Below are 68,842 nucleotides of genomic sequence, written 5' to 3' on the forward strand. Positions count from 1 at the left end.
CAATTGAATCATAGGAGCAAGAAGAGAGATAACAGTGCAGGAATCTGCTCTGCATCTCAGATGTCTATACACAAATGCAAGGAGTAAGGGGAATAAATGGAAGAACTGGAAGTATTAGTATATGACTTAATCGGCATCCCAGAGACTTGGTGGGATAAATCTCATGACTGGAATATAGGGAAAGTTATAGCTTGTTCAGGAAGGACAGGCAAACATATTAACTGCCTTTTAAAAGGGGAACAAAGAAGATCTGGGAAATTATAGACCAGTAGCTTAACTTCAAAACCTGGAAATATACTGGACCAATTTATGAAACTATAAATTTGTAAGCATCTACAGGATGATTAGGTTAAAAGAAAAAGCCAACATGGAATTGTCAAGATCAAATCATGCCAAGCCAACCTAATTTTCTTCTTTAACGGGGCTAGTGGCCCCAGGAAAGAGGGGAAGCTGTAGACTTGGTGTATCTTGATTTTAGTCATGCTTTTGACAGTTCCATATGATGTTCTCATAAGCAAACTATAGAAATGTGATCCTGATGCAATTACTATAAGGTGGTTGCACAACTGTTTGGAAGACCCTACTCAAAGAGTAACTGGGGAGGTGTACTTGTTTACTGTCGAACTGGGCAGACATGTCTGGTGGAGTCCCCCAGGGGTCTGTCCGGGGTCTGGTACTATTCAACATTTCCATGAATGACTTGGATAATGGAGTGGAGAGTACACTTATAAATTTTGTAGATGACACCCAGCCAGGAGGGGTTGCCAGTACTTTGGAGGACAGGATTAGAATCCAAATGGCATTAAGAAACTGGAAACTTGGTCTGAAATCAACAAGAAGAACGTCAATCAAGACAGGTACAAAGTACTTCATTTAGAAAGGCAAAATCAAAAGCATAACTACAAAATGGGGATAACTAGCTAGGCAGTAGTACTGCTGAGGAGGATCTGGAGATTCTAGTGGATCACATATTAAATATGAGTCAACAGTGTGATGCAATTGAGAAAAAGGCTAATATCGTTCTGGGGTGCGTTAACAGGAGTGTTGTATGGAAGACACGGATGGTTAGTGTCCCGCTCTACTTGGCTCTGGCGAGGTCTCAGCGGGAGTTCTGTGTCCAGGTCTGGGTGCCGCACTCTCAGAAAGACGTGGATAAGATGGGAAGAGTCCAGAGGAGAGCAACAAAAATGCTAAAAGGTTTAAAAACCTGACCTGTGAGGAAAGTTTAAAAAAATGGACATGTTCAGTCTATAGAAAAGAAGACTGAGGGGTGAGCAGAGAACAGCTGTTATAAAGAGGATTGAGAACAATTGTTCTCCATATCCACTGATGGTAGGATAAGAAGCAATGGGCTTAATCTGCAGCAGGGAGATTTAGATTAGATATTGGGAAAAAACTTCTTGACACTAAGGGTAGTTAAGCTCTGGAAGAGGATTCCGAGGGAGGTTGTGGGTTCCCTGTCACTGGAGGATTTTAAGAACAGGTTGGACAAACACCTGTCAGGGATGATGTAGATTTACTTGATCCTGCCTTAGCATGGCGGGGTGCTGGACAAGGTGACCTCTGCAGGTCCCTTCCAGCCCCCCATTTCTATGGTTCTCTGATAGCTGAGGGCCCAGAGAGGTCAGGGAAGGCAGGGAGCTAGTGACAGGGGGGTGGGGGGAGGGATTAGGAGCATGTGGAGTAAGTGCAGAGATTGGTGGGGATAAGTAAGGAAGGGGGGCCGGGGGAGAGAAATAGTCTGTGGGTCCCAGGACTCTTCTTGGCACAGGAGGAGGGGGGAAGGGTTTGGATTATCCATAGCACAGGGATCAAGCTCATGAGGAGGTGCCATTTTGAACCCCCTGAAAAGAGATGGTGGTCACTCGTTTGGGATGTTATTGGCACATTCTTCTCCCTGGTTGGGACGGGACCCCTCTGCCCCGGTGGGGAGAGTCACCCTCTAACCTGCAGCAGGAGATGGGGCGGGTTTAGCTCCCAGCCTGTCTCTCACACTCAGCCCCAGGAGGTCTCAAAGATTCCCTCTGCACTCAGAGCCAGGGGCAGCGGGAAGCAGCCTCTCTGGGGTCCAGATTAGTGGTGAAATAAATTCATTTCCCATCAAGGGAAAATAGATCCTGGGGTCTCCAGATACAAGGGTCCAGGCAGGGACTCACCTTCCAGCAAGGGGTTAAAGATCAGGCAGCCAAGAAGGCAGAGGCTGAAGTAGGCGACTGGTCCCATCTTCGTGCTCCCCCTGGGGAGAAAACACACAAGGGAGATGGGGCCACGACAGCCTGAGACGCCCCCTCGAGAGACCCGTATCCCCTGTGTGGCATTTCACAGGGGGAAGTGCTTCGGAGCTGGGGATGTTTGGTAAAGGGCCTGGCTGTGCTAGAAAGGCTCCAAGAGGGATCCCATCCTCCCAGCCCTGGGGGACCCAGCTCGGAGCCCATGTCCCTGGTTCTGGAGGATCCTTCCACCTCTAGCCCTCACTGAGCTGTGCCCCAGGGACAGAACAGGACACCAAGCAGGGAGCCAGGACCCAGCTCCTCAGTGGCTGTGTTCTGCAAGCCGCACCGCCAGGGACTCCCTGAACCAGGGCTGAAGGTAGGGAGGAGCCCGGGGGCAGCAGGGAGGCCGGGTCTCAAGCAACAGGGTCCTATTTGCAGAACAAAGCGGTTCTCAGAAGGGGCATTTGCCATCTCCTGCTGTCCCTCTCTCCCCAGTTCTGGGGCTGGCAGGTCCCCACGGTAGCCACCTACATAGAACTTGGAGAGAGGAGCACAGGTGGGAGGAAGGAAGAGTTTGGAAAAGGCACCAGGGCCACCAGGATGGAGGCCAGTCTGTGTGCACGTGGCTGGAATGCCAACTGCAGATGCAGCACCTCTACAATAGTTCTCTGACTAGAGAGACAGTTTAGTGTTAGAAACATGAAGTCCTCTTGTGTTATCACCCAGCACCTGGTACACGAAAGACCCACTGACCCATCCCGGGGCCTTTTCCTCACTAATAGGTGTTTGAATCACACTCCTATTTCTGTCTCCAGGGAGATCAAGTGTCTGGAAATCCAACACCCTGTGTTTGGGGTGGGGGGAGGAGGGGAGGGGTGATAGTTACTGCACCTCGTGATGGGGGTTGGGATCCCCGTTGCACCTTGACTGGGTGAAGGGGTCCAATGGGAGAGCTGCACTGCAGAGTGATACTCCATTGGGGACTGGACACAGGACTGGAGGCTGGGCCCAGCTCTGGGAGGGGCAGAGGGCTCGACACAGCTACGCAGGGCATTAGGGTGCCACGTGCAACACTGTGCTGGGTGGGAGGAAGGGGTGAGACAGAGACGGCCCCAGGGTCAGAGGATTCACACAGGGCACTCGCCCCTGTAACGGATCAGCTGCTGCCAGCCACCCAGTGCAGGAGGGGGAAGAAGCTGGAGGAATGCAGGGTCTCACCTGATTGTCTCTCTGCGTAGCCGCTTTGGTGCAAACCAGTTCAAGTGAAGCCTGCATGGGACACTGGCCGTGCCTGGGGCATTTATAGACCAGTCCAGGGTAGGAGGGGCCCAGGGGTCAATACTGAACACGCAAATCTGTGCTGATGACGGATACAGTAATTTAATGCCCAGGCAAACAGAGATAAGAGGAGCCATGACCTAGCCACCAGCCAGGCAGTGACCAGGAAGAAGCACTTGGCAGGGCTCAGATAACAGATAAAATAAAAGCTGTCCCCCCATCTCCTGCACCCGTCTGTAAGCGCTGAGATCAGTGTCCCTGTTATGAGCCTCATGCGTTGGCCCTGACTTGCCCAACTGCTCACGTCCATCTTGTGCAATGAAAAGTTTTGGGAGATCCCCAGGGAGTGTAAATCAGCTGGAGGCCTACTGAAGTCAGTGGGTGGGATCCCCCCTTTGTTAGCTTCTCTGCTGCGAGGAACAGCAGAGAGGCTCACAGAGGAAGTTTGCTTGGGATCTGTCTGAGAGGAGCTACGCTAAGGACTGCATTAGGGAGGCTGTGTTGGTGAGTGTCTGAGTGTCTGTTGTGGGGACAGTTTGACCGTGTGCTCGACTGGTTGTTTGAAAAGTGTGAACTGGGAGTGCTTTGTTCCAGGTGAGCCTTGAGTGGGCCTGACTGTTATAAAAAGCCAGTCAGCAGCGAACCAGCTGAGTGGCAAACAGCAGAGAAGCTAAGTGAGGGAGTTCGCCTGGGGAGAGCCCACTGAGGCTTATGTAAGCAGTGTCAGGATGAGCTCCACCCTGACATCTGGTGGTGAGGTGTGGCAAGTTGTGGAAAAGAACTTCAGGGGCCGATCTCATTTGCATAGGCACACCCACCACGCCTAGAATGAGACCATAGCTGCCCAAATGGTCACTTTGGCTGCTGTGGGATCCCCAGTGTCTCTGTTATTGGGGCAGGAAGAATAAATTGTTATTACCCTGATTATGGGAACTGTGCTTGGAACTGCATGTGGCCTTTTGTTATGATGGAGGGATTCACCATCAACTAAGTAGCACTCGCTAGGCAAGGGTCATGGGTTCCAAAATTGTGTGAATAGAGAGAGGCTGGGGACAAGTATTAATACTTGGTGGCATGGGCCCCTTGGTGAGGGCCTTACATGCTAATTGCGCTTCCTCCTCTCTCCACTGTGGAATATCAGAGCTAATTTTGATTTCATTAGAAGTCTAGTTATAGGCTGCTGAGCTCACTTTGGGCTGACAGTGCACCAGCACTGGGGCTCCCCTACTATAAGCTGAATTCACCTAAGAGCTGAAATCACTGAGTGTTGTGTTAAGTAGTGGGGGAGCCTGAAGCTATATTGTGGAGCAGTTTGCGGGGCGGCTGGTGAAGCAGTTCGACGCGGAGCAGTGTGTGGATGGCAGGAGCTGCTTGTGGGCCGTGGAGCTGAGCGAAGGAGTTTGTGGGGTGGCTGGCGGAGCGGAGCGCCGCTGAGCGAAGGAGTTTGTGGGGCGGCTGGCGGAGCGGAGCGCCGCTGAGCGAAGGAGTTTGTGGGGCGGCTGGCGGAGCGGAGCGCAGCTGCGCGAAGGAGTTTGTGGGGCGGCTGGCGGAGCGCAGCGCAGCTGAGCGAAGGAGTTTGTGGGGCGGCTGGCGGAGTGGAGTGCCGCTATGGAGCTATGGGGCGGTCAGCTTCAGATCACGTAAGGTGCCTCTTACCCCCGTCCCATTTCCACCCAGGTTGGGAGGTAAAGCTCCGCAGATAAACTTTCGAACTCTGGGGCTGCCCTGACCAGGGACAGAGACTTTTGGGGCATTGGACTTCTGGGACTTTGGGTGATTTGGGGTTGCTGGACTCAAGAACCAAAGGGAAAAGGGCATGCCCCAATTTGCCTGGGGTGGGTTTTTTTTGCTCATGGGTTGTGTTATGAATCCTGTTGGTGGTGTTTCCCCAACATAATGCCACAGTGTTTCTCTCTGTTATTAAAAGGCTTTTGCTACACTCAGACTATGTGCTTGCGAGAGGGGAAGTATTGCCTCTAGGAGGCGCCCAGCGGGGGTGGTATATATTTGTCCCAGGTCACTGGGTGGGGGCTCGAGCCAGTTTGCATTGTGTTATTGGAATGGATCCCCTAGATATTGAACCCGGCCCTTGTTGCTGCCAACTCTGATGGGCAGAAGGGTTACACTTACATCTTGCCAGTTTCTCTGAGTAGTTACTACAACTCCTGAGGAAGCTCGCAGAAGGAAGGTAATATGGATGGGGAACGTTCAGCTGTTGTGACCTGCACTGGATGTGCCATGTTTGTCTTTCTTCCACAGGACAGAAGCGACTTTCTCTGTACAAAGTGCAAGCTGGTCTCCATATTGGAAGAGAAAGTTCAAGGTCTGGAGAAACAAGTATCGACCCTGCATTGCATAAGAGAAACTGAAGATTTCCTGGACAGACGTCAGGATATGCTTCTACGGGCACAATGTTCTGAAGTTTCAGAGCAGGCCACGCAGCGGGGACAGGAGGACAGTGAAGAAATTTGGCAGCATGTGACCTCCAGAAGAAGAAAGGGGAGTGTCCATGTACCAGCAGCGCAGATACAGGTAAGCAACCGTTTTCATGTTCTCTCCGCAGGTACTAATGCGGAGAGTGGACTAGATGATACGTCTGAGGGAAGGGAACAGAAGGAGACTCCGCCGATTGGAAGGCATGGGATGCACTATCCTAGGGATGGGGTTCCACGACCACCGCTACCAAGAGAAGGAGGCAGGTGGTGGTGGTCAGGGACTCTCTCCTCAGGGGGACTGAGTCATCTATCTGCCGCCCCGACCAGGTAAACAGAGAAGTCTGCTGCTTGCCAGGGGCTAAGATTCGCGATGTGACGGAGAGACTGCCGAGACTCATCAAGCCCTTGGATCGCTACCCCTTCCTGCTTCTCCACGTGGGCACCAATGATACTGCCAAGAATGACCTTGAGCGGATCACTGCGGACTACGTGGCTCTGGGAAGAAGGATAAAGGAGTTTGAGGCGCAAGTGGTGTTCTCATCCATCCTCCCCGTGGAAGGAAAAGGCCTGGGTAGAGACCGTTGAATCGTGGAAGTCAATGAATGGCTACGCAGGTGGTGTCGGAGAGAAGGCTTTGGATTCTTTGACCATGGGATGGTGTTCCATGAAGGAGGAGTGCTAGGCAGAGACGGGCTCCACCTAACGAAGAGAGGGAAGAGCATCTTCGCAAGCAGGCTGGCTATCCTAGTGAGGAGGGCTTTAAACTAGGTTCACCAGGGGAAGGAGACCAAAGCCCTGAGGTAAGTGGGGACGTGGGATACCGGGAGGAAGCACGAGCAGGAGAGCGCAAGAGGGGAGGGCTCCTGGCTCATACTAAGAAAGCAGGACAAACAGCACGTTATCTCAAGTGCCTATACACAAATGCAAGAAGCCTGGGAAACAAGCAGGGAGAACTGCAAGTCCTGGCACAGTCAAGGAATTATGATGTGACTGGAATAACAGAGACCACCAGATCAGGGGGATGAGGTGGACGAGGCTTTCTTCCGGCAACTAACGGAAGTTACTAGATCGCAGGCCCTGGTTCTCATGGGAGACTTCAATCACCCTGATATCTGCTGGGAGAGCAATACAGCGGTGCACAGACAATCCAGAAAGTTTTTGGAAAGTGTAGGGGACAATTTCCTGGTCCAAGTGCTGGAGGAACCAAGTAGGGGCAGAGCTGTTCTTGACCTGCTGCTCACAAACCGGGAAGAATTAGTAGGGGAAGCAAAAGTGGATGGGAACCTGGGAGGCAGTGACCATGAGATGATCGAGTTCAGGATCCTGACACAGGGAAGAAAGGAGAGCAGCAGAATACGGACCCTGGATTTCGGAAAAGCAGACTTTGACAACCTCAGGGAACTGATGGGCAGTATGCCCTGGGAGAATAACATGAGGGGGAAAGGAGTCCAGGAGAGCTGGCTGTATTTTAAAGAATCCTTATTGAGGTTACAGGGACAAACCATCCCGATGTGTAGAAAGAATAGTAAATATGGCAGGCGACCAGCTTGGCTTCACAGTGAAATCTTGCTGATCTTAAACACAAAAAAGCAGCTTACAAGAAGTGGAAGATTGGACAAATGACCAGGAAAGAGTATAAAAATATTGCTCGGGCATGCAGGAGTGAAATCAGGAAGGCCAAATCACACCGGCAGTTGCAGCTAGCAAGAGATGTTAAGAGTAACAAGAAGGGTTTCTTCAGGTATGTTAGCAACAAGAAGAAAGTCAAGGAAAGTGTGGGCCCCTTACTGAATGAGGGAGGCAACCTACTGAGAGAGGATGTGGAAAAAGCTAATGTACTCAATGCTTTTTTTGCCTCTGTCTTCACGGACGAGGTCAGCTCCCAGACTACTGCATTGGGCAGCACAGCATGGGGAGGAGGTGACCAGCCCTCTGTGGAGAAAGAAGTGGTTCGGGACTATTTAGAAAAGCTGGACGTGCACAAGTCCATGGGGCCAGATACGCTGCATCCGAGAGCGCTAAAGGAGTTGGCGGATGTGATTACAGAGCCATTGTCCATTATCTTTGAAAACTCATGGTGATCGGGGGAGGTCCCAGACAACTGGAAAAAGGCTAATGTAGTGCCCATCTTTAAAAAAGGGAAGAAGGAGGATCCTGGGAACTACAGGCCAGTCAGCCTCAGCTCAGTCCCTGGAAAAATTATGGAGCAGGAATCAATTCTGAAGCACTTAGATGAGAGGAAAGTGATCAGGAACAGTCAGCATGGATTCACCAAGGGCAAGTCATGCCTGACTAATCTAATTGCCTTCTGTGATGAGATAACTGGCTCTGTGGATGAGGAGAAAGCAGTGGACATGTTGTTCCTTGCCTTTAGCAAAGCTTTTGACATGGTCTCCCACAGTATTCTTGCCAATAAGTTAAAGAAGTATGGGCTGGATGAAGGACAATAAAGGTGGATAGAAAGCTAGCCAGATCATTGGGCTCAATGGGTAGTGATGAATGGCTCCATGTCTAGTTGGCAGCCAGTATCAAGTGGAGTGCCCTAAGGTCCTGGGGCTAGTTTTGTTCAATATCTTCATGAATGATCTGGAGGATGGTGTGGATTGCACCCTCAGCAAGTTTGCAGAGGACACTAAACTGGGGGAGAGGTAGATACCCTGAAGGGTAGGGATAGGGTCCAGAATGACCTAGACAAATTGGAGGATTGGGCCAAAAGAAATCTGATGAGGCTCAACAGGGACAAGTGCAGAGTCTTGCACTTAGGACGGAAGAATCCCATGCACCGCTACAAGCTGGGGACTGACTGGCTAGGCAACAGTTCTGCAGAAATAGACCTGGGGATTACAGTGGATGAGAAGCTGGATATGAGTCAGCAGTGTACCCTTGTTGCCAAGAAGGCCAACGGCAGATTGAGCTGTATTCGTAGGAGCATTGCCAGCAGATCAAGGGAGGTGATTAGTCCCCTCTATTCGGCACTGGGAGACCACACCTGGAGTATTGTGTCCAGTTTGGGGCCATCCACTGTTGGCACCAGGAGATGCTACTACCCCTGAAATGGATCTTTACTGGCTCCCAGTGCAGCAGATTACTGTCATACCAGTGAAAAAGGTCCACAGTAATTATCTTCAATGCACTGCAGTTTATTTGAGAAGGAATTACACAAGTGGTAAAAGGTTACATTAAGAACATAACTCCTATGGTAGACATTAAGAAGTATACATTAAAAGCTATACATTCCTCTTAATGATTTCTTCTCTCCATGTCTGGTCTCCTCAGCCCTCTGCTCTGTCTTGGATTCCCTCAAGGCAAGGCCTTGGCTGCCCTGAAACCCCTCTAGTTCACAGTCCTATTCGAGCCCATGGAGCAGAGTTTTGGCTACTCTGTCTAGCAGCATCTTCAAGAGTCCCAGTCATTTACTTTGCTTGATTCTTATACTCTTTTTCCTCCAAGGAGTCACATGTCTCAAAAACATGCCCAGTGGGCATGTGGTTATTAATTTGATCTGATCAGTATTTTAGAAGAAGCTGGGTGGTGTGATACCGAATGCAGATCACTCCACATTTACTCACCTCATCAATCATTCACTCTGGCTCTCTGCGTTGTGTCCTTGCTGTAGGGTCACTATAACTAGGTCGGCCTGAGCTCCACGCTGGAACTTTATGCATGTGATATTTACTTTTGCATGGGCCCATATTTGCCGACCAATAGGTTCAATATTGATTGCACACACAGGCTTTGCCAATCCTTTATCAAATCTGCTTCTGCTTAAAGGGACCCTTCTCCCAGGATCCTCTGCAGCTCTTCAGCCATGTTTAAGTCACATCAAGTTATGCTCACACCATTCGTTCAGCATGGCCACACCAATCTGGCACCATCCCAACAGTCCCCCATTCGATATTCAGTTACCAAAGATAATTGTAATATCACATCAGTCATACCAGCAATTTGTACGCTAACTGTTAGATCATGTGTCTCCTTTTCTGGTTTCTATAAAACTTAAAGCATTGTTTTACAATTATTAGTTGCATAATTCAACAACTCAATCTTATGAGTTTTCCGCAAAGCTTGTTTGGGGAACAATTGGTTACATTATGATGTTCCTGGGTCACTTTAGTTATATTAACCCATGTTTTACCTTTTCTATGTTGTATACTCCCTGTATATGAGGCATGTCATCTTAAAGCACATTGCTGTTCCTCAGAACGTTTTCCCATCCCTCAAATCGGGTGTTATGGCAATGTCCCTTCACCATTATCCATTCATTTCCTAATTTCCATTCGAACACGGATTCACTGCCATACCCTAATGAACACGTGGTCTGGGTAAACCAATTACAGTCCCACTGACATATGTCCATATTCTCAGCGATGTTATACAATTTCACACTTGCGCCTATATCTATGGCAGGAACCTCAGTCCCATTTTCAAACCAAACTCCTTGAATTCTACATTCTTGGGGTGCTTTGGTTCGAAGGACCTTTCTTGGGGTACATCTGTTTTCCACAGTTCCCCACTTCTAGTATCGATAATTTGGTATTCGTGAATTCCTGACTTATGTAAACAATTAGTTACACTTGAGATCCATACACATCATTTACTATCTGGATCATATTCCCATTCAACTACCAAAGTGTATTCTTTTGATGTTCCTTGCCAGCCTTTTGTCAATATTTTAGAGTTTCACTCTTGTATCCATACAGAAACACATGCTCTATTTATTACATGAAAGGTCCATATTCCTTGAGTGTCTTTTTTTTGGTCCCAAAGGGATTAACAGCTTCTGTTACCATATAGTGCCAAGCTTCTCCATCTCCCACATCCAGTTCTTCCTCCTCATTATAACCTTTACCAGACCTGACCACTCTTTCCAATCTGGGAAACTTTCACGGGAGAGTACATCAGCCACTTTGTTAGAAGCTCCTGAGATGTGTTGGATGTCGAAATCAAAATCTTGGAGAGCTAAAGTCCACCAAATAAGTTTTTTGTTATTTCCCATGGCGGTATGAAGCCACTGTAGTGCAGCATGGTCAGTTTGCAGGTGGAAACGCCGTCCCCAAACATATGGGCTTAGCTTTTCCAGAGCATAGACAATGGCGTAACATTCTTTTTCACTGACTGACCAGTTGCTTTCCCTCTCAGACAGTTTTTTTGCTGAGAAAAACTGCAGGGTGGAATTCTTGATCAGGTCCTTTCTGCATTAAAACTGCTCCCACACCACGCTCGGATGCATCTGTGGTTATTAGGAACGGTTTGTCAAAGTCTGGGGTCCTTAGTACAGGGTCAGACATGAGTGTCGCTTTAAGCTGGTTAAAGGCCCTCTGACACTTTTCGGTCCACTGAACAGCATTTGGCTGTTTCTTTTTGGTTAGGTCTGTCAGTGGGGCGGCGATTTGGCTGTATTGCTATACAAATCGTCTGTAATAACCGGCCAAGCCTAAGAAGGATTGAACCTGTTTCTTTGACTTTGGGACAGGCCACTTTTGGATAGCATCCACTTTGGCCTGTAGGGGGCTGATTGTTCCTTGTCCCACCTGGTGTCCAAGGTAAGTCACTCTGTTTAAGCCTATTTGACACTACTTAGCCTTAACAGTTAGTCCTGCCTCCCTTATGCGCTCAAGGACTTTTTGTAGATGTTCCAGGTGGTCTGCCCAGGAATCCGAAAATATGGCCACATCGTCAAGGTAGGCGACTGCATATTCTCCTAATCCCGCTAGGAGACCATCTACAAGTCTTTGGAAGGTGGCGGGTGCATTTCGCAGCCCGAAAGGGAGGACATTTAATTCATACAGCCCGAGATGTGTGGTGAAGGCTGACCTTTCCTTGGCAGATTCATCTAGCGGTACCTGCCAGTACCCCTTGGTCAAGTCCAAGGTAGAGATGAACTGGGCCCGTCCCAGTTTCTCTAATAGTTCATCAGTGCGTGGCATTGGATAGTTGTCTGGGCGAGTTACAGCATTTAGCTTACGGTAGTCCACGCATAAACATATCTCCCCATCTGGTTTGGGAACTAGAATCACTGGAGATGCCCATGCACTTCCAGAGGGGCAGATTACACCTATCTGTAACATATCCTGGATCTCCCGGTCTATAGCAGTTTTAGCTTGAGGAGACACCCGGTAAGGTTGGACTTTAATTGGGTGAGCATTACCTGTGTCAATGGAGTGGTATGCCCATTCAGTCAGTCCTGGGGTGGCTGAGAACGTTGGCGCGTAGCTAGTGCACCGCTCCTTGATCTGCTGTCGCTGCATACGCCCAAGGGTCATGGAGAGGTTCACCTCTTCCACACCACCAGCACATTTCCCTTCGTAGTAGACACCTTCAGGCCACTCAGCGTCGTCTCCTCCCTGGGCTGTAAACTGACAAACCTTTAATTCTCTGGAATAAAAGGGCTTTAGAGAATTAATATGGTACACCTTAGGCTTTCGGTTGGAGGTGGGGAATGCTATGAGATAATTAACAGCTCCCAGGCGCTCCTGGAGCATGAATGGCCCTTCCCACGATGCTTCCATTTTATGGGCCTGGAGCGCCTTTAAGACCATGACCTGGTCCCCTACTTTGAAGGAACGCTCTCTGGCATGTTTATCATACCAGGTTTTTTGCTCTTTTTGAACATCCTGTAAGTTTTCTTTAGCAAGGGCTAAAGAGGTTTGGAGGGTGTTTTGTAGGTTGGTTACAAAGTCCAGAATGTTAGTTCCTGGAGAAGGTGTAAATCCCTCCCATTGCTGCTTCACCAACTGTAATGGCCCCTTAACCTCACGGCCATATACAAGTTCAAATGGGGAAAACCCTAAACTGGGGTGTGGTACAGCTCTGTAGGCAAAGAGCAACTGCTGCAACACTAGGTCCCAATCATTGGAGTGCTCATTTACCAATTTATGTATCATGGCCCCCAGAGTTCCATTAAACTTCTCCACCATGCCATTTGTTTGATGGCGGTAAGGAGTGATTTATCCCATGAGCTTCCCAGAGGTTTTCCATAGTTCCTGCCAGGAAATTAGTCCCTGCATCTGTGAGGATGTCGGAGGGCCAACCTACCCTGGCAAAAATGTCTGCTAGTGCCTGGCACACACTTTTAGCCCTGGTGTTGCTTAGAGCTACTGCTTCCGGCCATCGGGTGGCAAAATCCATGAAAGTCAGTATGTACTGCTTTCCTCTGGGTGTCTTTTTCAGAAAAGGACCCAGAATATCCACAGCTACTCGCTGAAATGGAACTTCAATGATGGGGAGTGGTTGGAGAGGGGCTTTGACCTGGTCTTGGGGTTTTCCCACTCTTTGGCACACCTCACAAGACTGGACATAGGTAGAAACATCCTTGCCCATTCCCTCCCAGTGGACTGACCCCCCCAAACGGTCTTTGGTCCTGTTCACCCCAGCATGGCCACTAGGATGATCGTGGGCTAAGCTCAAGAGCTTGGCCCGGTATTTAGAGAAGTTACAGCTTCTCTCTGACCTTGGCTTGGTAAATGCTGCCACTGCCCAAATGCAAAAACATTCCCTTTGAACCCAGGAAGAAGCACATGGGAATTCCTCCCTGTGGGGTACCCTCAAGCCCTTTCATCCCCCCTCCGGGGAAGAGCTGAGAAAGCCACAGCTAATTTCCTTTGTTTTCTATCAGCTAATCAAGCAACATGCACAAACCCCTTAGGACACCAAAAAATCCAATCCTGTTCTTAAAAAAGGTAAATTTTTTAAAAACAAAAAGGAAAAAAATTACATCTGGAACTTAGCTTTTTGCGAGATCTTAAAAGAAACAATTACAAAAATTAAGCACCCAAGGTAGCTTTCTTGGGGGTTCAGCTTAAAGGTTACAAGCTGTCAAGGTTCCTTCCCCACTCTGAACTCTAGGGTACAGATGTGGGGACCTGCATGAAAACCTCCTAAGCTTACTTTCACCAGCTTAGGTTAAAACTTCCCCAAGGTACAAATTAATTTTATCCTTTGCCCCTGGATTTCCACTGCCACCACCAAACTTTAACTGGGTTTACTGGGAAATGTAGTTTGGACACATCTTTCCCCCCAAAATCCTCCCAACCCTTGCACCCCACTTCCTGGGGAAGGTTTGGTAAAAATCCTCACCAATTTGCATAGGTGACCACAGACCCAAACCCTTGGATCTTAGGACAATGAAAAAGCATTCAGTTTGCTTACAAGAAGACTTTTAATAGAAGTAAAGGAATCACCTCTGTAAAATCAGGATGGTAGATACCTTACAGGGTAATTAGATTCAAAACATAGAGAATCCCTCTAGGCAAAACCTTAAGTTACAAAAAAGACACACAGACAGGGATAGTCATTCTATTCAGCACAGTTCTTTTCTCAGCCATTTAAAGAAATCATAATCTAACACATACCTAGCTAGCTTACTTACTAAAAGTTCTAAGACTCCATTCCTGTTCTGTCCCTGGCAAAAGCAGCATACAGAGAGACCCAGACCCTTTGTTTTTCTCCCTCCTCCCATCTTTTGAAAGTATCTTGTCTCCTCATTGGTCATTTTGGTCAGGTGCCAGCGAGGTTACCTTTAGCTTCTTAACCCTTTACAGGTGAGAGGATTTTTCCTCTGGCCAGGAGGGATTTCAAAGGGGTTTACCCTTCCCTTTATATTTATGACACAAGCAAACAAAAGCATCAGGGGTTAGCAGAGAGGAGATCCACAAGCCAAAATAAACAGAAATAAACCTAATTGTGTCTTCCTAAACATCCCTAATTTACTTACATATTTGGGTTGTTAAAAGGAGTTCTAGATATGATCTGATGGTTTTCATATCTGGTTCAAACTTTACACAGCATTCCTGCTGCCGGTCTCTGCAGCCCCAAAAGCAACAGACAAAGGGAAAGTTTCTTTCCCCATTTTAAAAAGTTCTACCTTCCCATTGGCTCTTTTGGTCAGGTGCTCACTCCTTTTCTTTTACCTGTGGGCTTGTTAACCCTTTACAGGTAAAGCAAGCAGAGAACAGACCAAGAGGGATTTTATCGCTAACGGGCTGGCTGGCTGTCCATCAAAGGGAGCTACTCTCCCCGCCTCTTCATTGGTCACAGCTGTGGTTACAATACTAGGTGCTTGTCCTGTCCTATTTCTATTTCTGCAAGGCCCATATAATAGCCAAGCATTCCAGTTCACATGGGGAAAATCTGGACTCATGGGGTGTTAATTTGCGGCTTCCATAAGCAACAGGGCGCTGCTTTCCTGCTGCAGTGCTGCACCTGCAGCTGCCAAGCGGTGCAATGCCGGTCACTAAAGAGACGGAGTTGGATCTGGATCTGCTCATGCCGGCGCAGTCATAACTGCTTCCTTTAACTTTCTGAACGCCTCATCATGGTCTGGGCCCCAGGCCCATTGTCGGTTTCTATTTATTAGGGACCACAGGGCTCTGCAAATTTCAGCAAAATTTGGTATAAAATCCTGAACAAATCCCATAGCTCCTAATAACACTCTAACTGAACGCACCTCCACTGCCTTTGGGACGGTACCTAAGATTTGGATTAATACAGTTAAATTGGTGAATACAATTAATGGAAAATGCTTATTAATTCTTATTAAAAGTCTTTAAAGGACAAGGCAACAAATAATCTGCCTAACCAATTGCATAATTTTGTTTGCTTGTTAAATTTTTCAGTATGCATTATCTTCCTAAATTTAAGTTCTTAGAATATCAGGGTTGGAAGGGACCTCAGGAGGTCATCTAGTGCAACCCCCTCCTCAAAGCAGGACCAATCCCCAATTTTTGCCCCAGATCCCTAAATGGCCCCCTCAAGGATTGAACTCACAAGCGTTGCTTTAGTAGGCCAATGCTCAAACCATTAAGCTATCCCTCCTCTCTTTAATGTGCTATTTTCTGTATTTGTCTTTAAGTGTAAGTTTTCCTAAAAGTAATGATTTTGTGTGTCACATAACTATTTAAAAAAAAATTCATTTTGGTTTTTTATTTTTCACTTATTTACTTTTTGTTTCCACCACAGAATTAATTTTACAAGCAAATTCATATTTTTTTTAAAACATATATATTTTAGTGGTACCACATTATCGTCAATATTATCACGGGGTCATGACCATTATCAATTTGTTATGAACGTTAATCATTTAATGGATTTTTTTTGTTTCCCCTCCCTTACGTCATTAAAAAAAATAATTAAAAACCCTCAACCAATGAATCTAAAAAAAGAAATCAAACAAAAGCTATTAAAACAAACGTCACCATCCTGGCTAGCATCCCCACTGTTTCCTTAGACCCTGGCCCTTCTTCATCCTTATCCTAAAAATATTTTTACCAAACCAGACCCAAAAGCCCAACGTAATCACTTCCACCCACGCCCGCTGAGTCCCAAACACCACCCAAAATGAAATGAAATTTTATCTATGGCAGCAAGAATGGCTCCAGCCCAGATCAACTCACATCTTCTCTCCCCACCCCCAGAATAGTTATTACCATCTTTAACACCATCGAAAAGCTGGCACACAAGTGGGAGAAGGGGGGCGGCGTTTCCTCTTACAAACTCTCCCTAGCTAAAAAGAAAACAAAAAATGCTATTAAAATACAAGTGTAACTACAGCTGTGTCAGTCCCAGGATACTGAGGGGAGGGAGAGCTCAGTGGCCTGAGCATTGGCCTGCTAAACCCAGGGTTGTGAGTTCAATCTTTAAGGGGGCCATTTAGGGATCTGGGGCTTGGTCCTGCTTTGAGCAGGGGGCCGGACAAGATGACCTCCTGAGGTCCCTTCCAGCCCGGATAGTCTAGGATACTAAACAGAGCAGGTGGATGAAGTAAAGTCCCTTCTACAGTCCAAGGAAAGGTATTACCTCACCCACTGTGTCTCATTAAAATAAAAAAGTCTTGCCCCTAACACTTTACACTGGAAGCGCTTTAACCGGCTTTCTTTCCATTCTATATATTTAATAAACATATTTTACAATTTTAATAGTCTGAAGTTATTATTAAATCACAGACCCCTCCCTTCTCATTCAGATCAACAATAATAAGGAAACAGCAGGTGCCAGAGCAGCAGCCGTGTTCGCCGGTAGCCGCAAAAAGAACAGGAGGACGTGGGGCACCTTAGAGGAAATGGCAGAAAGAGTGACAGGTGATCATACACATGATGGTGATTTCTAACCCATGGACAGCAATTCCGTTTCAAGGGTTTGATTGTTTTTCCAAGAGATTTGGGGTCTGACTGTACTAATTTTGTTTTGTTGTTTCCATGTGTTAAAAAAAGTGTAACTGTCCTGTGGATGCGTTCCCATCGGCCACGTGGGATTGCAAGAAGGGGCGGCCCTAACAGTCTAATCAGACCGTCAAGAGTGGGACTGTTAATGCCATTATTTAGCCAAGAAGTGCGTATCAGTAAGAGAATCCAAACTGATGCTAAAGTGAACCATTTCCCCAGCACCCTGTCTACGAACGTAGATCAAGAACTGTGTGTAAGTTTTTATTCTTGCTGTACACAGAATTGAAGTAGTATTTTGCTGAGATTTATGAAAAAAATTATCACTTGATATAATTGTTGCTAGACACTAGGTACAAATTTCAAACAAACTTGGCTAGCAAGTGCAGACTGCAAGGACATGGAAATATTAGAGTAAGAATGAGGCAAACTAGTCTGGGGGAGTTTGTGCCCATGGGAACAGCCTAAGGTATGTACTCCTCAGCTAAAAGTTATATTTCCAGAACCGTCCAGGCTGCTGGTTGTCTCCCTAGAGCAATGGAGTGGAAAGGATTTAACCCAGATCTTTCTATATTTTTGCTGATTAATCTTTCACTCACACCCACTGGTTAATAAATCTGAATGACTGTGATTATTTGACGTCGTATTGATCAAAGAAGAGAACCCTCAAGAGCCCACCTGAGGAGGCCTGCGGGGAGGTCCCGGTGCCCCAGGCTGTACGGCACTAGCCAGCAGGGGGCGGCAGCAGCACTGACTAGCCCAGCAGCCACATCTCAGCCAGGACATGGGGCCATTCCAGCAACGCCACTGCTCGGAGCACAGCGATTTAAAGAGCCCCACCCCGAGCGATTTACAAGAAGTCGCAGACTAAACCACAAGGGAAGCCTGGGCCTTTAGCATCAGCATTTTATTTACTGCCTCAAACACAATCAATAACTGAGCAACTTACAACTGTTGTCCTCAGCCCCTTAACTGAAGGTGACAGGGAGAACTTGGCAGCCGGCTCCTGGCCACGCGTCCCCGCTGCGCTCAGTGCGGTTGTGCTGAACAGGATCTGAGTGTGACGCCTGCAAGGTGCCAGGACGGGGTAGATCCACAGGAACCGCCAGGCTGCTCCTTCTTCCACGCCTGCCTGGCTGCTTAGTTGCTGCCAAACCTGGCTGGCTTCTTGCAGATATTAACCTCCCATTTGGTGCAGCTCTGCATGTGGATGTCCCCCTCCTGCATGTATACGCAGCCAGCTGCTCCTGGGACCTGGAACCTGCCAAGCACAAGCCCCGTCTCACTGCCAGCCCTGGGGGGACAGCCGCAGGCTGGGGCATTTGCCCCTTCTCGGCTGCACTGGTAAGAATTGTCTTCAAGTGCATTCACCATAGTGCATAAACAAGAGGGGCCAGACGGACAGTCCTGGTGAGTCTCCCCTGCCCGGCACCTGGGTCGTCACTGACCCCTGTGCAAAGTGGGAGGAAAACCACACCTGAACGCTGCTATTTAACACCCACTTTGCCTGACACACAGGGCCAGGCTCTGGTGAGTCAGTCCCCAGCTAGGTCTCTGCTAAGTTTTTACACAGCCCCCTCCGTCACCACGTGTCTCAGTGCCAGGTAGGAGATGACGAGAGCGGCAGGGACTGGGGGCTGGTGAACAGCTGTCTAGTGTGAGGGAGACTCTGCACGAAGCCACCTTCTGGATGGGGATGGCGCGGGGACACTAGTAATAACCGATGCCTGGCCCTTTCCAGCCAAAGGTCCCAAAGCGCTTTGCAAAGGCAAATGGTGTCACTCGAGCTGCTCAGAAAATGCCCATTATTTCCCTTGGGGACATTTGTTTAAATTGTGGGTTTCTTACATTTCCTGTACATGGATTTTTTGATGGAAAACCAAAATGTCCTCTCCCAATTTTTGTTTTGCTTTGGTTTGGTTTTCCAACATCGTTTTGGGTACACAGTTTCAGCCTTGGATAAAAATGTCTGCTTTCTCAAAACCAAAACCTTTTACTGAACACTGAAAGGTTTTATCAAAACTTTTTTCATTTCCATTGGCGAGTGTTGACAAGAATTATAATTTTCCACAACAGCCATTTGCCAATGACCAGAACGTCCCAGTGGAAAATGAGGGGTCGGCTCTGACTGGTTTCCCCATCGACAGGGGAGGAGCCACCCCATTCAGAGCTGGCACAGAGCTCGACCAGTGCCCCTGGGTGGGCAAGGAGAGACGTACAGCTGGAAGGAGAAAGGGGAGCCGTCAGCCCACGTCCAGTTCCCGATGTCATTGTCGTAGTTCAGCCCTGTCCAGAACCTGAAGAAGTGCTGCTGACCGTGTCGTATGCGGCCCGCTTGGAGCTCTCGCGTTTCAGGAACGCCTGCCCCAGAAAGCAAGGGACAGCGATAATCCTGAGTCCCCCTTTGAAGGCATCTGGGTGAGAACGGGGCCTCAGTCTCTCTGGAAATCAGGGCATGGATCTAATTGTGTAAATATGCGAATAGGAGCCTGAATCTAGGACTTTCCCTGGGGCACTCAGTGAGTCACTGGTACAGAAGCCGGATCTCCCTGCTCCTGGCCCCTGCTTCAACCCTTCCTGGGATGGATCTGCGAAACCGGGGACTACTCCCATCAGCCCCTCCCCAATGCACATCCCCTTCCTCCTGGCCAGGTGAGGGGAAAGGTCCTGAATCCGGGAGTGTCTGGCTCTGCTAGGGAGGCAGCAGCCCCATGGCTGGCCAGGGGCTGCTGGGAAGCTGGCTGCAGAAAGGATTCCTCTGAACCCACAAGCGGAGCCACGTGTGGAGCAGCCTGTGCGTGCCGGACATCGCAGCTGGGGCAGGTCTGTGTCAGCCTCATGGGGGAAAAGCGGTGGCTGGGCAGCGAGCCAGCGCAGAGGGGCCGCAATGCGAGAAACTAACTGAGCCTGGCTTGGAAACCCACAAGCATCTGTTTGTTTGACTGGAGACTGGACTGGAGAGGACCCTGCAGGCACCAGCCTGGAATAGCCCCGAACCTCGACTGGACTGAAACAAGAGCTGCTATTGCTCACCTCAGCTGTAACCGTTAAGCCTCCGGACCTAGGGAATCGGCAACCCTCCCGGCGCGGCCAGCCCAGTACAATTCCCTTTCCCTGAGCCAGGGATCTGGGGCCCACCAGGGCAGGCACCTACAAGGCCAAGCTGCTGAGCCACCTGCAGTGCTGGCCCCAAATCGCTGTCCAGCTAGCGTGGTACTGGCTCCCTTGGGGCTTGGTGTGCTCCAGCCCCCCGCAGCCTGGACAGTTATACCCCAGACCGTCTGTGGAGGAGTGCACTACCCCTTTAAGGGACAGGCTGGGGGGTAATCAAGGGGGTGCGGCCCTAGGGCTGGGCTATTTAAACAGGAACAGGAAGGTAGCTGTGCAGGAGAGAGGGGGTGGAAGCCGTGCAGGAGAGGACCTTATGAACAGCTTGTTCTAATTGCTCCTGTCCTGAAGCCTCAGTCAAATTGGACGTTCTGTTTGGATAATGTGTGTGTTGGTCTCTGCTTGCCCCGGGCTGTTGAAGCAAACCTGTTCCCTCTCTACTCGTGGGGAATTCAGGTGGGGCCCACCTGCAGCACCACCCTAGGCCACAAGGCAGCTTGTAGGGGCAGCCCAAACCTTTACACCGTCCTCCTCCTCTGGGCTGCCCGCAAACAAGATCCCCACATATCATTCTTGACTGGAAGCAGGAATAAAAGCCAGAGCCAAGGGCCCAGGAACTGCCAAATCAGAGCGCAGCGATGGCCCATCTCATGCAGTAGCTCACCGCCACGAGGGGCCAGTGCTGGGTGCCTTACAAGGAGGGGTAAAAGGCCCATAATGCATCTTGCCCAGTGTGCAATACGGCAGCATAAAGGTCACTCCTCCCTGGCCACCCAGCCAGCTGATCTGTTTATGCCCTGAAGCACAAGGATCAATGGCCCTGAGCCTCAGATCCTAGCTCATGTTGCTACACTCGGAAATGCTCTTCTCATTCAGGCAGGAATCTGATCCTTTCCCAAATCTCCCTAAATTATTTGCCTCAGTATCCTGCAGAAGTGAGTTCCATAGATAATTATCTTGCCTTTCTCACTTGATTGTTAGCTCACAAAGCTCAGTCATTTGCAATGGGTTTCCCAGACACTAGTTCTATCTAACAAGGCCTAACTGTTCTTTAAATGCACGTTGTGCTCCTGAAAGGATCTGCAATGACAGAAGCAGAGAGTGGACTCAGAAGGCAAACTCCCTCCTCCTCGTGCTCTGCATGGTGACTTCTATAGAGGAAGAGGTGTTAGCTCCCGTAGCCTATTTCATCCTTGGACTCTAATGAGGGTGACAACAAGGAGACCAGTTAACAACACCTGCCCCACTGGGAACTCAATGGAAGGTGTCACTACTGAGCTGGGTCTGGGCTGGAACTGGTGCATTAGAGGTGAAAGGCCTCTTGTCCCATTCCACATCCCCCTGAGCCAGTCAGTCGCCCCTTTGCTTCTCCCCAGATTGCCACAGACACTCAGTGTGTACGTAATTTTGCCATTGGCACCATTCCTCTGGAGGTGGCTCTGGACCAGCTCCTCCTGGGTGTCTGTCTTCACCAGACTGTCCGACATCGCAGCACAAGCGTCTCTGCTCTCCTGCCAGGTTTTCTCTTTCTCAGACAGCAAGTAACAGCTGGCTGCCCGCTGGACCCAGTCGATGTCACACGTGCTGCAGTTGTACCCTGGAAGAAAGGGGAGAACAGACAGGCTTTCAATCCTTGTTCTCAGAGAGCATTTTCTTACCACAGCTTCGTGCTGCTGGGTGTGAAGGATGATGGGAAATTCCCCTCGCTTAGAATTCTGAACCGCTGACCCATCCCGGCACACGTCTTCTCACACTGAGCAGTTCAGCTGGCCCTACCGCCTTGGACCATCAGCTCCTTTGTTCAAGCAACAAGTAGGATGCACAGTAAACTCGTACCATGAGTTCTCATTTCAGTGGGGAGGGCCGGTCAGGGAGGGAGGGACAGTTATAGCCCCTCTCTGAGAACAGGAGTTATAGGAAGATGGAGACAAGAATTGGCACTGAGATGTCACGGGGATGAGCACAGTATGAGTAAGATATTCAGACAGATCAGATAAAGATCTGGAACAATGAAAATAGGTAGGAAGCTAGGGATGGATGGATGGAAACAAAGAGAAGGATATGGAGAAGTGAGAGATTAGCTAAGCATCCAGGGATGGACAGACGGATAGACAGAAACAGATAAGGATACAGGGAGAGAGATTAGCTAAGGCTCTGATGGAGGGGGGGATGAATAGGTGGATGGGTGGAGTCTTTTTCTTTCCCCCCCAAAAATGGTTATTATAACACACCCCCAGAGGCTCTAGCTGTGGTTCTTTACTCAGACCGGTTGTCAGCAGCTCCACGGTGTCTGACAGAATTATATTTTCCACTTCCATGACCTCCAGCTGTTGCTTTGATTTCTGGGAAAACCTGGTAAACTTTAAAGGCACAAGAAATCTCACAATACAGTGGGGTGCCCAGAGCCAGGGGACTCCTACAGCTCTGATCATCTTGGGGCCTTTACAGCCTGAGATGGACTGTGACCATGTGGGGGCAGAGTGCCACCTACTGACTGACAGAGGGAATGCAGGGCTTACGTCTCCTTTTGCTTGCACCAATTTTACACTAGTCAGATTCCACCGACATCAGGGGAGATGTTCCTTATTCATCCAAAGGGAGAGGGGAATCGACACCATTATTTTGAAACTGGAGTCTCTGCAGGAAAGAGCGGAGATGGGCGCTCCCTGCGTTTTATCCAGTAACAACCATCACAGTGCTTGGCACTTGCATGTTGTATACATCAGATGGGCCTTACAAACGCTAAATCATTACACGACGGATGACAAAGACCTATTTGGCCACCGGATCCATCCCCCTGCCCCGGAACAGAACCGTCAACATTTACGTTGAGGATATTCTAGCAAATGTACTCAAGGCTGTACGTTTGTAGAGGGAGATCAGCAGCATCCCACGTCCCAGATGTCGCCGGGCAAATCCTTATTTCTACTTACCTATATCTAAGCAGGTATTTATACAGCCTGTGTCACCGTAGGATCAGATTTCAGAGGGGCAGCCGTGTTAGTCTGTATCCGCAAAAAGAACAGGAGGACTTTTGGCACCCTAGAGACTAACCAATGTATTGGAGCATAAGCTACAGCTCACTTCATCGGATGCATGCAAAAAAGCTTAGGCTCCAATACATTGGTTAGTCTCTAGGGTGCCACAAGTCCTCCTGTTCTTTTTTCATCGGCTCAGAGCGCCTCCGGGCACACTCTTAGGGGAGAATGTCTCTCTGGATCCATCACCGTGGGACCCAGGCACCTCCAGTCATAGGTGCCGGAACGAGGGGTACTTGCAGTGCTGAAGCACCCCCTGGTTTGTTTCCATCCTATCCAGGGTTGACAGTTTGGTTCAGTGGCTGTCAGCACCCCCACTACTCCAGTTGTTCCCGCACCCCTGCCTACCGTTCCCATTCCGATGGCCATGGCAGTGCCCTTGGCTCCTGATGGTCCAGGAGCAGTTTAGAACCAACCGGGGGCAGCCAGAATCCCCTGTGGTAACACCTTTGTCCTTTGCCTATCCAGAGGTCCCTGATCTACCATGGACCCCGAAACACACCAGCTAACGCACCTTCTCTGATCCCTGTCTGAGTGTCTCTCCGCATGCACTTCATTGTGCCTATTATCATAGTCTCTGTCCTGAAGAAGGGTCACGCTTATACATGCCCAAGGATGGATGTCGCTCTCCACCCCATTTACAGCCACCTCTGCAGGTCGGATCAGTCTAGGTGGATGTTTTCCAGGGCAGAACCTTGCCCAGAAGCTACTACAGAGAGGCCTCGCTCCAGGAGGCGGGTCTTGTACTGGGCATTAAAATGGCAGGACTCAGGCCTAATCTGATCCCCAGTGACAGTGAGAATGCTCTGGCCCCACCTCCCCTGAGCTGGGGCGGCAGGTTTGTAGAAATTTTGGTGGTGCCCAGAACGCTCAGAGCCCGCTCCCCTCCCGAACTCCGCCCCCCACCTGCCTAAGGCTCTGTGAGGGAGTCTGGGTGGGGGGAGGAGGTCTGGGGTGCAGGCCCTGGGTTGAGGCAGGGAATTGGGGTGTAGGATGGTTGAGAGGTTGGGCTTTGGGATGGAGTCAGGGTCGCAGGCTCTGGGATGGAGTTTGGGTGCTGGGTTCAGGCTCCGGGCTGGGGTGCAGGATGGGTGGAGGGGTGCAGGCTCTGGGAGGGAGTGCGGAGGGCTGGGTGCAGGCTCTGGGCAGGGGCTGGGGGTGTAGGAGGGGGGGTGAGGGGTGCAGGCTCTGGGACAGAGTTTGGGTACAGGCTCTAGGGTGGGGGTACAGGTTCTGGGCGGGAGATTGGGGGCCGGAGAGGGGGTGTGGGCTCTGGGACAGAGTTTGGGTACAGGCTCTAGGGTGGGGGTACAGGTTCTGGGCGGGAGATTGGGGGCCGGAGAGGGGGTGTGGGCTCTGGGACAGAGTTTGGGTACAGGCTCTAGGGTGGGGGTACAGGTTCTGGGCGGGAGATTGGGGGCCGGAGAGGGGGTGTGGGCTCTGGAAGGGGGTGGAGGGTGCTGGCGGCGGAGGGGGACTGCCATCACATGTGGCTTCCTTCCTCCCCTGCTGCCCCTCGCCATAGCCTCACTGGGGGTGGGGGATGGGGCTGCCCCTTGCCCAGTGTTTGCAGGAGTGGTGGTGGGGGGATCACAGGGTCAAACGCTCACCGAAGCCCCAGCAGCTGCTCAGGTGAGTCAAGGGGGTCCACCCCAGATGCCTCGCGCCGGAAGCCCCCTCGGCGTCTGGTGCCGGGGGAGGAGAGGGCTGCCAAGCCCGTGTGAGCCTCCTCCCGCTCCCGAGGTGCAGGAGCAGCCGCAGCTGCCTTGGCCTGCCCCCCGCCTCTTGTGCGGTGCTGTAGCCGCCGGCAGCAGAGGCCAGGGAGAGCCGGGCCGCTTTCACCCAGGCCGGGGCGCGCCGGAGGCCGGGGCGGGGCAGGCGGGGGCTGCTCCAGGGGCCGCTCCAGACAGGGCCAGGGGAGAGACCCAGCTCCAAACACTGGTGGAGCAGGGCCCCCCAGCCCTGAATATTGCTGGAGCCCAGGCACCACAAGGGAATTCAACTCACCACCCCTGTCCCTGAGTTTCACTCTACAGGACCATCAGAGGGTGAATTCCTTAGCAACCCTTCCCGCCTCCCCAACCAGAACACAGAGCTATGGCTGACTCCTGGCTTCCACTGAGGGTTAGGGTGACCGTATTTCCCAAAGGGGAAATTGGACACTGTGTGGGGCTGGCCCAAGCCCCTCTGCAGTCGCTCCAGCCCTGCCTGCCCCTTGTGCGAGCCCGGCCTCCCCCGTCCCCCGTGTGGGGCTGGCATCGCCGCAGCCCCCTGCACGTTCCTCCACACGGCACCCAACTTTTTTGACAAAAGTGGGCATTTGTCCCGTTAGCTCTCGCCAGCTGATCAACAGTGTAGCCTGGATGCCCTGATCGTCGGAGCCCTGGGCGCTTGGGACCCCTGCAACAAGCGTGTGCTGCGGACCGGCGGGATCGGTCGACGCTACGCACGGCTCTTGCGGTGCCTCATGGTCTCGGACACCATCCGATGGTCCAGGGACATCTACATCGACCACGTCACCGGCCACCGACAGCACCAGGAGGCGTGAGCCGGTACGACATCCTGCATCCACTACGGGAAAGGGACCGAGAGACTTTTCCCATTGGACCGTACGAACTGGAACCATAAACTCACGGAACATTAAAGCCCACCAAATGAGGGTAGATCCATCCTCATCATCCTATCCACTCATTATACTCCACACCTGAACATAGCCATGATGTGGACAACACACCCCCATAGCTCAATGTCTGTACTTTGACCCGCTAAACTTTTATCCCCAATTGCGGAGATTGCAGATTATGTATCCCTTACGCCACCCACTCCTACACCGAATTTCACACCCCTTGATAATCTGTACCTTATTCCCTGATAACCAGAAACTTCTATGCTTAAACTCTGTACCGTTTTCTTTTTACTTCAACATCATCTTAATAAAATTATTAAATCTGTTGCTTTGGTGCCCTTGACGCTCTTTGACTTTTCCTTCTGCTTCCCTCTCCAGCGTGTAAAGAGAAACCTGAGAGCACGCAGGTGAGAGTCCTTGTTTCTGTTCAGTGATTATTAGGGCTGCAGTCCCAGCGGAGGGGTCTAGGGGCTAAGCCTTCGCTGAGAGGTGGGGACAGTGTGGCAGCGAGGAAGGGGCAGCTGCACAGACGTTCCCTGCTGCCCAGTGAAATCACCGAGAACTGGGGCTAGCGGGGGGACCTCAGGGCGTGGCTGTGAGTGGCAAGCAGTGGGGGTGGTAGCGGGTAGGGTAGCAAGCGGCAGCCGAGATAACAGCGGTGCTCAGCAGTAGCAGAGGGCAGTGGCATGTGAAGGCCGAGATGGCACCAGCAGCCATGAGCCAATTGCAGAGGCCGGGGCCGGCGCGGCGGCACGGCTCAATCTCTCCCACCTCTTCCAGGGTGGGAGGTGAACCTGGGTGAAGGCTACGCTGGAGTCTGGGGCTTCCCTGGCCAAGATCAACCCTCTGTGAGAGGGGTGGATCAGAGGGAAAGGGGCTTGGTGTGTTAAAGGGACAGCCATTCGTTGGACTTTCACATCGCAAGGTTGGAAACTGAGCCAAAGGACACTGCCCATCACAGTGTGGGGTGGGTGTTTACTTATGGTTACATGCTTTTGAAAGTGGTTGTGGTGTTTTCCCAAATTAATGCTGGATTCCCTTTCCCTTTTTAATACAAATTTTCTTTTGTCACACACAGACTCAGTCCTTGCAAATGGGGAAATATTGCCCCTTAGAGATGCCCGGGGATGGGTTTAGTTTTCCCAGACGACTGGCTCAAGCCAGTTCATAGAATCATAGAATCATAGAATATCAGGGTTGGAAGGGACCCCAGAAGGTCATCTAGTCCAACCCCCTGCTCGAAGCAGGACCAATTCCCAGTTAAATCATCCCAGCCAGGGCTTTGTCAAGCCTGACCTTAAAAACCTCTAAGGAAGGAGATTCTACCACCTCCCTAGGTAACGCATTCCAGTGTTTCACCACCCTCCTAGGGAAAAAGTTTTTCCTAATATCCAATCTAAACCTCCCCCACTGCAACTTGAGACCATTACTCCTCGTTCTGTCATCTGCTACCATTGAGAACAGTCTAGAGCCATCCTCTTTGGAACCCCCTTTCAGGTAGTTGAAAGCAGCTATCAAATCCCCCCTCATTCTTCTCTTCTGCAGACTAAACAATCCCAGCTCCCTCAGCCTCTCCTCATAACTCATGTGTTCCAGACCCCTAATCATTTTTGTTGCCCTTCGCTGGACTCTCTCCAATTTATCCACAGTTGTTTGGTATTGGCATCTGCAGCTCCATGGGAATCGTTTGCCTGGTTCTCTGCCCTCGATCTGTGTGTGGGGGACGGGACTCTCCCATCATTGAGGGGTGAGGGAGGAACAGCCAGCACCCTAAGGCCACACCTAGAGCAATTTATTTAAAGAGGATGCAAAGCTGCGGTTGCTTTTTGTCGGTGCCTGAGGCCTGGGCTTGCGAGGGTTAATGGGCCCTGACCAGCTCCCGGCTTACAGCATCTTGCTGGAGATGCACAAAGGGCTCCTTAAAGGTGCAAATACCACCATAGGGGAGAGGTGGGTGGTACAGAAGAGAGATGATGGGTTATACCCCTTAGTGGGTATGTGGGGCAGTACATGATGGGTAATATGGGGCATTTCCATCATCACACTCAAAGAAACTGTCAGGGATTTGCCTTTAGTAGGATTCTCTGCCCCGGCTCCCATCTCCACTGCATCCCCATCTAACCTTCCCTTCCAACCTGGCAATAGCACTGTCCTGCTTAGAGTAATTCCGGCAGGAGTTTGCTCGGGAGGCGAAAACACAGCCTGGCCGAGAATGTGCTGCCTTGCAGTTCAGTGTAATAAATGTATCAGGAAATGAACGGCAGCCCAAATCCCATCTCCCGGCCGCCTTCCTATGGCCTGTCCCTAGCATTGCCCCTTCTGCGGTCCGGCTCAGGGAAAGCCCTTTTGGGCTATTCCCAGAGGGAGAGCTCAGTGACTGGCTCCCGTCACCGAGTGTCCGAGGCTCAGGGGCTCAGATCTGTGCTGACTGTGAAGGCTTTAAGCGATCACTGTGACCCTACCCAGCGTGGGGAGAGTTTGGGGCTCTGAAGTTGAACCCCGAGAAAGCCAATAGCCCCCTGCCACAAAGTGGGGCAGAAAGGCCTATAGGATCGTTGCTCCCACAAAAAACCAGCCCCAAACCCTGGGCCAGGTGGGGGGAAGCCTTGTCTCTTTGCTGTTATTCCTAGGTACAAAAGTACCAGCGCGGCATGCCCTGCTGCCCGCACCAGAGCTCGGGCTGCAGGGCCTGAGATAAAGATGCGGGCAGCCCAGCTCTAGGGAAACAAGAAATCAAGGTATCCTGTCCCAGGAGCCTCCAGCTCGCCCATCTCCAGCAGCACAAGAGCAGTCCCCCAGCTCCAGGGGTAAGGTGACATGACCCAGTGGTGCTGGGATTGGGAGGTTCATTCCAGAGCTGCAGGGGGGAAAGCCCAGCCTGCTTAGGGTGACCATATTTCCCAAAGGGAAAACGGGACACTGCACGGGGGGCTGGCCCAAGGCCCCCACCTCCATGGGGCTGGCCCCAGCCGTTCGCCCAAAGTGCCCCTCACAGACTGTCACTGGACGTTCAAAGCCTGCTGACCTCCTGCTCGAGTCTGTCGCTGGTCACTGGAACCCTGTCTGCCCCCCCCCGCCCCCCCGCACGGGGCTGGCATCTCCACTCCCCCCCGTACGTTCCTCCGCACTGCATCCCACTTTTTAAGAAAAGTGGGCATTTGTCCCGTTTGCTCTTGCCAACTTGAGACAATGGGATAAATGTCCACTTTTGCCAAAAAAGTCAAGAGGGCCAGGTTGGGGCTTAATAAAAGGACAGTCCCAGTCACAACAGGACGAACGGTCAGCCTACGCTGCTCCTACAGTAGAGCAGACAGGAGGATGCCTCCTGCTGCCCCTCCCTGCATGCTGAGTGACCCCCCTTTCCTCCCGTAAATCCCTCACTCCCACCTTCATGAAACCCCTCTGCAGCCGTCCCTTTCATAGCGAGCGCTTGGCTCCTCCTTGAGCTGGGACCCTCGTCCGATGGACAGAGTTTGTCTGACACAGGGTCCTTTCTGCTCCTGCTTTAGTCAGTGGCAACCCCACCCGCTGCACTGATTGCAGCAGGCTCAGGATCAGGCACTTAGACTGTGGTTGAGGAAGAGGCAATTCCCCTTTCTTTCATGCCAGGGTTGCTGGGTGCCCCCGCTCCCTTCTGCTGTTCCCTCCTATACCAGGGGCTCTGTGTGCCATGTAGAGCTGGAGGGTAGGTTTGCTTAGAGACGAGGATGGTCTCGCCGTCCCCTCTGAGTAGAAACAGCTGCTCAGTATCAGAAGCTAAACTCTCCTCTGTGGTGTTGCCTACAAAACACTTGACAATGGCTGGGTAGCTGGTGGGCTGAGACCACTGTCCATTTCGCTGACCAGTATTGTCTCCTTGTGCTCCCCCGTCTGTCTGCTGGTTCCCTCCTGTTGTCTCTTGTCTCAGACTGTGGACTCTTTGGGGCCAGACAGAATCAGGTCCTGGTCCACATCGTGTGGAGCTCCTAGGTGCTACCACAATACTGTAACCCAAACACCTCAAGTGTTCTGCTTCTGAGCAGCAACCCTTCCTGAAGTCTCTGAATCAGAGATCGACAGGAGGTTACTAATCCCTTGCAGGTCCCCTCTGCACCCGTCTGTCAGAGTTTGCCCAGGAAGAACGCCACCCACACTGCTGTTTGAATGTAAATGTTCCTTTAATTAGTGAGGGAGGATGTAAAGGGAGGAAGGGAAGGGAGGGGAATAACAATAGAACCTTAACTTAACATTCACACGCAGGCAAGCACACGAGGTGGTCATTGGAAACCTTCTACCTTAACTTCTCCACAGGTGACACGGCTGGATGATTGATTCCTAGCTGAGCTGGATCAGACGCCTCCTCTGACAAGGACCGCTGACGATGGAGTTCAGGTGAGCGTCCCTGACACCAGTTTCCCACCCTAACCCCTTTGTGCCATTGTGACTGCTAGTAAGAGCCTCCTCGAAGCGTCTGCGAGTGTGCTCCCCAACAAAACAACAAACCCAGACAACAACACACTCACCGGTAGCAGCAGCTGTCACAGGCTGACAGCTAGTCCCTGCTGTTACGGAGAGAGAGGTCCTGACTGCTGCTGTACTTAAAGTCACAGCTCAGCAGGCAGCAACCTTCTCCGTCTCCTGAGAAAGAGCCCCATCCCTACCCCACCGGCTTCCCTATATACCCTTCCCATTGCTAGGGCACTCCTTTCTTTGAGTCCCGCCCTGTGCCATTTGCAGGGAACTGAAACTTCACAAACCCTATGTTCATGGACAATCTCAGGACACATAAACATATGACAACCATCACATAATAAAAACCTACACATAACCCTTATTAATTATGTACACGCACCCGACATGGATATGTCCCAAGCCTGCCCAATTTAATTAAGGGGCCTCGTTCTTTACAAGACAGGTAGCTAATAATAATTATAAGAAGCAGCAGCAGGATGTGCCGTGGTCTCAACTATTCAGGGGACCCAGAATCATTTGCAACACGAACGTCATTGTTACACAGGTGGGGAAAGTGACTTGCTTCAGAAGGAGGTCTTGCTGTGTCCAGAGAAGGGAAAGGATCCCCTGTTTTCTCCACATCTCCAGTCTCCTGCTCTGTTGTTACCACCAGTGGATCTCCCCATATACCACGGACTTTCATTCTCTTGAATGAAGTCACGTATGGCCTCAGCCTCAGAGGTCTGGGAGCTCTGCTGGAATTCTCCTGCCACCTCTTCCAACCTGCTTTTCAGTTGTGGCCTCTCATTGTAGTTGTCTGGAATGGCAAAACCTGCTTTGTACATCTTAGCTGCCTCCCACACTGACTTTTGCTTGTAGAAGAGGAAATCCCCCCAGTGAAGGTAGACTGCCTGCTGACACCTCTTGCTGAGGCTGGGCATTTCACTTAGGAGATTGAGATAAATCTCTTCTTGGTAGTGAGGTGTGTTTTCTCCATACATTTCAGCTAAAGCCAGCCTTGAAAACACAGAGGCTGGATCTTTCTGCACAGCCTTTTTGAAGGCCTCAATAGCTGCTGCCAATATTTCTTCTCTGCCTGACTTGGCCTTCTCCAGTTGTTTCTTGTAGCAGACGCCAAGGTCATAGGGAAGGAGATGGTAAGTGGGGTTCAGCGAGATTGCTCGCTGTAGGATAGCAATTGCTTGTTCTGGGAATTCTGGTTGAAAGAACTTGGCTGCATTTCTCAGGACCTCAGGGTCCAGGCTATTCTGAACAACATCTTCTAAGAGGGCTTCGGCTTGCTGTCTATCACACTTCTTAAGGATCTTGGCTAAATACACCTTAGCTTCATAGTTTTGCTGCTGTTCATGGAGAATGGCAACCAACTGCTTTTTGGCTGCTTCCCGATGTACAGGCTTGTGTGAGTGAGTCCATGATGCAAAGACCGCAATTGCCAACCCAGCAAGAAATTCCCCATTTGCTTTGTCTTCTCTTAATGCCATTTGGAAACACGTTGTGGCTTCAATGCCATTGCGGAAGCCTGCTGCCAGGAGAGACCAGCCTTTCTGTGCATGTATCTCAGGGATCTGAGCTGCATGTGGAGAGCGGCTCTTCAGGGAGCTGCAGATCTTTCTAACCTTGTCCAGATAAAACTCAACCAAATCATAGTGGGCCAAGTGATAATAGATCCAGGCGTAGTTTCCATAAATGACCAGGACCTGCCGGGGGAAGTTATCTGGATGATCTCTTTGCAGAATCTCTTCGGCTTCTCTCAGGCTTTGCAGAGCGTCTTCATATTGCCCTTGCAGGTGGCAGAGATAAGCCTGCATGGCAAGGAGCGTGGGCTGGTTCTGGTAGTGAGTGTGGGCAATCCTGAGAGCCAGAGTTTGGAGGAGGTGAGCTGCATCTACCTTGTCTCTGATTTCAAAGTTCCAGGTGAAGTGGCACTGGAGGGCCTGCAGCTTCTCCTTCAGACGCAGGGTGCTGCAAAGAGAGGGGAAAATGAGACTCCATCTGGGCTGAATGAATTTCCACTACATGCTACAATCATTTACACAAAGGCTAGTTCCCAGCCCGCTGGCAGCGTAAAGCGAGTGTAAATGGAAAGGCCCCTTCGCACGGCCAGGGTGCTGTGAAATGGCCGCAGGGTGTGCCTACCCTGCAGTGAGAGGTGGGACCGTAGCATGGGCTGCCCTTCTGGCACTAGCTGTAACCTAGATATCACAGCTAAAAACAGCAGTGACGCATGGCAGCACGGGATCTGCAAGCCCGTCTGGCCCCCCGGGTATGTAGTATTGTTTCTAGCCCACATCACGGTCTGTGTCTCTGCGGCTTCACTGCTCGTTTTAGTCCCACTAGTTAGATTAAAGCTCGCACGGAGATGCCTACCTGAGCTAGACACACCTGTGACTGCACTGTAGCCATAACCTTAGTATCAGTGGGAACGGGGCCCACTCTAGTCAGTAGGCAGGAGAGAAATGTAATGGGGAGATTCTGAGGGTCGGCAGAATGTAAATATTCTTTCTCCGGACATTTAATTGTGGCAATCTAGGCCTGTTACACCCCTCCCCCTGCTGTGAGTCCTGTGTGCAGTGCAGATGTGGTCGCCCCATCTCAAAAAAGATATATTGGAATTGGAAAAGATTCAGAAAAACAAAATGATTAAGGATCTGGAATGGCTTCCATGTTAGAAGAGATTAATAAGACTGGTACTTTTCAGCTTGGAAAAGAGATGACTAAGGGGGGGGATGTGATTGAGGTCTATAAAATCATGACTGGTGTGGAGAAAGTAAATAAGGAAGTGTTATTTACTCCTTCTCATAACACAAAAACTAGGGGTCACCCAATGAAATGAATAGGCAGTAGGTTTAAAAGAATCAAAAGGACATATTTCTTCACACAACGCACAGACAACCTGTGGAACTCCTTGCCAGAGGATGTTGTGAAGGCCAAGACTATAAGAGGGTTCAGAGAAGAACTAGATAAATGCATGGAGGACAGGTCCCTCAATGGCTATGAGCCAGGATGGGCAGGGAGGGTGTCCCTAGCCCAGGGTTCTCACAAGACATTTTTGGTGGCCTCAGAGCGCAGCCACCAACTCTTGCTGGTGGCCGCACTGACACATTTTTCCTAAAAGACGTAATTAACTTTAGGGAAAAGCAATTAAATGTGCCTCACAGATTTACATCCAAATCAGTGTGATTTATATTTGTAGGGGGGTTGTTTTTTTTTGCAGAGTCAATAACAAAAATAACACTGTCTCCTCCCATCCCCTCACCCCACCATGCAGGGCTTTTAATGGGTCCTGGGGCTTGCTGTGCAAAGTGATATCCTGTATATTTGTTTATATCGTAGCTCCCTGGGAGGCTATGGAAAGTGATAAGTGCTATTAAGAAACACACAGGTATCCCTTTTCACAGATAGCTAGTAAGTCTGCTGTGAAAAGTGATACTTGCACGTTTGGTAATATCACTTTTCTCAGCAAGCCCCAGGACCCATTAAACCCTGGATGTGAGGGGGCAAAGGGGGAGGCAGCAGGAGCCAGAGGCGATGGTGGGATGGGTGCAGGGCCGGGGGAGGCTGCAGGGTACTGGGGGGGGCGGGGGAGAGGGCAGGATGGATGCCGGGGCTGTGGGAGGCAGCAAGGGTCCGGGGCAATGGGGGTGAGAGTGGATGTGAGGCCAGAAAGGCAGCAGGGTCCAGGGGCAAGGGGTGGGAATGGATACAGGGCTGGGGGAGGCAACAGGGGCCGGAGCAATGAGGGTCAGTGATGAGCCCCACTGTTGCGTGGCCAGAGCCAGGGCCAGGTGTCTGTTGCCATGCAGCCAAGGCTCAGTGTCTGAACCTGGAGCTGGGGACAGGACCTGCATGGCCGGAGCCAGGGATCGGAGCCGGCTGCCATGCACCCAGAGCTGTGGGTCAGCACCCAGGGCTATTGCCTGCCGCCGCGTGCCAGGGCTGAAGCCAGAGTCAGCGTCTGCCATTGAGTGGCTGGAGCCAGTGCTCGCTGCTGTGTGGCCAGGGGTCGGCACCTGGGGCCAGCTCCCGCCGCTACGTGGCAGGAGCCCAGGAACAGAGTTGTGGGTCGGTGCCTGGGGCCACGTGGCTGGAGCCCGGGGCCAGCGCCCGCCCCCGCACGGCCGGAACGGGGGCCAGAGGCAGTCTGAAGCTCTGCCGTCAGACCCAGGGGACAGCACCTGCTGCCCCATGGCCAGAGCCAGGGGTTGGTGCCCAAAGCTCGGCGGTTGGAGCCCACTGCCGTAAGGCTGGGGCTGGGGGTTGGTGCCTGTGGCCAGCGACTGCCACTGCGCTCTTGGACCCCGGGACTGGAGCCAGGAGCCAGAGCCCGTTGCCACCCAGCTGGAACCAGAGGCTGGATGCTGAAACCCCACAGCTGGAGGCCAGGGCTGTGTGGCTAGAGCTGGGGGGCGGGGGGTATCAGGGCCCGCTGCCCTGCGGTCGGAGCCTGGGGCCACACAGCCAGGTTCCTGAAGTCCCACTGCTGGAGCCTGCAGCCCAAACCCCTTTCCCCAAGGTGGGTCAAGAACTCGCCTCGCTCCTGCAGCGTTGTGCCCTACGTCTCTCCAGAGGTGGAGCAGGGCAGCACATCCAGGTGTGACAAGGAGGGAGAGGGAGGGGCCGATGCTTTGCGCCCCCGGAGGCTGTCGTAGCCACACAAAAAGCCCCTGGTGGATGCATGCAGCCACAGTGCCCGTAGTTGAGAAACGTTGCCCTGGCCTCTGTTTGCCAGACGCTGGGAATGGGCGACAGGAGCTGGATCACTTGGGGATTCCCTGGTCTGCTCATTCCCTCTGGGGCACCTGGCACTGGCCACTGTCGGCGGACAGGAGACTGGGCTGGATGGACCTTCAGTCTGATCCAGTCTGGCCGTTCTTATGTACTTCTCCCATCAGCTGGCTCTTGGCAGCTGCAGCAGTGGTCACTGGAGCTGCTATCAATATTCTGCAAATTGCTATTTTTCACCAGCCAGGCTCCTTTACACCATGAACCCCCCTGCACATACACTGGGGGGAAACAGGACCCATCAAACCTCATACACATTATGCTCTAAAAGTGACCTAAACTAGTCGTTCTATACCAGTGCTGTCCTTGTTCTCCCTCTGGCCCAGGAGCTCTCCCAAGCCCCAGCTGACTGGGGGAAGGGACGACGGGTCTCCCAATGTGCAGTTTTGTACCTGCTGAATGAGTGTTTGAAAGCGTCGGGCCGACAGAAGGTGCTGTGGAAACGCTCAGTGTCATTGCCACCACTGAGAAATCCACGTCAGATGATGCTGAGGGAGGTAGGGAAGACGGAACTGTTAAGGAAAAGTTAGCACATGTGACTCCATTCTGGTTTGGGGTCCACCATTGTCTAAAAGCAAGCACATCATACACCAGGAGGAGTGATCCTTATGTAAGCAGTGTCAGGATGAGCTCCACCCTGACATCTGGTGGTGAGGTGTGGCAAGTTGTGGAAAAGAACTTCAGGGGCCGATCTCATTTGCATAGGCACACCCACCACGCCTAGAATGAGACCATAGCTGCCCAAATGGTCACTTTGGCTGCTGTGGGATCCCCAGTGTCTCTGTTATTGGGGCAGGAAGAATAAATTGTTATTACCCTGATTATGGGAACTGTGCTTGGAACTGTACGTGGCCTTTTGTTACGATGGAGGGATTCACCATCATCTAAGTAGCACTCGCTAGGCAAGGGTCATGGGTTCCAAAACTGTGTGAAGGGAGAGAGGCTGGGGACAAGTATTAATACTTGGTGGCATGGGCCCCTTGGTGAGGGCCTTACATGCTAATTGCACTTCCTCCTCTCTCCACTGTGGAATATCAGAGCTAATTTTGATTTCATTAGAAGTCTAGTTATAGGCTGCTGAGCTCACTTTGGGCTGACAGTGCACCAGCACTGGGGCTCCCCTATTATAAGCTGAATTCACCTAAGCGCTGAAATCACTGAGTGTTGTGTTAAGTAGTGGGGGAGCCTGAAGATATATTGTGGAGCAGTTTGCGGGACGGCTGGCGAAGCAGTTCGACACGGAGCAGTGTGTGGATGGCAGGAGTTGCTTGTGGGCCGTGGAGCTGAGCGAAGGAGTTTGTGGGGCGGCTGGCGGAGCGGAGCGCAGCTGAGCGAAGGAGTTCGTGGGGCGGCTGGTGGAGCGGAGTGCAGCTGCGCGAAGGAGTTTTGTGGGGCGGCTGGCGGAGCGGAGCGCCGCTATGGAGCTATGGGGCGGTTAGCTTCAGATCACGTAAGGTGCCTCTTACCCCCGTCCCATTTCCACCCAGGTTGGGAGGTAAAGCTCCGCCGATAAACTTTCGAACTCTGGGGCTGCCCTGACCAGGGACAGAGACTTTTGGGGCATTGGACTTTTGGGGTTGCTGGACTCAAGAACCAAAGGGAAAAGGGCATGCCCCAATTTGCCTGGGGTGGGGTTGTTTTTGCTCATGGGTTGTGTTATGAATCCGGTTGGTGGTGTTTCCCCAACATAATGCCACATTGTTTCTCTCTGTTATTAAAAGACTTTTGCTACACTCAGACTCTGTGCTTGCGAGAGGGGAAGTATTGCCTCTTGGAGGCGCCCAGTGGGGGTGGTATATATTTGTCCCAGGTCACTGGGTGGGGGCTCGAGCCGGTTTGCATTGTGTTATTGGAATGGATCCCCTAGATATTGAACCCGGCCCTTGTTGCTGCCAACTCTGACGGGCAGAAGGGTTACATTTTTGGGGGCTCGTCCGGGATGCCTGGGTCAGTACCCCTCGCAAGCACCTGTTGAGTGATCCACTACATTGGGAAACAATTTATATATTTTTTTTTTGTGCTTATATTTTGAGGAAATTACTGTTTGTATAATGGCTAATATGTCAGGTTTGTTGGGCCCTGGCTCAGCAGCTTCTAGCTCGGAGGCTGCAGCCTCGGCTGATGATTGGACAAAAGCTCTGGGGCAAATATTGGAAAAGGTTGCGCTGCCCCATGCTGAGTCAGACTCTTGTCGTAAGTTAAGATTATTTGCTGGGGAGGAGGAGTTTGAACCCTGGTTAGAGCATACCACTGAAATGCTGCAAGAGTGGGCCGTACCAGATGCAGAAAAGCGAAGATGCCTTATAGAGAGCCTTGGCGGCCCAGCATTAGATGTGATTCGCACCCTGAAGCTCATTGACCCTGGGGTCAGTGTGAAGGACTGCCTAGAGGCCCTTGAACACAACTTTGGGAGCGTAGAGGGCCCTGAAGACAGCTACTGTAAGTTCCTTAATTCCCGACAACAAAAGGGCGAGAAGGCTTCAGCCTACATACAGAGACTGGAGAGACTGCTTCAGAGAGCTGTCATGAGGGGAGCAGTGACTGCTGAGCAGATGGATCAGACCAGACTGGCTCAAATTGTAAGAGGAACTCAGTATCAGAACCCAATTCTACTTCATCTCCGGCTAAGAGAACGACGGGAACATCCCCCAAGTTACTCCCAGCTGATAAAAGAGGTCCGAGAGGAGGAAGAAAGGCAGGCTGCCAGTGAGTTTTGGGAAGCCCAAACATCGGAGCCAGCCAGCACAACACCACTGCAAATGGCCAGTGTACTGATGGTGAGCACCAGAGAGGAACTTGCCCAACAAATGCAGGTCCTGACGGAACGGATAGCTGAGCTGCAAAGTACCGTTGACCGAGTTAAGACTTCTAGGAATAAGAAGCCTCAAACTGTGGCGATTGAGAAGCCCGCACTTAGAGCCACCATCCCCCCCAGGCGAAGGGGGAAAGGTCAATTCTTCTGCTACCGATGTGGTCAGGATGGACACAGTGCTGCCAAGTGCCGTAATGAAGAAAACCCCTCCTTAGTGTATGGAAAGCTGAGGATCAGTTGGGAGAGATCCGGTAGCTGCCAGAGGGTCTGGGGACGGGGACCCCCCAGATCTGCAGGATTTGAAGATTCCCCCAGAAAAGACTGTCCAGCTGGGATCCCTGCAGGACTGATAGGGCCTCGAGCAGAGGTCATGGTGAGGATCGAAGGGGTGGAGTGTAAAGCAGTGCTTGACACTGGATCTCAAGTGACTATTATATTTCAGTCATTCTACCAACAGATGCTTAGGCACCTGCCTATACAGCCACTGACTGGCCTTGGCCTATGTGGCCTCAGCATGGATGAATACCCCTATCAAGGGTATGTCATAGTGCACCTGGAATTCCCAGAGGAGGTTGCTGGGGTGAGAGAAGAGGTAGACACAGCTGCCTTAATATGCCCTGACCCTAAAGGGACTTCTGATGTGTCTGTGCTAATAGGGACCAACTCCAGTCTCTTCAAGGTACTCGCGGATTACTGCAGAAGGCGGGCTGGGGACCAGTACCTGAATACCCTGATGATCCATACGCTTTGTGCTGAAGCCTATAGGAAAATTGAGAGCGCTAAAAGGGACACATCTGAGCTACCGCTTGGGGCACTGAAGTACGCGGGCACAACCCCCTTAGTAGTGCCTGCAAGGACGGAGCAAGAAGTGCTTGTCATGAGTACCTGTCTGAAAGGCAGTAAAGGGACGTTAGCAATGATAGAGCAGCCGATGGGAGGAGAGCTCCCTGAAGGAGTGCTGGTCCCCAGTGGAGTCATAACCCTACCTGCTGAAGCCCAGGAAAGGGTGACTATACTGATTGCTAATGAAACGAGTCGTGATATTTTTGTGAAGCAAGGACAAAAGATAGCAGACCTCTTTGAGCCTGAGTCGATTGTAAAACCCCAGTATGAAACTCCAGTTCCGGCAATAGACCCAGCAAAGTTTGACTTTGGAGATTCACCAGTGTCCGAGGACTGGAAAGATCGCCTGAGGAAGAAACTTTGTGAAAGATCCAAGGTGTTCTCACTGCATGAGTGGGATGTGGGATGTGCAAAAGGAGTAGAGCACAATATCAGACTACATGACTCTCGACCTTTCAGGGAGAGATCTAGGAAGATTGCTCTCTCTGAGATGGAAGATGTGCGACATCATCTTCAGGAGCTGGCTGCGAATGGCATCATTACAGAGTCCCGCAGCCCATACGCCTCACCCATTGTGGTAGTCCGCAAAAAGAATGGGAAAATCCGGATGTGTATTGACTACCGCACCCTAAACAGCCGTACAGTGGTCGACCAGTACACTATGCCTCGAGTGCAAGACGCCTTAGACTGTTTGCTGGGAAGCCAGTGGTTCTCTGTGTTGGATCTTCGAAGTGGATACTACCAGATCCCTCTGGGAGAAGAAGATAAGGAGAAGACAGCCTTCATCTGCCCATTAGGGTTTTATCAGTTCGAACGCATGCCCCAAGGGATTTCTGGAGCACCTGCCACCTTTCAACGTCTCATGGAGAAAGTTGTGGGAGACATGAATTTACTGCAAGTGTTAGTTTATTTGGATGACCTGATTGTGTTTGGAAGAACCTTAGAGGAGCATGAAGAAAGACTTCTTAAAGTGCTTGATAGGTTGGAGGATTATGGTCTGAAGCTTTCAATTGACAAATGCCAGTTCTGCAGAACCTCAGTGAAGTATGTGGGTCACATTGTGTCCCAAGAAGGTGTGAGTACTGATCCTGATAAAATAGAAGCACTCACTACATGGCCACGTCCAAGTAACTACAGAGAACTCAAGACCTTCCTTGGATTTAGTGGCTACTACCGCAGATTTGTGAAAAACTATGCTACGATTGTAAAGCCTCTGAATGATCTTACCAGGGGACATCAGTCCAGCAAGAACAAATCTAAGTCCAAGAATAAGGGGAGGTCCCCAAAGCCTCCTGTGCAGAGACACAATGGCCCCTTTGCACCATTTGGGCCACGGTGGGATGAGAGATGTGAAAGGGCTTTTCAAGAAATCATTACTTGCCTAACTCATGCTCCAGTCCTAGTTTTTGCTGACCCAAGCAAACCATTTATCCTGCATACTGATGCCAGTTTGGAGGGTCTGGGAGCAGTCCTGTACCAGGAAGTGGAAGGCAAATGTAAACCTGTAGCCTTTGCCAGCCGAGGATTGTCTGATAGTGAAACTCGCTATCCCACCCACAAGCTGGAGTTTTTGGCCTTGAAATGGGCCATCACTGAGAAATTTCGAGACTACTTGTATGGTGCTCAGTTCCAGGTGTGGACAGACAACAATCCACTGACTTATGTGTTAACAAGTGCTAAGCTGGATGCTACAGGGCAGAGATGGGTGGCCGCCTTGGCTAGCTATGAGTTCAGCATTCAGTACCGATCAGGGAGAAGCAATGTAGATGCAGATGCATTGTCCAGGCGTCCGCAGGCTCCAGAAGTTGCTGTGATACCCACAGATGGAGTGAGAGCTATTTGCAGTGTGAGTCGCCGAGAGCCAGAGGCCCGTGAAGACTTTCAGGGATGTGTTGCAGAAGCTTTGGGCCTGCCCCCTGAATGCATGCCTTCTGCTTCGGTGAACTATATTGCATTAGACCAATCTCCTTTGCCCATGCTCAATGCGGCTGACTGGCAAGAAGCCCAGCGGCAAGATATTGACATTCGTGATACACTACTTGCCAAAAGGGAGGGGCGAAGCCCAACTGCGGTTGTCCCACCTAACCCGGAGGGTAAACTACTATTGAGAGAATGGACCAAACTAAAACTGATTCAGGGAGTGCTACACCGAATGACCACTGACCCTTTACAAAAACAACGAGCACAACTAGTACTGCCAAAAAAGTACAGAGCCCTGGCCATGAGGGCCCTGCATGATGACTTTGGGCATTTAGGGATGGAGAGGACCCTGGAACTTATTCGTAGTAGGTTCTATTGGCCCCGAATGGCTGAAGATGTTCGCAGGAAATGTGAGACTTGCGCTCGATGTGTTCAAAGGAAAACTCTGCCCACGAGGGCTGCATATCTCAAGAACATCACCAGCAACAAACCTTTGGAGTTGGTATGCATTGATTTCTTGTCTGTAGAGGTAGACAAGAGGAATGTTGGAAACATTCTAGTAGTGACTGACCATTTTACACGGTATGCACAAGCATATCCCACACGTGATCAGAGGGCCACCACCGTTGCTCGAGTATTGTGGGACAAATATTTCTCAGTCTATGGATTCCCGGCTCGGATACACTCTGATCAGGGGCGGGATTTTGAGAGTCACCTTCTGAAGGAGGTGCTGAAGATAGCAGGAATTAAAAAGTCTAGGACAACGCCTTATCACCCCCAAGGTGATCCTCAGCCAGAGAGGTTCAATCGAACCCTATTAGATATGTTGGGAACTTTGCGACCAGAGCAGAAGGCAACCTGGAGCCAGCATGTCGCATTTCTGGTGCATGCCTACAATGCCACAAAGAACGATGCTACGGGAGTCACCCCATATCTCTTGATGTTTGGGCGAGAACCAAGATTACCCATAGACTTGTGCTTTGGTGTATCAGAGGATGGAGATAGCTATGAAACTCATCAGCAATATGTATCCCGACTAAGAGAAAAGCTGCGGGATGCTTATCGCTTAGCTACCGCTGCGGCTCGGAAGAACGCAGACCGCAACAAACATCGATATGATGCTAGAGTGCGTTCGCAGGAGCTCCAGCCGGGGGACAGAGTCCTGCTGCGAAATTTGGGTATTGCTGGCAAACACAAGATAGCTGACAGATGGAAGGCAATACCTTACCTGGTGATGGAAAAGCTGGGAGATCTGCCGGTCTACAAGATCAAACCTGAAGACGGTCCAGGGCAAATAAAGACGGTGCATAGAAACCTTTTGCTCCCTGTGGGGGAATTGGTAAGCACCCCTTGTGAGATGGGCCACGGCAGGGCCGCCGGGCAGAACAGAGGTGCTAGACCAAAGCCGCCATCCAACACAGACAGTGGGCCCCCTGCAGCTAACTTACCCCTATTCTGCACATCTGAGAGTGAGTCTGAGGAGGAAGACACAACCCTGGTGTATCCTGGGATGGAGACAAGATTTCAGTCTCGATCAGCTGAACCAAACAAGAGTTTTCCCTCTTCCGCCCTAAACCCAATGGCGGAACTATTTAGGCCCCTTTCTGATACCCCGGTGCTGCTGATGAGACCCCCCTGTGACGACACACACAGGTTATTGGACAATGGGGACAGACAGGTAGAGGATGTCCTGGGCACCTTGGACCCTCCAGCGTTAGAACTAGGAGTGCAGGGGCCTACACCAGTAGCCGAGGGACCCTCCAGGGAAGCCTCTCCATCCGTCACTCAAGAGGATGTTCCCCTTACTTCGGCAACAGAGATTCTCAATAGACGAGACAGGGTGATAAGACCAGTGAAACGGTTAACTTATGATGCACCTGGGGTGACTAGTGAGGAGCCAATACATTTAGCACACAGGCTTGTGGAAGCTAAAGTGGGCTTCCTGAGGCCCTTTGGAGGAAACCAATGAGTTGGTATAAAGGGAGTGTGATTTGTCGGGACGACAAAGTCTCGGCTGGGGGGAGGATGTAAGCAGTGTCAGGATGAGCTCCACCCTGACATCTGGTGGTGAGGTGTGGCAAGTTGTGGAAAAGAACTTCAGGGGCCGATCTCATTTGCATAGGCACACCCACCACGCCTAGAATGAGACCATAGCTGCCCAAATGGTCACTTTGGCTGCTGTGGGATCCCCAGTGTCTCTGTTATTGGGGCAGGAAGAATAAATTGTTATTACCCTGATTATGGGAACTGTGCTTGGAACTGTACGTGGCCTTTTGTTACGATGGAGGGATTCACCATCATCTAAGTAGCACTCGCTAGGCAAGGGTCATGGGTTCCAAAACTGTGTGAAGGGAGAGAGGCTGGGGACAAGTATTAATACTTGGTGGCATGGGCCCCTTGGTGAGGGCCTTACATGCTAATTGCACTTCCTCCTCTCTCCACTGTGGAATATCAGAGCTAATTTTGATTTCATTAGAAGTCTAGTTATAGGCTGCTGAGCTCACTTTGGGCTGACAGTGCACCAGCACTGGGGCTCCCCTATTATAAGCTGAATTCACCTAAGCGCTGAAATCACTGAGTGTTGTGTTAAGTAGTGGGGGAGCCTGAAGATATATTGTGGAGCAGTTTGTGGGACGGCTGGCGAAGCAGTTCGACACGGAGCAGTGTGTGGATGGCAGGAGTTGCTTGTGGGCCGTGGAGCTGAGCGAAGGAGTTCGTGGGGCGGCTGGCGGAGCGGAGCGCAGCTGAGCGAAGGAGTTCGTGGGGCGGCTGGCGGAGCGGAGCGCAGCTGAGCGAAGGAGTTCGTGGGGCGGCTGGTGGAGCGGAGTGCAGCTGCGCGAAGGAGTTTTGTGGGGCGGCTGGCGGAGCGGAGCGGAGTGCCGCTATGGAGCTATGGGGCGGTCAGCTTCAGATCACGTAAGGTGCCTCTTACCCCCGTCCCATTTCCACCCAGGTTGGGAGGTAAAGCTCCGCCGATAAACTTTCGAACTCTGGGGCTGCCCTGACCAGGGACAGAGACTTTTGGGGCATTGGACTTTTGGGGTTGCTGGACTCAAGAACCAAAGGGAAAAGGGCATGCCCCAATTTGCCTGGGGTGGGGTTGTTTTTGCTCATGGGTTGTGTTATGAATCCGGTTGGTGGTGTTTCCCCAACATAATGCCACATTGTTTCTCTCTGTTATTAAAAGACTTTTGTTACACTCAGACTATGTGCTTGCGAGAGGGGGAGTATTGCCTCTTGGAGGCGCCCAGCGGGGGTGGTATATATTTGTCCCAGGTCACTGGGTGGGGGCTCGAGCCGGTTTGCATTGTGTTATTGGAATGGATCCCCTAGATATTGAACCCGGCCCTTGTTGCTGCCAACTCTGACGGGCAGAAGGGTTACACTTAGATACTGAATCCCTGTGAAAATCCTCCTCCTTGTCTCCAGCCTGCCTTGACTCCCAGTATCTGTTTTTTGTCAGTCTCTAATTCCTTGTCTCTTGGCCTTTGATGTGAGGCCTCCCATCCTGATAATAAAGGTTACTGATGCATGGCTTTAGGACCATGTTGTGTAATTAACATACTGGTTTAGCAGGAGGAATGCACCAAGCAGGGATAGGTGGTAGATAAGACAAGGGTTTGTTTATTGGCTAAGGTTTCCGATGCACGAAGGCAACATGCTTTGCTAAAAAGTATATAACCTTTGTATAATCTGTACTCAGGGTCCCCTCCTGGCTAGCGGGGGGCACCACGCTCGAGCGTAATAAACTTAGTGTCTTTTGGGAACTCTGCAGTTGTGGACTTTGTTTATGTGCCTCAGCCTAGATTCGAACTGTGCGTGACCCATCAGGTATAATTCGCAGCATTGGTGTGCGTGTCCTACCAGGTGTAATTCGTAGCATTAGTGTGCGTGTCCTACCAGGTGTAATTCACAGCAGTTGTGTGCGTGTCCTCTCAGGTGTAATTTGTAACAGAACTGACAGCTGGCGAGAAGCGGGTGCTCTCCAGACAGTTCCAGCAAGGTGAGCTTGCAGGAGAAGGATGTGAATAGCTAACTCTTGTTAAATGGCCGAGATTGCACTTTATCCAGTGAGTCACCAGCCTGGAGATTCAACACGGCTGCAGAATTATATGACATTGATCCCCACCCCCAGGCTCGGAGAAATAAAAGCCGGAGATTTACAGTCCCAGAAATTAGCAGAGAGAAGGTTCGAAAGCTGTCTGTATTTAGTCCTTGCTGGAAATGTCTCCCCCGCCCTCCCTGCCCAGCAACCCCAATGCTCCTACCTCATTGCGATCCGCTGAGTCCCAGCCCAGCCAGGGGAGGTGACGGCTCCTTTCACTGTCCCGAGTTTCTTCCCAAGTTGTGGAAGTGCCCGGTTCTGGGAGAGACCCGAGTTCTGCCCGGGCAGGATGGACTGTGGCCGCCCGGACGATGCTGCCCTTTATATGCAGGGCGGGTTCCTAGCTGGGGATCTCACTGGTTTGACTGGCGAGCTGCATTTCCACTGAAAGGGGGAGTAAGCAGGAGAAAAGGAAACAGAAACTTAACTTTCACTTCCACTTGTCATCTTCAATGTCCACTCAGCCTGAGTCGCCATCTGCAGCTCCCTGGGTCACATGGGACTAGTTATGGGTATGTGTGTGGGTGTGTGTATGCACGTACAATCCTGGCCTGGGCTTCCCAGCACACAGACGGGGTCACTCACCATTACCTCACTGTGGCGCGCTCCCTGCTACGCCCCCAACCAGCTCCACAGCCCCATGCAGCGAACAGGTTGGCCGTGTCCCGGCCCCCGGCCAGCCCTTCCCCACCACCGTGGGGTGTTCCTATCGCCCGGGTGGGAACACCGCCTGCGCTGCCCTGAACACAGGGGCTGTGGTTGTGTGCGGAGGATGGGCCCATAGCACAGAGGAGCTCTCCCTCACTCACTTCAAGGGCCCTGCAAAGGGCAGTGGGCAGCCCGGCCTACGCATGGTGACTGTGCGACCCCCGCCCCCTGCCTGGGGCACGGAGCAGCGAGGAGCAGAGGGCGATGACGGAGGCAGGGCAATTAGCCAAACGTTAGAGCTTTGTACCTGCTCCCCCAGGTCTCCTCCTCTCCCCGAACCCTCCCCCAGCTTTATCCGCGCAGGGTGCGACTTTCCAAAGGGGCCCCCCCCCCGGTTTAGACACCCAGGCCCCATTGGCTGCCAGCGTGATCCGTGCTCCTCAGTCACTTCAGCACTTTTGAAAATGCCTCCCCCACATACAAATTAAACCCTCTAAAGTGAGGAAATAATAGTCAGGTTCCCTGTGCAGCCTCATCTCTACTCTCTGCACGATGCATCGTGGTGCACGCTTCAATTACACGATCGTGTCTATTGCTGCAGGGTCCCCGCCTCGTTCACTGTGCTGTGCGGACATGGTAGGATAAATATAAAATTAAAGAATTAAAGTTACCTTAAGTTTGGTTAAGGAAATGTGTGTGTTGTAAAGAAAGGCCTTGACTAGCAAGTAGAAAGACCATGAAAATAATGAGTTATAAGGCAAGTAGGAATGTAGGGAGAATGTCTGGTTCAAATAATAACTCACGAGATAAGACAATGTTCTCAAGCAGGGGTACACGTACCCTGGGGGTACTCAGAGGTCTTCCAGGGGTTACATCAACTCATCTAGACATTGGCCTAGTTTTCACAGAATCATAGAATATCAGGGTTGGAAGGGACCTCAGGAGGTCATCTAGTCCAACCCCCTGCTCAAAAGCAGGACCCATCCCCAATTAAATCATCCCAGCCAGGGCTTTGTCAAGCCTGACCTTAAAAACTTCTAAGGAAGGAGATTTTATAGCAGGCTACATAAAAAGCACTAGCGAAGTCAGTACAAACTAAAATTTCATACACACAATGACTTGTTTATACGGCTCTATATATTATGCACCGAAAGGTAAGTAAAATATTTACATTCCAGTTGATTTATTTGATAATTCTATGGTAAAAATGAGAAAGTCAGCCATTTGTCAGGAATAGTGCGTTGAGACACTTTCGTATTTTTATGGCTGATTTTGTAAGCAAATCGTTTTTAAATGAGGTGAAACTTGGGGGTACTCAAGACAAATAGGACTCCTGAAAGGGGGACAGTCATCTGGAAAGGTTGAGAGCCCCTGAGATAAGGGGCTGTTTCTAAAAATAAGGCTTCTGATTGATAGGAGGTGGCTGTAAAGGGTTTTAAATAAGACAAAAAGAAACTGTCTTAAGAAGAGGCAACACAAACTTTCCCACCGCACATACCAGTGTTATCTTAACAATTCGGGCACTGTGAGCCCAGGCGGAATGGAAAATCTGCTGATCAGCAAGCAAGAGGGGTGCCTTGGGAGAAAAGGAGGCTACAAAATGTATCTGGATTAAGACTGGAAATAAGGGTGAATTGTCTCAAATTGGTTTGAAGCCAAAGTCAATCATTGGCAATGACAATTACATTGTTTATTAGTGGGTATAAAAAGAGTTATGAATTGGAGGGTTCTTTGTGAGACTCTCGCTGATCCCCCTGGGTCATGCCAGAATGAGAAAGTCATCCCCAGGTCTGGCCTATTTGTAAGTATACTGATCACATGCTTATGAATACTTAGTTACTGTATTGGGTGTCGTGACAGCTTAGTTTCAGGCTGTCAAGCGTATTTAGAGCAATTGTATAAAATACCATTGGCCTTTGGACTAAATAAAGGGGCATATGGTTAAATTAGTGTCTGGTGGTCTCCTGTATTAATACGTTCTACTATTTTTAATTCATTCCAACACCCACCCCCTGCCCAAGTTCTGTTACCTATCAATGAGGCCCTGCTGGGCCCTGCCAAAACCATCTGGCAGACGCCAGCATCAATAGCACCCACATGCAAAAGAGCCAATAAAAAACACTACGTCCCAGCTAAGGACTCTGAATTTTTGTTTACTCATCCTGCACCCAACGCTCTGGTTGTGGAGAGACCACGAGTTATACCTACCTTGAAAAGTGGAAGAGATTTAGCCTTTGGTGTGATCAGTGACATTTTCCACTTGGTCGAAAACCAGCAAGCCGTTAAACTATTACGGTGTGTGTCTCAGAAAACTTCACTGAACCTTGGCTCTCCCCTTTTACATTTTGATAATTTAAGGATGATGCCTGGGTTGCTATTTCTGGATCACTGTTTCTGGAGCACTGTTACTAATCCTTCTCGGGAACTCTGGAAAACTAAATATTATAGAAAGGTTTTATTTGTTTCCTAAACTTAAAGCTGGCCTGTCAAAATGCAAGATCTGTTACCGAGCAACAATAATCACAAATTGTTTTAATAAAAAAGTTGCAATCTGAAATAAATTAACTACTGTTTTCAGTGTCATTAGTTCGACTTTCTGCAAGGTCACTTAATTCAGCTTTGTTCATTGCGGTAATCGGATTCTCAGGTGTTGCATGTATCCCCTCTTGATCCTGCCAGGCAACCAGCAGCTGCTTCGCTCTCATCTTCACATCCTCACTATCTGACTCAATCTGTCTTATATCAGAGTCCTTCATTCCCAAGTAGGGGGCCAGAGTCTTCCACTGTTCTCCAACCTTGTTAGCAAACGATTCAATTTGTTCCCCTGTCATGGGTTTGTCTCGTTGTACATCTGGACTTTCATTGTTTTCCTTTAATAAAGCATCATTATCTTCCTCATCTTCATCCTCTCCTGTTTTTATTTCTTCAGAAGGAGGAGGCAACTCCTTGGCTAATTTGATTACCATGTTTTCTAAGTATTCTGGTAAACTCTTAAATTGTTCATTGGTTGGCTGGAAGAAGTGGGGACTTCTGCGTGCTAGTAATCTTAATGCTCTCCATCCATAATTACAGTTGTTCACAGCCTTATACTCATTTTCAGCCATGTCTTCAGGATCTGCCTACTCAATAGCCTCTTCAAAGAACTCCTCCAGTGTCGGCATATATTCCCTAGTCTCAGATTTACAGGCTCCCATGTTGTCCGGACATAAATTCCAAAGCCGAGTTAGCTCCTCATTCCCTGTGAGAGTTTTTTTGTTTGGTCCTTTCCCTAGGAAATCCTCTGGAGCTGGCCTCTTTCTCATTCTTCTCTTTCAGCTGTTCTGGACTGCCTACGGCAATAGAAAACGACGGGATTATCTGTGAGTTCCTGGTGGCTATAACAGCATTCTATTCCCTGACTGAGGGATTCTTGGTGTTTGCTCATCCCACTCCTGTGAGGTTCCTCAAGGGTTTGGGAAACCTTTTCTTTCAAGTTAGAGAAACCACCCCAGTTTGGTATCTGGATTTAATTCCTAGACGCCCAATGAAACCTATCTTGAGCCAATGGCTACCTGTTCCCTTGTTAACCTATCTGTGAAGATGGCCTTCCTGGTGGCTAGTACCTCTGGGCAAAGGGTAGGGGAAATAGGGACTCTAATGGCAGACGTTCCATTTACAATGTTCTTCAAGGATAAGGTTTCGCTATGTCCGTATCCTCAATTTTACTCAAGGTTTCATCTGAGTTTCATATCAACCAAGTTATCCATCCCCCAGTATGTTTCCTGAACCACATGCAGTCCAAAGAGGAAGATGCTGTTTTACACACCTGGGATGTTGGCAGGGCACTAGCCTTGTATCTAGACAGCACTAAGTCCCCAGAAAGTTATCTAGATTATTTGTGCCTATTGCTGTACATCTAAAGAGACTCTCAGAGACTCTCCGGGGGTGGTTCTGGTTGTATTATATCATGCTCTGAATGTGCCAACATACAACCTCCCTCCAGGGTGCTAGCCCTCTCCACAAGATCCCTTTCTCCCTCTGTTGTGTTACTCAGAGAAGTTCCTGTTGTGGAGATTCGCACGGCTGCATCTTGGCTTCCGTATGCACCTTTTCCAAGCCTTGTGTGGTGGCGCCGGCTTCTCGAGCAGATGCTGCCCTTGGAAATGCAGTTTTGTCCTCAGTCTTGGACTTTGCGCCGAAGCCTCCTTCCCCAGCTGGGAGTTCTGCTCAGGAGTCACCTGAAGTGGGGCACACGTAGGGACACTACTCGAATAGGGAGGAGAACTAACTCTCCTCTGTGCAGTAGCTGGATTTCTTCGAGATTTGTGTCCTCAGCTGCTCCACTATTTGCCTTCCTTCCCAGCCGTTTCAGAGTGCCCTGCAGGGCTTTGTGGTGGAGAAGCAGCTGGGGGTAGGTTGCCCATGTAGGGCTATGTAGCCTGGTGTGGGGCATGAGGAGATGTAGGGTGCGTGAGCGGGTTGAATGGGTACTACCACCAAAAATCTGCAATCAAAGGTGTGTGAAGTGTAAGCGGACGAGAAGTGGAGTGTGAAGTGTAAGCGGACGAGAAGTGGAGTGTGAAGTGTAAGCGGACGAGAAGTGGAGTGCCCATCGGGACACACATCTCAAAGAACCTCAGTAACAGCACGGGGTGTGTAACATCTCTGTCATGATCCTAAGGGAAGGAAGGAGGGAGGGCAGCAGAATAAAGACAATAGGCTTAAAAAAGCCAATTTCAGCAAACTCAGGGAAACTTATGCCTACGTACTTTGCCCTCAGTTGTTTTGGGGAGACTCTCCCACCATTGAGGAGTGAGGGGGGAACAGCCAACGTCCTACAGCCACACCTAGAGCATTTTATTTGAAGGGGGTGCAAAGCTGTTGTTGCTTTTTGTTGGGGGGTGTCGGTGCCTGAGGCCTGGGCTTGCGAGGGTTAACGGGCCCTGACCAGCTCCCAGCTGAGAGCGTCTTGCTGGAGATGCACAAAAGGCTCCTTAAAGGCACAAATCCCATCATGTCCCGTGTGCTCCCCAGCCCCGGTCATCCGAGGCTCTCAGAGCAGCCCGAGGCCTTGCCAGCCGAATGCATTCGCCCCAGGATGAGGCAGGCTGGCAGGGGGTGGGGCCTCACCATAGCCTGCTGCATTTCTGGCCCAGCTCTTTCTGATTCCTCACGCTCCCTTTAGGTTTCATTTCTCTGAGTTTCAGTTTCCTGATCCATTGCAAGAAGAGCTGGCAGGCACCCAGGACGGGGAGGAGCAGCAGGAGAGACGTCACCCACCCTCTCCCTGAGAATGCCCTTCCCCTGCCGCCTCTGCTGTGCTGGGGCTGATTGTGGGTCCGGGCAACTCTGCAGGGAGTGTAGGGCGGGGGCTGCATCTTCCCCGTCTCATGCCTTGGTCCCTGCGCGGGCTCCCTGCAGGGTTGAGTCACGGAGGTGCCTACCAGCTAGGAGAGAGCCGTGTTCCCCCCAGCCACCCCACCCCCATTCCTGCTATTAGCTGCCATTCATTACATTACGGAGGCAGCGCCTAGAGGCCCTCCCCAGGCCGGGACCACACGGTGCTCAGTGCTGCACAGACCTAGGAAATGACAGTGTCGGCCCCCAGGAGCCCACTGTCGAAGCCAACCAGATGTAACAGGGGGGTGAGACAAGTCGGGTGCAGAGAGGAGAAGTGGTCTCTGCTCACACTCATTGTCTGGGGAAGGAGGGGCACGTCACCAAGGATGTATACATGGGAATAGCTTGAGCATGTAAGGACAAAATCAGGAAAGGCAAGGCCAGGAATGAGTTACAACTGGCAAAAAATGTGAGAGACAAGGAGAATGGGGTCTTAAAAATATCAGACACAAAAGAAAGATCAGGGAAGGTGTGGGCAGGGGCAGCAGGTTTGTATAATTTTTGGTAGTGTTCAGAACAGGTCCAAGTCACACCTCCCCCTCTCCCCCCCCCCATACCTCCCTAAGGATCTGGGAGGAAGTTTGGATGCGGGAGGGGGGAAGGGTCAGGCTCTGGGAGGGCATTTGGGTGTGAGCTCTAGGCTGGGGCAGGGGGTTGGGCTGTGGGGGGGCTCTGGGAGGGAGTTTGGGTGTGGGGTCTGGGCTGGGGCAGGCGGTTGGGGTGTGGGAGGGGAGGCGGGGGGTGGGCTCTAAGAGGGAGTTGGGGTGCGGGGTGTGGGCTGGGGCAGGTGGTTGGGGTGCAGGGAACGGTCTCTGAGAGGGAGTTGGGGTGTGGAGTCTGGGCTGGGGAAAGGGGTTGGGGTGCAGGGAGTGAGGGCTCTGGCTGGGGGCACAGGCTCTGGGATGGGGTGGGGCCGGGGATGAGGGGCTTGGGGTGAAGACAGGCTGCCTTGGGGCTAGGGCCAGAGAGGAGGACTCCCCCCAACCCTCTCCCCTCTGGCAGCAGCGAGCTCCGGGGGAGGGAACCCCACTCTTCCCTCCCTCTTCCCCTCCCACCCCCGGCAGCACACTCACCTCACACCACTGTCACTGCACGTGCTCCTAGGGCCCCTCTCAGGTCCAGGAAGCCCCCTCACCTCCCCTGTGGTGGGTGCCAGGGGGGGGCTGCCATCACGTGTGGCCTCCTCCCCTGCTGCTGCCCCTCACTGTTGCCTCACGGGGGATGGGACTGCCCCTTGCCCAGCGTGGGGCAGGAGCAGTGGGAAAAGGAGGAGCTGGGGAACTATAGATCAGGCAGCCTGACCTTGATACCTGGGAAGCTACTACAGCAATGTAGAATGCATTGAATTTGAAAATAACTGGAGGATATCGGGGTGATCACTAGCAATCAGCATGGATTTACTAAAAACTAACAATGCCAAACCACCTTGATTTCCTTCTTTGACAAGGCAACTGGTTTGGTGGCTAAGGACATAATATACCCGGACTTTAAGGATCATAAATGATCTGGATGAAGGGATAAATGATCTGGAGGATGGCGTGGATGGCACCCTCAGCAAGTTTGCAGATGACACTAAACTGGGAGGAGAGGTAGATACACTGGAGGGCAGGGATAGGATACAGAAGGACCTAGACAAATTAGAGGATTGGGCCAAAAGAAATCTGATGAGGTTCAACAAGGAGAAGTACAAAGTCCTGCACTTAGGACAGAAGAATGCCGTGCACCCCTACAGACTAGGGACCGAATGGCTAGGCAGCAGTTCTGCAGAAAAGGACCTAGGGGTGACAGTGGATGAGAAGCTGGATACGAGTCACCAGTGTGCCATTGTTGCCAAGAAGACTAATGGTATTTTGGGCTGTATAAGTAGGTGTATTGCCAGCAGATCATGGGATGTGATCGTTCCCCCCTATTCGACATTGGTGAGGCCTCATCTGGAGTACTGTGTCCAGTTTTGGGCCCCACACTACAAGAAGGATGTGGAAAAATTGGAAAGCGTCCAGCGGAGGGCAACAAAAATGATTAGGGGACTGGAACACATGACATATGAGGAGAGGCTGAGGGAACTGGGATTGTTTAGTCTGCGGAAGAGAAGAATGAGGGGGGATTTGCTAGCTGCTTTCAACTACCTGAAAGGGGGTTCCAAAGAGCATGGATCTAGACTGTTCTCAGTGGTAGCAGATGACAGAATGAGGAGTAATGGGCTCAAGTTGCAGTGGGGGAGGTTTAGGTGGGATATTAGGAAAAACTTTTTCACTAGGAGGGTGGTGAAACACTGGAATGGGTTACCTAGGGACGTGGTGGAATCTCCTTCCTTTGAGGTTTTTAAGGTCAGGCTTGACAAAGCCCTCGCTGGGATGATTTAGTTGGGGATTGGTCCTGCTTTGAGCAGGGGGTTGGATTAGATGACCTCCTGAGGTCCCTTCCAACCCTTATATTCTATGATGGATTGCACCCTCAGTAAGTTCACGGATGACACTAAGCTGGGGGAAGAGGTAGATATGCTGGAGGGTAGGGATAAGGTCCAGCGTGACCTAGAGAAATTGGAGGATTGGGCCAAAAGAAATCTGATGAGGTTCAACAAGGACAAGTGCAGACTTCTGCACTTAGGACAGAAGAATCCCATGCACCGCAAGAGGCTGGGGACTGACTGGCTAAGCAGCAGTTCTACAGAAAAGGTCCTAGGGGTTACAGTGGACGAGAAGCTGGATATGAGTCAACAGTGTGCCCTTGTTGCCAAGAAGGCTAATGGCATTTTGGGCTGTATAAGTAGGGGTATTGCCAGCAGATCGAGGGACGTGATCGTTCCCCTCTATTCAACATTGGTGAGGCCTCATCTGGAGGACTGTGTCCAGTTTTGGGCCCCACACTACAAGAAGGATGTGGAAAAATTGGAAATCGTCCAGCGGAGGGCAACAAAAATGATTAGGGGACTGGAACACATGACATATGAGGAGAGGCTGAGGGAACTGGGTTTGTTTAATCTGCAGAAGAGAAGTATGAGGGGGGATTTGCTAGCTGCTTTCAACTACCTGAAAGGGGGTTCCAGAGAGGATGGATCTAGATTGTTCTCAGTGGTAGCAGATGACAGAACGAGGAGTAATGGTCTCAAGTTGCAGTGGGGGAAGTCTAGGTTGCATATGAGGAAACATTATTTCACTAGGAGGGTGGTGAAACATTGGAATTGGTTCCCTAGGGAGATGGTGGAATCTCCATCCTTAGAGCTTTTTAAGACCCGTCTTGACAAAGCCCTGGCTGGGATGGTTTAGTTGGTGTTGGTCCTGCTTTGAGCAGGGGGTTGGACTAGATGACCTCCTGAGGTGTCTTCCAACCCTAATCTTCTATAATTCGATGATTTAGCAAGGCTTTGGACACAGTCCCACATGATATTTTCATAAGTAAGCTGGAGAAATGCGGGCTCAGTAGACCTACCATTAAGTGGATACATAATCGTAAAATCTTAGGGTTAGAGAGGACTGCAAGGGTCATCTAGTCTAACCCCCTGCCAAGATGCAGGATTTTTTGTGTCTAAACCATCCAGGACAGATGGCTCCAGCCTCTTTTGGAAAACCTCCAGAGAAGGAGCTTCTGCAACCTCCCTAGGCATCTGGTCTTACAGTTAGGCAATGTTTCCTGAGATTTAATCTAAATCTGCTGTGCTGTAGTTTGAACCCATTGCCCCTTGTCCTGCCCTCTGTGGCAAGAGAGAACAACTTTTCTCCATCTTTTTTAGTATTTCAAGTATTTGAAGACCGCTATCATTGCACCCCCATAATCTCCTCTTTTCCAAACTAAATATACCCAGATCCTTCAGCTTTTGCTCATACAGCTTGCATTCCATCCCTTTGATTATCTTTGCTGCTCACCTCTGGAGGCTTTCCGGTTTCTCTACATCCTTTCTATACAGCAGTGAGCAAAACTGGACACAGTACTCCAGAAGTCACCTACTACTGGACAGGTCTAACAAAGAAAATAACAGAACGCCACTAGCCGTCACCTTCAGCCCCCAACTAAAACCCCTCCAACGCATTATTAAGGATCTACAACCTATCCTGAAGGATGACCCAACACTCTCACAAATCTTGGGAGACAGGCCAGTCCTTGCCTACAGACAGCCCCCCAACCTGAAGCAAATACTCACCAGCAACCACACACCACACAACAGAACCACTAACCCAGGAACCTATCCTTGCAACAAAGCCCGTTGCCAACTGTGCCCACATATCTATCCAGGGGACACCATCACAGGGCCTAATCACATCAGCAACACTATCAGAGGCTCGTTCACCTGTACATCTACCAATGTGATCTATGCCATCATGTGCCAGCAATGCCCCTCTGCCATGTACATTGGTCAAACCGGACAGTCTCTACGTAAAAGAATAAATGGATACAAATCAGATGTCAAGAATTATAACATTCATAAACCAGTCGGAGAACACTTCAATCTCTCTGGTCACGCGATTACAGACATGAAAGTTGTGATATTACAACAAAAAACTTCAAATCCAGACTCCAGCGAGAAACTGTTGAATTGGAATTCATTTGCAAATTGGATACAATTAACTTAGGCTTGAATAGAGACTGGGAGTGGCTAAGTCATTATGCAAGGTAACCTATTTCCCCTTGTTTTTTCCTATCCCCCCCCAGACGTTCTTGTTAAACCCTGGATTTGTGCTGGAAATGGCCCACCTTGATTATCATACACATTGTGAGGAGAGTGATCACTTTAGATAAGCTATTACCAACAGGAGAGTGGGTTTGTGTGTGTGTGTGTGGGGGGTGAGAAAACCTGGATTTGTGCTGGAAATGGCCCAACTTGATTATCATACACATTGTAAGGAGAGTGATCACTTTAGATAAGCTATTACCAGCAGGAGAGTGGGGTGGGGGGAGGTATTTTTTCATGCTTTGTGTGTATAAAAAGATTTTCTACACTTTCCACAGTATGCATCCAATGAAGTGAGCTGTAGCTCACGAAAGCTTATGCTCAAATAAATTAGTTAGTCTCTAAGGTGCCACAAGTACTCCTTTTCTTTTTGCGAGTACTCCAGCTGAGGGCTAACTAGTTATCACCTTCCATGACTTGCATGCTATGCCTCTGTTAATGCAATTTAAAATTCAATTTGCTTTGTTTACAACAGCATGGTATTGCTGACTCATGTTGAGGCTGTGATCCACCACAACTCCCAGATCTTTCTCAGCAGTGCTGTTGCCAAGCCAGTTATCCCCCATTCTGTATTTGTGCACTTGGTTTTTCTTCTCTAAGTGGAGCACCTTACATTTGTCTTTGCTGAATTTCATTTTCTTGTCTATTGTCTTCCCCAGTTCTCCAGTTTATCAAGATCCCTTTGAATTTTAGCTCTATCCTCCAAAGTGTTTGCAACCCCTCTAGCTTTGTGATCAGTACACTTTCTATTCCTACACCCAGCTCATTAATAAAGATGTTAAACAACACTGGACCCAGATCAGATCCCTGCAGAACCCACTGGAGACCTTCTTCCAATATGACACCATTCCTTTAATAGTTATTGTTAGTTTGTGGTTGTTTAACCAATCATGTATTGGGCCCTTGGACATGGCCAGGCACAGCATCCCCCTCTTAGTGTGTGTGTGTGTGTGTGGAGGGGAGGCTGGGAGCTTTGATGGGACACTGTGATGCCGGCAGACCAGGTGTCAGCTCATGCCAAGAACAATGACAAATGCATAGCTGGAAACCAGTTGGATGAGAGGCCACCTGAGCTGGAACCCGGAATAGAGGGAGGGCCCATGTTCCCCTCCGAGTCATGGGTCACTGGTGTGGTCCAGACAGCAGCAAGCGCGCTGCCTGGGACAGTTTGTCCCAAAAGACTTTGATACCCTGGATGGGGAGAAGCCTAGTGACCTGGTCAGAGGGCCAAGTCACAAACAAGCAGTTGCAGCTCCTGGAGCAAGAGGGGCCGCAGGGTGAGAGAAGAAGGCGGGCTGAGAGACTGCCAGAGCAGGGTGTAGCACCTGGAAAGAGCTAATTCCCACTGTGGCCAGGAGGAGGCACCACCAGCGTTAGCGGACACCCTAACAGCCTCCTTTGAGCTCTGTTGTGGGAGACATGTGAAGGGGCCCCATGATTTTTATTTGCCGCTCTTGGGAGGATAGTACACAGGAGCCAGGGCAACCTGTAGGGAAGTATGTCACTTGCTGTATGGAGAATTTACAGGCTATGATGGATTTAATACAGCAAAACCTTGAAAGGAGTCAGGTGGTTCATAAAGCTTGGTATGACAGGCATGCTGAAGAAAGATCTTTGGACACAGGGGATTTGACGTCAGTGTTAATTCCAGTGAGGAAGAACAAGAGGCGACATTGTTGGAACGGACCTTTTTGAAGTGGTTGAAAGAGTGAATGAGGTCACTTACAATATAAGGAAGCCTTATGTTGTGGAGCTGTACAAACACGACAAGTCAATAGAAACATAGAAGATTAGGATTGGAAGAAACCTCAGGAGGTCATCTAGTCCAACCCCCAAAGGACTGAAAGCTTACCACGAAAGGGAGATGGCAGTGAATATGACTTCTTGTGCTGGGGGAGTGTTTACTGTCCCCTTAATTGTGTTGGTCAGCGAGTGTAAGGAAGAAATTCCTCTGGTGAGTGAGCATTGAGATGTGGAAAGGTTTGAACCCCACCCAAAAGCAGGAGATGTTAGCCCTTTCACAACACTACAGGCAGGTATTTTCCAGCTGGCTAGGTTTAACTGAACAAGACTGTAGACTCCATTGAAACTACAGAGCCCTGCCCTGCTTCTAGCAAAGTGTATTGTGCTAAAGGAGAAATACAGAAGCAAATTCAGGAGAAAGTGGAAAGCATGCTTGATATGGGGGTGATTACTAAATCAAACAGGCCCTGGTCATCTTCTGTTGCGAACTACGCAAAAGGGGAACTACATAAATCTGCTCAAAAATGTTACACGGAAATTAAAGGGAAGAGTTACAAAAGTGAAATAGCTTCAAGCTGCATGGAAACATTTTAAAGATACCATAATAGAGGCTCAAATTAAAAGTACACCCCAAATTAAAAAACATCGCAAGAGAACCAAAATAGAGCCACCGTGGGTAAACAACGGAGTGAAAGAAGTGGGTAGAGGCAAAAAAGCATCCTTTAAAAAGAGGAAGTTAAAACCTACTGAGGATAACAGAGAGGAGCATAAACTCTGGCAAGTCAAGGTTAAAAGCATAATTAGGCAGGCCAACAAAGAACTTGAAGAGCAATTAGCCAAAGAGTAAAAAATTAAAAGCAATTTTTTTGAAGTACATCAGAAGCAGGCAGCCTGCCATATAATCAGTGGGGCCACTGGACGATCGAGGTGCTAAAGGAATATTCAAGGAAGATAAGGCCATTGCAGAGAAGCTAAATTAATTCTTCCCATTGGCCTTCACTGCTGAGGATGTGAGGGAGATTCCCACACCTGAGCCACTCTTTTTAGGTGACAGATCTGAGGAACTTCCCCAGATTGAGGTGTCATTAGAGGAGGTTTTGCAACAAATTGATAAACTAAACAGAAATAAGTCATCAGGACCAGATGGTATTCATCCAAGAGTTCTGAAGGAATTCAAATATGAAATTGCAGAACTGTTAACTTATACCAGCTTCTGTATCAAGTGACTGGACGACAGCTAATGTGACACCAATTTTTAAAAAAGGCTCCAGAGGTGATCCTGGCAATTACAGGCAATTGCCTGACTTCAGTACCAGGCAAATTGGTTGAAACTATAGTAAAGAACAGAATTGTCAGACACATAGATGGGTATGATTTGTTGGGGAAGGGAACATGGCTTTTGTAAAGGGAAATCATGTCTCACCAATATATTAGAATTCTTTGAGGGAGTCAGCAAACATGTGGACAAAGGTGATCCAGGGGAAATAGTGTACTTGGACTTTCAGAAAGCCTTTGACAAGGTTCCTCACCAAAGGCTCTTAAGCAAAGTAAGCAGTCATGGGGTAAGAGGGAAGGTCCTCTCATGGATCAGTAGCTGGTTAAAAGACAGAAAACAAGGGGTAGGAATAAATGGTCAGTTTTCAGAATGGAGACAGGTAAATAGTGGTGTTCCCCAGGGGTCTGTACTGGCACCAGTCCTATTCAACATATTCATAAAAGGCCAGAACACAACCTCACTCCTTGCCCCTCCCATGGGATACAAAAGAGTTGGGACAAAGACCCCAGACTTGTGACCCCACAAAACAGAACATGCCATAAGTTGTAAGGGGTGGGACCGAGGGCATGCATTGCAGGTATATTTGGGCCTGCTAAGAAGGAGGAGGTGGGAATGGGGAATGGAGACACAGGTAAGTCTCTGCATCATCAGAGCTGGGAACGTAACACTGGGAAACAGACTCTGCCATCGTGTAGAGCTATGGATATGCTTGCTTGGACCTAAGCTCAATAAACATTGAATTGTCTGCACTTCGGACTTCTGGTCTTCTGCTTTCTGTCTGCGTGACAAGAACCAGGGGAAGGGGTGAAAGGAAAGCCCCCTAACACTCCATCTCAGGTTTAACCACCTTTGTTTGCCCCTTATAACCCTTCCATTGGGACCCCTGCTGTAAGGGTCAGACCAGAGCGAAAACTTCTTCCACCACATTCCTCATATATTATCTTGTGGGGGGACTTCAGCATGAAGCATCCAATCAGAGGGGTGTATGTTTGAGTGGGTTTTTCGGCTCTGGTTGGTTAGTTCCGGATGTGGGAGCCTGGTTCTGCCATGTGAATCAGACGTGGAGGCTCAGGAGTGAGGCTCAGTCACCATCTAGAGCCTCATTTTCTCCCTTTTCTTTCCATTAGAAGCTCCTGATGTCCCAATCAGTGGCAGCTAGTGACATTCATTCTGGGGGTCTGTAGCCTTGTCTTGCTCATCATATTGATGGGCTTGATTGGCAAGTGTGTGTAGCCAATTAGTTCATTTTATCATCCACTTGCTAGTGTCTAACTTAGTGTTATGGTCAACTCATATGCTATTTCATGTATAATCAATGTATGCTAAATAAATTTAAATTGTAGGATTATAGAAGTATAAGAGTGATGGGTATTTAGGATTGATGAGTGTGTGTGTTCAGGATATAAATAAGATCCTGTAAGATTTCAGCTTAGCCATACATAAGGCTTAAGGCTTAAGAATGCTTGACATAAGGGCGTGACCTAAGAATAACCCTATGCTAGTAATATCACAAGATCACTGGAAAGAATGGGCCAGTGGTTGATGATATGGGAAATATGTTGTAATGTACCCATCAAGACCGCAAGACACTTGGTTGTAACATGGCAGGACCTCCCGTTCTGACTGCAGGTTACCATGGACACATGTTGTGCATAGATGCTAATAAAGGGAACTAAGACAACCATCTATGAAAAACTCCATTATTCATGGGGTATGGAAGTACAAATAAGAAAAGAAAGATTAACACTCCTATGCAAATGCTTAAGGTGTGGGCCTGGTCATAACAGGATAGAAGAGGTTCCATGGTTAGGCTAAAGTGGGAGAAAAGCCCACGGAAGACCTCACTGGGATGACGTCTCAGAAACCACCCCTCTATTGATTACCATCTGTGGAGAGACCCACCCGACTCTATGAAATATTTGGGTATTTGTATGGCGTTGGCCAGGGCATGGATTCCCTCAGGTTGTGTAAATGGGTATGTGAATGTAACTTATAATACAAACAAGATTTTTCACTTGTAACTGTGTTTGTGGTTACTGTGCTCATTCTTTGTGTGTTCCTAGAGTCTCCAGATCTCCCCGCTATTTATCTTTAAACTGTAGCAGCAGGAACCACTCACTGTAATTTAATGCAGAACTATCAATTCATTCAATTTAAAGTAAAAGCTACATGTGAGTATCCACAGGAGAGCCTGATTTCACCAGGAACATATTCTTTAATGTGACCACCATGTTGACTCTGTCACCCTAGCCCCTAATGCCTGTCCCTTGACTGCTGTGAAAAGGAGGTTCCCTAGCATGGCCATCGTGTGATAATTCATGCTTTGTATTTTCTTTACCTGGAGAACTCCACAGGGCCATATTGGGGCAGGCTGTGGGGGGTGGACAGGACAATGTGCATGCCTTCATCCCGGCCCACCCACTGCTCCCATGGCCCTCCAAGTGTTCTTCCCTACATAGATTCCCAGACTGCAGGGTTGAATGGGCCAGGAGGTACTGTTAGAGGGCTTATTCCTTCACCCGCTCAATTACCTGGTCCTTCTCGCATGAACAGAGAGCAACAATACACGAAGTCCAAAGGTGAAAACAATTCGATGTTTATTGGAGTGAATAAAGTTGTCTTTAAATCTTCTAGGCTCTTCCCTTTCTCAGGAGGTGATAGATTGGATCACCTTTCTAACAGCCCAAAACTGCCTTATTTCAGTGTGGCTGGTGATGATGTGACCGGTCGCTTCCAGCTTATGGCTGCCTCTTCTGCTTAGCCAAAGGCCTTAGCCTAAGAACAGGGCCTCAGACTGTGACAGTGAGAGAAGGCCCTTACACAGGCACACAACGATTTTGATTCTTTCTTTTATTCCTCTATAACTTGCTAAGTGATAAACATATACCTAAATTCTTAAACTATAGGCCTTTGCAGACAGGGCTGAATACCTATAGCCTAACAGATACTGTCATGAAAGCAGTCACCCCCTATCAAGGTTCCATCACCACTCTGAACTCTAGGGTACAGATGTGGGGACCTGCATGAAAACCTCCTAAGGTTACTTTTACCAGCTTGGGTTAAAACTTCCCCAAGGTACAAACTATTTTACCTTTTGCCCTTGGACTTTCGCTGCCACCACCAAACATCTAACCGGTATTATTATTATTATTAGGAAAGAGTCCGTTTGGAAATGTCTTTCCCCCCAAAATCCTCCCAAATCTTACACCCCCTTTCCTGGGGAAGGTTTGATAAAAATCCTCACCAATTTGCATAGGTGACCACAGACCCAAACCCTTGGATCTTAAGAACAATGAAAAAGCATTCAGTTTCTTAAAAGAAGAATTTTAATAGAAGAAAAAGTAAAAAGAATTACCTCTGTAAAATCAGGATGGTAAATACCTTACAGGGTAATCAGATTCAAAACATAGAGAATCCCTCTAGCAAAACCTTAAGTTACAAAAAGACACAAAAACAGGAATATCCATTCCAATCAGCACAGCTTATTTTCTCAGCCATTAAAAAAAACAGAATCTAATGCATTTCTAGCTAGATTACTTACTAAGTTCTAAGGCTCCATTCCTGTTCTGTTCCTGACAAAAGCATCATACAGACAGAGAGGCTTTGTTTTTCCCTCCCCCCAGCTTTTGAAAGTATCTTGTCTCCTCATTGGTCATTTTGGTCAGGTGCCAGCGAGGTTATCCTAGCTTCTTAACCCTTTACAGGTGAAAGGGTTTTTCCTCTGGCCAGGAGGGATTTTAAAGATGTTTACCTTTCCCTTTATATTTATGACACCCCCCCAAATCACAGATAGGGTGAAACGCTGGCTGGGATTTCTTCCTGAAGCTCCAGGAAAAAACAGAGTTAATAAGACACATGCACCTCTAAATATACTACCAAGTACATAAAGACTAACAATATTTTCCACATCTCAAGGACAATTTTAACCAGTTGATTCTGGGAAACTTTCATAGGAGAGTGCATCAGCCACTTTGTTAGAAGTTCCTGAGATGTGTTGGATGTCGAAATCAAAATCTTGGAGAGCTAAAGTCCATCGAATTAGTGTTTTGTTATTTCCCGTGGTGGTATGAAGCCACTGTAGCGCAGCATGTTTGGTTTGCAGGTGGAAACGCTGTCCCCAAACATATGGGCGTAGCTTTTCCAGAGCGTAGACTATGGCGTAACATTCTTTTTCATTGACTGACCAGTTGCTTTCCCTCTCAGACAACTTCTTGCCGAGAAACACTACAGGGTGGAATTCTTGATCAGGTCCTTCCTGCGTTAAAACTGCTCCCACACCACGCTCGGACGCATCTGTGGTTACTAGGAATGGTTTGTCAAAGTCTGGGGCCCTTAGTACAGGGTCAGACATGAGTGTCGCTTTAAGCTAGTTAAAGGCCTTCTGATACTTTTCGGTTCACTGAACGGCATTTGGCTGTTTCTTTTTGGTCAGGTCTGTCAGTGGGGCAGCGATTTGGCTGTACTGTGGCACAAATCGCTTGTAATAACCGGCCAGGCCTAGGGATTGAACCTGTTTCTTTGACTTTGGGACAGACCACTTTTGGATAGCATCCACTTTCGTCTGTAGAGGTTGATAGGTCCTTGACCCACCTAGTGTCCAAGGTAAGTCACTCTGTTTAGGCCTATTTGACGCTTCTTAGCCTTAACAGTTAGTCCTGCCTCCCTTATGTGCTCGAAGACTTTTTGTAGAAGTTCCAGGTGTTCTGCCCAGGAATCCGAAAATATGGCCACATCGTCAAGGTAGGCGACTGCATATTCTCCTAATCCCGCTAGGAGACCATCTACCAGTCTTTGGAAGGTGGCGGGTGCATTTCGCAGCCCGAAAGGGAGTACATTAAATTCATACAGCCCGAGATGTGTGGTGAAGGCTGACCTTTCCTTGGCGGATTCATCTAGCGGTACCTGCCAGTACTCCTTGGTTAAGTCCAAGGTAGAAATGAACTGGGCCCGTCCCAGTTTCTCTAATAGTTCATCTGTGCGTGGCATTGGATAGTTGTCGGGGCGAGTTACAGCATTTAGCTTACGGTATTCCACGCAAAAACGTATCTCCCCATCTGGTTTGGGAACTAGAATCACTGGAGATGCCCATGCACTGCCAGAGGGGTGGATTATACCCATCTGTAACATATCCTGGATCTCCCGGTCTATAGCAGTTTTAGCTTGAGGAGACACCCAGTAAGGTTGGACTTTAATTGGGTGAGCGCTACCTGTGTCAATGGAGCGGTATGCCCATTCAGTCAGTCCTGGGGTGGCTGAGAACGTCGGCACGTAGCTAGTGCACAGCTCCTTGATCTGCTGTCGTTGCATACGCCCAAGGGTCATGGAGAGGTTAATCTCTTCCACACCACCAGCACTTTCCCCTTTGTAGTAGACACCTTCAGGCCACTCAGCGTCATCTCCTTCCTGGGCTGTAAACTGACAAACCTTTACTTCTCTGGAATAAAAAGGCTTTAGAGAATTAATATGGTACACCTTAGGCTTTTTGTTGGAGGTGGGGAATGCTATGAGATAATTAACAGCTCCCAGGCGCTCCTGGACCGTGAATGGCCCTTCCCACGATGCTTCCATTTTATGGGCCTGGAGTGCCTTTAAGACCATGACCTGGTCCCCTACTTTGAAGGAACGCTCTCTGGCATGTTTATCATACCAGGCTTTTTGCTTTTTAAGCATCCTGTAGGTTTTCTTTAGCAAGGGCTAGAGAGGTTCGGAGAGTGTTTTGTAGGTTGGTTACCAAGTCCAGTATGTTAGTTCATGGAGAAGGTGTAAATCCCTCCCATTGCTGCTTCACCAACTGTAACGGCCCCTTAACTTCACGGCCATATACAAGTTCAAATGGTGAAAACCCTAAACTAGGATGTGGTACAGCTCTGTAGGCAAAGAGCAACTGCTGCAACACTAGGTCCCAATCATTGGAGTGCTCATTTACCAATTTATGTATCATGGCCCCCAAAATTCTCCAAACTAAACTTATCCACCATGCCATTTGTTTGATGGTGGTAAGGAGTGGCAACCAAGTGATTTACCCCATGAGCTTCCCAAAGGCTTTCCATAGTTCCTGCCAGGAAATTAGTTCCTGCATCTGTGAGGATGTTGGAGGGCCAACCTACCCTGGAAAAAATGTCTTCTAGTGCCTGGCACACACTTTTGGCTCTGGTGTTGTTTAGAGCTACTGCTTCCGGCCATCGGGTGGCAATATCCATGAAAGTCAGTATGTACTGCTTTCCTCTGGGTGTCTTTTTCGGAAAAGGACCCAGAATATCCACTACTAGTTGAAATGGAACTTCAATGATGGGGAGTGGCTGAAGAGGGGCTTTGACCTGGTCTTGGGGTTTTCCCACTTTTTGGCATACCTCACAAGACCGGACATAGGTAGAAACATCCTTGCCCATTCCCTCCCAGTGGAATGACCTCCCCAACCGGTCTTTGTTCCTGTTCACCCCAGCATGGCCACTAGGATGATCGTGGGCTAAGCTCAAGAGCTTGACTCGGTACTTAGTTGGAACTACCAACTGTCTCTGAGGATGCCAGTCTTCCTGGTGTCCACCAGAATGTGTTTCCTTGTATAAAAGTCCTCTGTCTGCAAGAAACCTGGATCGATTAGAAGAGCTTAGAGGCGGTGGGTTGCTCCATGCAACAGTCCAAGGTCTCTGGAGACTTTCATCTACTTCCTGTTCAGTTTGGAACTGTTCCCTTGATGTTGGAGACATCAGTTCCAAATTGGATGGTGGACCTATGCTTGGTCCCTCTGGAAGCGATGTAGTGGATGGGGTTGTTTCCGTTGACTGTGAACCGCTCTCCGCTGGTGCACTGTGTTGGGGTTCAGGCTCCGGCTGAGCCTCTTGTGTAGGGTTATTGGCTGCTGCCGGTTCAGGTTCAGTGGGGCCCTCTGGTGTTGGGGTTGCAAGTACTGGATTCAGTGCTGGCAATGGGTCTGGTGCTGGTTGTTCTGCTGGTTCCAGTTCTGGCTCTGTCTGGGTGTCTGGGACTGGATCCACTATTGCTGTTGCAGACATTGGCCTGGTGTCCGGGTCCATCACCTCTGACTGGGTCCTGGTAGAAGTTTCCGGAACAGAGCTAGGCGTGACGGCTTGTTTAGCCTGGCTGTGGGTGACCATTCCCACCCCCTTGGCTTGCTTCACATGATTGGCCAAGTGTTCCCCCAACAGCATGGGGATGGGATAATCATCATAGACTGCAAAAGTCCACATTCCTGACCAGCTCTTGTACTGGACAGGCAACTTGGCTGTAGGCAAATTGGAAGAGTTGGACCTGAAGGGTTGAATCGTCATTTGGATCTCTGGGTTGATTAAACTGGGGTCCACTAAGGAAGCATGAATAGCCGACACTTGTGCTCCGGTGTCTCTCCATGCGGTGACCTTCTTCCCGCCCACACTCACAGTTTCCCTCCGCTCCAAGGGTATCTGGGAGGTATCTGGGCCTGAGGACCTCTGGTGTGATTCTGGTGCAATGAACTGTAATCTGTTGGGGTTCTTGGGGCAGTTGGCCTTTACATGCCCTGGCTTGTTACATTTAAAACATCGTCCAGCTGACAGGTCACTGGGGCGAGGTGGCTTGCTGGAAAATGGTGTTGCGGGATGATAAGGTGGCTGGAGGGTTCCTTGGGGGGTAGGTGGGGCCTTGGGCAGCCCCTGGTAGTAGGGTGTGGTCTGAGGTTGTCCCTTCTGGTATCTGCTCCAACTGCGACCAGTTTTTTTCTTTTCTGCCACCTCCACCCATTTGGCTCCAATCTCCCATGCCTCGATTACAGTTTTGGGCTTCCCATCTAGGATGTATCTTTCTATTTCCTCAGGAACACCCTCTAAGAACTGCTACATTTGCATTAGGAAGGGCAACTCGTCTGGAGATTTAACACTTGCTCCTGATATCCAGGCATCCCAATGTTTCACAATGTGGTAGGAATGTCGGGTAAATGACATGTCTGGTTTCCACCTTAGGGCTCTGAACCGCCGACAGGAATGCTCGGGTGTTAGCCCCATTCTGATTCTCGCCTTGGTTTTAAACAGTTCATACTGGTTCATGTGTTCCTTAGGCATTTCAGCTGCCACCTCAGCTAAGGGTCCACTGAGCTGCGGCCTCAGCTCTACCACGTATTGGTCTGTAGAGATGATGTACCCAAGGCAGGCCCTTTTGAAGTTTTCTAAGAAGGCCTCGGTATCATTGCCTGCCTTGTAGGTGGGGAACTTGCTGGGATGGGAAGTTGTCATAAATATAAAGGGAAGGGTGAACACCTTTAAAATCCCTCCTGGCCAAAGGAAATATCCTCTCACCTGTTAAGGGTTAAGAAGCTAGGATAACCTCGCTGGCACCTGACCAAAATGACCAATGAGGAGACAAGATACTTTCAAAAGCTGGGGGGAGGGAAAAACAAAGAGTCTGTCTGTGGGATGCTTTTGCCGCGGACAGAACAGGAATGGAGTCTTAGAATTTAGTAATTAATCTAGCTAGATATGCATTAGATTATGATTTCTTTAAATGGCTGAGAAATTAAGCTGTGCTGAATAGAATGGATATTCCTGTCTGTGTGTCTTTTTGTAACTTAAGATTTTGCCTAAAGGGATTCTCTATGTTTTGAATCTAATTACTCTGTAAGGTATTTACCATCCTGATTTTACAGAGGTGATTCTTTTTATTGTTACTTTTTTACTGTTACTTCTATTAAAATTCTTCTTTTCAAGAACTGAATTTTTTTTTTATTTTTCTTAAGATCCAAGGGTTTGGGTCTGTGGTCACCTATGCAAATTGGTGAGGATTTTTATCAAACCTTCCCCAGGAAGTGGGGTGCAAGAGTTGGGAGGATTTTGGGGGGAAAGACGTTTCCAAACAATGCTTTCCTAATATAATATACCCAGATAAACGTTTGGTGGTGGCAGTGGAAGTCCAAGGGCAAAGGGTAAAATAGTTTGTACCTTTGGGAAGTTTTAACCTAAGCTGGTAAAAGTAAGCTTAGGAGGTTTTCATGCAGGTCTCCACATCTGTACCCTAGAGTTCAGAGTGGGGAAGGAACCTTGACAGAAGTGGTACCTGGAGAAGGATTGCTAGGGTTTGTTGGTATATTCTGCAGAGCCTTTGCCTCCTCCATCTCCAGTGCATGCTTCCTCTCTTTTTCCTTCTCCTCCTCCACATGCTTCCTCTCTTTTTCCTTCTCCTCCATTTCTTTGGCCCTTGCCTCCATTACCATCCACATGAGTTCTATCTGTCTTTCATGTTCCTTTTGTTTTTCCTCAGCCTCAAATCTGGCTAATTCCAGCTTTTGTTGAACCATGGAGTCTGTCATCCTAACTTCTCTGTTTTTAACTAACTTTACACCCGAGAGTTAGAAATAAAACAAAACAAACAAACAAAAAAACTTGGCTTGTAAAATTTTGCTGTGCTGTAATATGATATCTATATTCTCTGATAGTGATTGTCAGCCTACAGAAAAATCCTAAAAAAAACCCCCAAAAACCAAAAACAACCCCCCCCCCCAAACCCTAACACATTTGTCTCCAGGCAAGTAGGCAGAAAACCCCTCTAGTTGCTCTTAGGTAAAAAAAAAACTTCTTCAGGTCTGTGAAGACTGGTGAATTTCCCTGCAGGAGGTTAACTACCCTGCCTTTAGGTAGAGAAAACTCCAGGTCACAAAAGACAAATCCCTTTTGTCTCTGCTCTGGCCCCGAAGCAGAGAAAAAAAAACCCGCTTACTGCTTTCAGCCAAAAACCTGCTTTTCAGCAGCCCAAAGGAAAAAAAATCTCTTTTCCAATCTCTGCTTCTGGTTTAAAAAAATCTCAAATTGATCTCAAAGTGATTTCAAGTGAATCCCACCTCTACCACTGCTTACAAATGTCAAGGTTCCTTCCCCACTCTGAACTCTAGGGTACAGATGTGGGGATCTGCATGAAAACCTCCTAAGCTTACTTTTACCAGCTTAGGTTAAAACTTCCCCAAGGTACAAACTATTTTACCTTTTGCCCTTGGACTTTCGCTGCCACCACCAAACGTCTAACCGGTATTATTATTATTAGGAAAGAGTCTGTTTGGAAACGTCTTTCCCCCCAAAATCCTCCCATATCCATAAAGAAAGCAAAAATATGCTTTTCTGAACTTCCTTTGTTGTCTGCTTATTTTAAGGTAATGAAAGCAGAAAGACAGCGGCGGGGGGTGGGGGGGGAGTGGATGAATTGATCCAGTGGGATCAGAGAAACAACTAAAAGCTGCAAAAACAAAAGGAGTACTTGTGGCACCTTAGAGACTAACCAATTTATTTGAGCATAAGCTTTCATGAGCTACAGTATCCAGTGAAGTGAGCTGTAGCTCACAAAAGCTTACGCTCAAATAAATTGGTTAGTCTCTAAGGTGCCACA

At 49.7% G+C, this 68,842-nt stretch overlaps 1 protein-coding gene across 1 annotated transcript; it reads right to left on the bottom strand.

The window, feature by feature from the left end:
- Nucleotides 1-29,992: 29,992 nt before the first annotated feature.
- Nucleotides 29,993-47,705, bottom strand: LOC140905518 (interferon-induced protein with tetratricopeptide repeats 5). Its single transcript, XM_078851759.1, has 3 exons — nt 47,625-47,705; nt 44,932-45,152; nt 29,993-32,268 (listed from the first exon to the last, which is right to left on the bottom strand). Exons 2-3 carry the CDS (start codon nt 44,934-44,936, stop codon nt 30,870-30,872), a joined length of 1,404 nt encoding a protein of 467 aa, XP_078707885.1. The 5' UTR covers nt 44,937-45,152; nt 47,625-47,705; the 3' UTR covers nt 29,993-30,869.
- Between the last annotated feature and the right edge of the window lie 21,137 nt (nt 47,706-68,842).

Source organism: Lepidochelys kempii, chromosome 1 (genome assembly GCF_965140285.1).
Source record: "Lepidochelys kempii isolate rLepKem1 chromosome 1, rLepKem1.hap1, whole genome shotgun sequence".
Taxonomy (NCBI): Eukaryota; Metazoa; Chordata; order Testudines; family Cheloniidae; genus Lepidochelys; species Lepidochelys kempii.